Below are 72,089 nucleotides of genomic sequence, written 5' to 3'. Positions count from 1 at the left end.
GCATCCAGTCGGTGGTGGTGGAGTTCATACTGAACCACGTAGACGTCCTCTTCAGCCCCAAGCTCAGCTCGCTCATACGGGAGGGAGCAGGTACGCATGCCAACCTGTTGGGATGTCATCTATGCTCACAGTGCCACGGTGCTAACCGAACCTGGAGGATTATTTGTTATGCAGGATTTAGCTTGATTCTAATTAATGCCAGTGGTGCTTTTGTCATAGGGCAAGCAGAATCCACTTGACCCTCAATTTAGAAAAGTAGCTTACTCAGAACAATCACTTTTTAATGCAAGTAATTTGTCTCCTCCATAACAAAGTCGATATCCAAAGCATTCCTAGTCAATCACCAAATATTTCTGTAAAAAACAACGATAAGGCCTGCCCGGGTGGCGCAGTGGTCTAGGGCACTGCATTGCAGTGCTAGCTGTGCCACTAGAGACTCTGGGTTCAAGCCCAGGCTCTGTCGCAGCCGGATCGCCTGGGAGGTCCATGGGGCAACGCACAATTGGCATAGCGTCGTCCGGGTTAGGGAGGGTGTGGCCGGTAGGGATATCCTTGTCTCATCGCGCACTAGCAACTCCTGTGGCGTGCCGGGCGCAGTACACGCTAACCACGTTGCCAGGTGCTCTGTGTTTCCTCCAACACATTGGTGCGGCTGGCTTCCGGGTTGGATGCGCGCTGTGTTAAGAAGTAGTGCGGCTTGGTTGGGTTGCGTTTCGGGGGACGCATGGCTTTCGACCTTAGTATCTCCCGAGCCCGTACGGGAGTTGTAGCGATGAGACAAGATAGTAACTACTAACAATTGGATACCACGAAATTGGGGAGAAAAGGGGGTTTAAAAAAAATTCACCTGCCTTGCCCGGCAGGCCCGGAGAGCAAATCAAGTGCCCCTATTGGCCTACTGCCAATTCAATAGCTCAGATTACCGCATCGGCACAGTTTCTGCAAGCCATAGACTGTAAAAAGAATCCTCGAATGCACAGCGGAGTTGATACTGTGAGATTTAAAAATGTTTAAAACCATAAATAGAGAGAGACCATAAATAGAGAGAGAATACAGCAAAGTGCTGTGTTTTTATGAGTAAGCTCATGTTTAAGTTGTTATTCAAGACTGCCAACACTTTTAAATGTCTTACAATTGCCCCACTTCCACTCACGCTACAACCAGCACTGCAGCTGCAATGAAAGAGTACAGCAAAGTGTTTCCATACGCTTGCGTTATTATTAGCGGCTTGTCTTTTTTAATATCCAGGAATATTTCACTTTCTAGTAACCACATGAATTGGTGCATGCAGTGCGACTTGAGTTTCGCTATCAGCTGGAAGACTGTCCCCTTTTCTCAGCGGAGGAAGGGAGAGCTGATGGACAGTGAGTCGGGTGAGAGGCTGCGCCCTTCCTCCCCTCAGACTGACCATCAGATGCAGGCCGTCAGTCCAATAAAAAAATAATTAAAAGATAATTATTATTCTTACTCAGCTATGCCTCACAAGTAATACAACAAATGATCTATTACCAGTCTGATCATATACCTAAAAATGTTATATAATTTCAAAATGGTCTGAGAAAAACAACAATGGCAGGGAAATTCAAGCATAGCCAATATGTAGTGATAATGTATTGGACCTATAGCCTACTGTACAAACCTCATTGCTGCAGAACTGTTTTTAATTGGTTAATGTTGCATAGGATTATCTTTTTTTTTTTTTTTTTTTTTTTTTTTTATCTGAGTGGTAGATCTCTGCTTGGATTTTGACTCCGAAAGTGATCTTGACTCAGTTAAGGTTGGTGGCTACTGGTGTACATGATGATCACTTCTCCCCTTCCCCTAGGACACAACTCGTTGTTGCGGCCCAAGTCCCTGCTGGTGTCGTCCCCCTCCACCAAGCTGCTGACCCTGGAGGAGGCCCAGGCCCGGACCCAGGCACAGATCAACTCCCCCGTCACGGCCGATAGCAAGTACATTGAGGTGGGGGAGGGTCCGGCTGCGCTGCAGGGCAAGTTCCACACCGTCATCGAGTTCCCTATGGAGAGGTATGAACAACCTGCGGCCCTGGTATCTTTCTAACGGCTGATGTTTGTCCATGAGTTGTGAAGTATTGAAATGGAGGAGGCATAGATGAGATACAATACTTGGATGGAAATATCGTACCTTCAAACCATGAATGCATACAGTTACAGTGCATTCGCAAAGTATTCAGACCCCTTGACTTTTTCCTCATTTTGTTACATTACGGCCTTATTCTAAAATGTATTAAATAATGTTTTCCCCCTCATCAATCGCCACACAATAGCCTATTTTGACAAAGCTAAAACAGGCTTTTAGAAATGTTTGCAAATGTATTACAAGTAAAAAACAAATACCTTATTTATATAAGTATTCAGACCCTTTGCTATGAGACTCGAAATTGATGTCAGGTGCATCCTGTTTCCATTGATCATTCTTGAGATGTTTCCACAACTTTATTGGAGTCCACCTGTGGTATTTTCAATTGATTGGACATGATTGGAAAGGCACACACCTGTCTATATAACGTCCCACAGTTAACAGTGCATGTCAGAGCAAAAACCAAGGAGTTGTCCGTCGAGCTCCAAGACATGATTGTGTCTAGTCACAGATCTGGGGAACAGTACCAAAAAATGTCTGCAGCATTGAAGATCCCCAAGAACACAGTGGCCTCCATCATTCTTAAATGGAAGTTTGGAACCGCCAAGACTTTCAAGAGCTGGCCGCCCAACCAAACTGAGCAATCGGGGGAAAAAGGCTTTGCTCAGGGAGGTGACCAAGAACCCGATGGTCCTCCTGACAGAGCTCCAGAGTTCCTCTGTGGAGATGGGAGAACCTTCCAGAAGGACAACCATCTCTGCAGAACTCCACCAATCAGGCCTTCATGGTAGAGTGGCCAGACACTCTTCAGTAAAAGGCACATGACAGCCTGCTTGGAATTTTCCAAAAGGCACCTAAAGGACTCTCTGACCATGAGAAACAAGATTCAACTCTTTGGCCTGAATGCCAAGCGTCACGTCTGGAGCAAACTTGGCACCAACCCTACGATGAAGCATCGTGGTGGTGGCAGCATGCAGTGGGGATGTTTTTCAGTGGCAGATACTAGGAGACAAGTCTGGATCGAGGCAAAAATGAACGGAGAAATGTACAGAGAGATCCTTGATGAAAACCTGCTCCAGAGTGCTCAGGACCTCAAACTGGGGTGAAGGTTCACCTTCCAACAGGACAACAACCCTAAGCACACAGCCGAGACAACGCATGGAGTGGCTTTGGGACAAGTCTCTGAATGTCCTTGGGTGGCCCAGCCAGAGCCCGGACTTGAACCCGATCGAACATCTCTGGGGAGACGTGAAAATAGCTTTGCAGCAACATACCCCATCCAACCTTAGAGAGCTTGAGAGGATCTGCAGAGAAGAATGGGAGAAACTCGCCAAATACAGGTGTGCCAAGCTTGTAGAGCCATAACCAACAAGGCTCTATGCTGTAATCACTGCCAAAGGTCCTTCAACAAAGTACTGAGTCATGGGTCTGAATAATTATGTAAATGTGATATAAGTTTTGTATCTCTTTATAAATTAGCTAACATTTCTAAAAACTTGTTTTTGCTTTGTCATTATAGGGTATTGTGTGTACATTGATGAAGGGGAAAAAACAATTGAATCAATTTTAGAATTAGGCTGTAACGTAAGAAAATGTGGAAAAAGTCAATGGGTCTGAATACTTTCCGAAGGCACTGTACGTGGTTTCATATTATAAACAAGTGAGTCATGTTGTTTAGGCAACAATAACAAAAGGACACATGACTACTTGTTTCCCCAACTGAGTGTTCTGTCCATTCACCTCCAACAGGAAAAGGCCCCCCATCAAGTCCAAGAAGTCGCCGGTGGGAAACTGGCGCTCCTTCTTCAACCTGGGCAAGTCATCGTCTATGTCCAAGCGCAAGCTGCACCGCAACCCCAGCGAACCCAGTGAGCTCAAGGCCATGGCCCTGGCAGGTTAGATTCCCTTTCTTCTTCCCTCCCAAACACCAAGCCTTCACTCTCTGACCCTTCTCACAAATGTTACATTTGGTTGGAACGGAAACTAATTAATGTGAACTCATGCCTGTCTGTCTCATGTCCCAGGAGGCAGAGGGGACACGGGGACACTGCGATCGGCCAAAAGCGAGGAGTCGCTCACCTCGCTACACAACGTTGAAGGTAATGTATAATCTGACTTATCTCCACGCCACTCTGTATGCCTGATGGAGCCTGTTCCTCAGTGCAAGTCTGCTGTGGTCCTAGTAGTAATGTATTTGTATAGATAGTTTTTTCTAATAAAACATTTGTGACTTGTCTTTGAATTGATGAAGATTTCCCCCTGACTCCCGTAGGAGAGTCGAAGGTGTACCGTCCTCGGCGGCCCCGCTCCAGCAGCGATGCCCTCTCGGCTTCCTTCAACGGTGACCTGCTGGACAGCCACACCCGGCAGCACTGCAACTCCGATGACAATCTGGCCCAGAGCCACAGCGGGGGCGCCACCCGCGGCGGGGGGGACAGCGATGGGGACGACGGGCCCATCTATGTTCCAGCACTGATTTCGCCCCCACGTTCAGCCGGCGAGGACGTGGACCTTAGCCCCCCAGACATCGGCATGGCCTCGTTGGACTTTGACCCCATGTCATTCCAGTGCAGCCTGCCCGACGGCTCCTTCTCCTTCCCCCTGGGGCTGAGCGATGTCGCTACGGGCACGACTGGTGAGGGCACCAGCCCGAAGAGGAGCCCAGGCGGCATTGACAACGGCTCGGCGCTCGTCTCTCCTTCCTTCCTGGGGAAGTTCGCCAACCCCTTCTTGTCGCCTGACCTCAGCCCGGCCACGGGAGAGAAAGCAGGGAGCAAGAAGCTGGTCTGCTCAGTGTCTTTCTCTGACAAACCCGTACAGGCTGTGTCCCCTAAAAGGTCAAAGTCGGACATTTTGGCTCCTCTGGCCATTTCGGAGCCGTTTGACATGGAGATTTCTAGTAGGCTTACAGAAAGCCATGGTGTTCCCCAGCCTTCTTCCCCTCCCTCGGGACTGCCCTGGGACTCTCCTCTGTTAATGGGCTCAGTGTTGCTGAGGACAGGGGAGCCGTCGCTGAGCGAGGCCTTTCAGATGGAGCTGCACTGTAAGCTCTCTGCCTTCGACATTGAGAGCCAAGACTCCACAGGGGAGGAGAGCACTGCCCAGCAACCTCCAGCAACCAATAGCAAGGAACAATTAGGTTAGTGGTGCATACAGCTGCTTCATTGCATACAGCTGCTTCATTGCGTACAGCTGCTTCTTTGCATACAGCTGCTACATTTTCACTTGATCACCTATCATGTTTTTTTTTATGTTAAAGAGAGAGTTCACCCAAATTACTAAATTATATAGTAGTTTCCTTTCCCTGTAAGGAAACCAATATATAATTTAGGTGAACTGTCCATTTCAACTGTCCATTTCTCTTTACAGTATAAGGCCTTTGTTTAATTATGCTTTGATTGACAATGCCTGTTTCGTTTCTAGGTTTAGTTTCCCCGCCTCATGCCTTTAACACCTTGCATGGATTTCAGCTCAGAGAAATCTTTCCACATGATGCCGCCAGAGCGCCAGGCTTAACTCTTCCCCCTCTCTCCTACTCTTGAAGACCAAGCCTGCCTTTTTTCTTTTTATTCCCCTCAAACGCACTTTCTCTTCTCTCTGTCCTCACACTGCAGTTCCCTTCTGTTTTTGTCCCCCTCCCAGGAGCCGTAGCTAGTCTGGACTCTCCAAAAGCCTCCCCCAGCCCTCTCAGCTCCTCCTCTGTGTCCCTCCTCCCTCCCCCGCCCCATCCGAAGAACGCCGCCCGCATGTTGGCCCTGGCCCTGGCAGAGTCCGCCCAGCAGGCCTCTATCCTGACCCAGAAGAGGCCCTCCCAGTCCCAGCCCCCCACGCCAGTGTCCCCCATTAGACCCCTGGAGCCCTCACACTCCCTGGACTGGCCCCCTCCCCCAGCTCTGCGCCCCCAGACGTCCCTCGAGGAGGGACCCAGGGCAGGAGAAGCCCAGACCCCAACCTTAACCCCCACCACCCCAAACCTTGCCCCTTCCTCCCCTCCCCCTACCCCTACTGACAAACAGCCTTGCCAGTCAGTGAGCCATGAGTCCATCAGTATGTCCACCAGTGCAAAGTTCCCCTCCACTTCTCCCGGAGCCAACCAGGATATTGATTTCACCCTACCGGCTTCCCCCCACCACCAGTGTACCACCACTCCCTACTGCCCTCCAGCCCATGTGTCCCCCACTCTGAGGAGTCCAGACAGGCAGCAGCCCGCCATGGGCCAGGTAGCGGTCAGCAGCACTGGATTCTCCACCACCACTCCCAGGAGCAAGGAGACGGGTGTCCTGCCACAGCCTGCTCCTGAGGTAAATTGGCGAAAATGTGTCATATTTGCAGAATATCTTTGATAAAGTGACTATATAGCCAACTGGAATTGTTTTTGGTTCATTTTCAGGTCCATGTAGATGAGGTCGTCTGGTCGCCATCTCCGGAACCGTCAGAGCAGCGAGTTGCAGTTTCACAGCCTCAAATACAGTTCCATACTCATCCACAGGCCCAGCCACAGTCCCAGCCTCATCCCCAGCCCCACTCCCATCCCCAGCCTAACGCCAGAGTGGTCCCCACCCCATCCGAGCCAGTGGAGAGACCATGGGAGGCCATAAAGCCAGTTCAGCCCCGCGCGGAGCCTGTGACCCACGCCCATGGGCCCACGCCGCCAGCGCCTCCCGTCCGCTCCATTGAGAGCAAATTGGCAACTGCCGCCCTCAGCCACACAGAGGCCGCCAACCCCGCCATCTTCCACAACATCCTGACAGAGGCCTCCATGCCTGAGGCCCTCGCCCAACCTCACCCTCCCCCGCGTAAGTCTTCCACCCAGCAGTCAGCCTACCTGTACCACACCAAGGGAGAGGCCGCCTTACTGGAACCTCCCGGGGAGGCCTACTACCACCAACGGGCCATTCCCGTGGGGCAGCCTTCGTACCACTACCGGCCAGACAGTGTTCCCCCACACCTCTCCTACGCATCAAAGTCGGAGCCCCAGATACCTTACAGTGCCCGCACGGACCACCGCTACAACACCATAGCTCACCCCAGGTCCTGCCACCAGTCAATGAAGCATCACGGGCCCCCCAGGGGTGGCGAGTACATATCACCCAGCCCGGGACACCACGGCCAGGGCTATGGACCCATGGAGGGAGCTCCGGTCTACCCCACTATCCGAAGGGTGCACTCGCTCCACGTGCCCTCAGCAATCCGCTCGGTGCCCATCCAGCGGACCGAGGTGCCTCCCGACGACGAGTTCTTCTACTACCAGCGGCCCGTCTACCAGTGCAATACCTACCAGCAGCCGCCGCAACAGTCCTCGCAGGCTGACTACCACGTCACCCAACTCCAGCCTTACTTTGAGAATGGCCGGGTGCAGTACCGTTACAGCCCCTATTCGCCTGGCGCCAACCCGCTGGACGCCCCTTACTACGACGTGGACCCCTACGGGACCATCCGGCTGAGGCACTTTCACTCGTTCAGCAGTCGGGACCTGGGCCCCACCCTCAGCCGGTCGGGGGGCAAGGCGGGCGGCTACCACTACCTGTCCCGCCACATCCTCCCGCCGGGGAAGGAGCACAGCTTTGTCAGCAGAGACATGCCCCCGGGCCATGGCTCAAAGGGAGCCGCCGTCTACTTCGCATGGAACCCAGAGGACTCGGAAAGGCTCCGGATGCACTCCATCCACAGAGAGAGCCGGGCCAGGCAGAAGGTCAAGGGACCTGTCATGTCTCAGTATGACAACGTGGGCCTGTTCATGCCTGGCGACCTGGGAGCGTACGAAACTCTACACCTGCGCAGTAAGTCGGACCCCGGCAAAGCCATGCTGATGACTGTCGAGGGTAAAGACGGGCGCTACGGAGTACCGCCGGGCTCCCAGCACGCTCCCCGACACCTTGTGTCTGACCCCGACGTCCTCATGTACATGGAGACGGAGAAGCACTGTCAGGGAAATGGCACCGGGGACAAACATGGCAACTCCAGGACCTGCCAGGTCTCCCACTCGCACCAAGCCCAACACCCATCCCGTTACCAGGCCCATCAGCAGGACCCCGGGGATGGAGCTCGGAGCTTCCAACCTCGCTACGAACAGCCTGATCCAGACCGCCACCAGAACCGGTCCAAAACCCCCAGTAGTTACCAGGACAATGATGACCACCAACACCAGTCGGCCCCCGTCAAAGCGCAGGCCCCTCCCAAGCCCGAGCGGTCGCACAGCATCCGAGAGCGCCAGCAGCAGCACTATAGCCAAGCTGCCACTTCCGAACCAGACAGAGACCACTCATACCAGCCCCACGGTGGGCAGCAGAGACACAGCACCATGGCGATACAGTCCCACTACGACAACCTGGATGATTACCACCCAACAGCAATACCTCAGCCACAGGCCCCCATGCCAAACCCCCACGGGGTCTCCTCTGCTTCTTTCCCCACCAACCCTGGCTTCACGGGCAGCCACAACAACCGAGCGTACTCCACTGCCTTGGGCCAGGGCGCCTTCATCCCAGCGGAACTGGCCCTGCAGAGGCCCGAGACAGAAATACACGCTGAATGAAGAAGAGACTTGTAAAAAAAATGTGCAGGTTTTAGTAAGCAATGAAGTGACTCAGCTGGAGATTAAAATGTTCCACAGCCTCTGCAGGACAGTGGACTGTCGTCAGAACCTTTCTCATTATTTTTCTCTATATTTTTTATGAATTGTAAAGGAAAATAAGATACTTTTTAGAGAATGTACCATACTTTCTTCAATTGTTCTAAGAAGCCACGCGGTCGTAACTCATTGAAATGGTGGATGATCATAGAAATGTATATGATATAAGCGAAAGGTCCAAGAAACCAGAAAATATGTGTACAAAGAAGAACTACTGGTAAAAAGGGATTTGTTTTATTTTTGTTTCCAGTTTTGTTTTGACTGGGGAGATATGAGCATAACAGGGATGAAGGTTTGCATTTTAGAAATGCATGTTATCTCCAATCTCTTGTTTACCATTGATATCCATTGTGTACTTTCTGAATGTTTCAGTACAAGTTCTCGAGGGAGGAAATCTGTGTAAGTCATCGTGCCCTCCCTCCTGTTTCTGTATACATAAGGCGTTACAGTATGTTCACTTTCAGTCTTCAAGAATCTCGGATTTGGGGTTGGGGCCCAGCAGTACAAAGTGAGTTCTAGAATTAGACAGGGTACTTTCACCTGGTACTGTACATTAAATGATGTTCATATTTTATTTGCTTTGTGATTGTGTGTTTTTGCTATAAAACGGAGTGAATTGAATTATAATGGAATGTTTTGGAACCCAGATTTGTTCTTCATTGCAAGAGGGACCAAACATTGAGTATTTTTGGCCATGAAAGCATTCCTGCACATGTATGGGTTGATGACCGGGTGTGAGAATGACAACATTACCTTGGGAGGTGTAACAGAGTAATTCTTAAAATGTGTTTAGTTATAGTCTTGTTTTTTTCTGCCAATTTCAAAGGACTTGAATGGACTGGACAACTTAATACAATTATAAAAACTGATATGGTACAACACTTCACACAAATGTAAATGCTTGGTCAGCCCTTGAGCAGGTTGAATTCACTCCAGCAAATACATTATGAAATAAATGTACATACTAATTTTCATAGTATGTGAAAAAGATGGTTATTATGTTCCAAGAGAAGTAAACCATAATTTAATTTGAATGGACAAATGTTTGGGACCATTTAAGAAAATGTGGATGAACTTTAATGGAATCAACTGTCTGCTTTCAGTGCAATTAGTCAGTAGCCAGTCAAATTGGCAGAGGATTCAGATTCATCTCATTCAATTTCAAATGCAGGTCATATTTGCATTTGAAAACCTTTGACTATATTTCAGTTGTAACGCCCATTGGCTTGTGAAGGTACTGTTCTATTTTGCCTTATGGTCCCTACCTGTTTAAACGGAATACTCCCAGATGTCCCTCCTTTGTTGTGGGGCACAGTAAGTGGCTAAATAACCACCTAGTTGTGTTTGAATGTAAAAACATCTCTTGTCTCAGTAACTGGAGAGTTCTGCTGTTGGATATAACAAATAAAATTATTCAGGAAATAACAATGAAAATCTGTCAGTGGGTTATTTTGTTAAATTGTAGTGTTGAATGCTACTTTGAGACCCTGAGCCTTTGTCATAAACAAATATTATTTTTCATAACACAAAGCTCCCTGAGATGTCTTGACATGTTAAACACTTCAAAAATGTACAGTAGTTAGTCAGTGAAATTTCCCTCTTAGATGCCAGAGGCAAGGAGCCAATTACATGAGTATGTATTTGTGACATGCATTGCCTTTGACTAGAGAGAAAAAAAAGTTGATGTTTATTTTTGCTTCATTGAATATACTCAGTTTTCAGACTTTCTGTCGGGCCAATAAGAAAATCAACAAATAGTCCAAGGATGCTTCAATCCAGGTTCAGTTATTGAACTGCGAGACAAATTGTGAGTTTGAGAGTGGGGGGGTCCTTCTACATGAATGAGAATACCACAATGACTTTATTTTGACCATTGTAAGAGGAAATTCCAGATGAGTTCAACCACAGGTACATTGGATTGGGCACCGTATCCATTCACAGAGTGTCTAAGTCCCAGTGTTAGGTGTATTCTCGTGCAGACTCTGTAGAGCCAAATCTGACCACTTCATTTCTTGTTCTTTCACAGACTCTGTTGATCCTCCATTATCTTGCTCAGCTTCAGGCAGTTCGCTCTGCAGGAAAAAATAAAAGTATTAACCACATGAGAGCAAACTAGACTGAACAAAAATATAAACATGTAAAGTGCTGGTCCCATGTTTCATGAGCTCAAATTTTTTAAAAATCATAGATGCACAAAAAGTGTATTTCTCTCAAATGTTGTGCACAAATTTGTTCACATAGCTGTTAGTGAGAATTCTGCTTGGCCAAGAATGCATATAATGACGCTGATTTAAACGGCATGATTATTACACAGGTGCACCTTGTGCTGGGGACAATAAAAAGCCACTCTAAAATGTACAGTTTTGTCGGAGTGTGCAATTGGCATGTCCGCCAGAGAATCTAATGTTAATTTCTTTAACATAAGCCATCGTCGTTTTAGAGAGTTTGGCAGTATATCCAACAGGCTTCACAACCGCAAACCATGTGTATTGCGTCGCATGGGTGAATGATTTGCTGATGTCAACATTGTGAACAGATTGCCCCATGGCAGCGGTGGGGTTATGGTATGGGCAGGCATAAAATATGGGCAACGAACACATTTGCATGATATTGATGACAATTTGAATGTACAAAAATACAGTGAGATCCTGAGGCCCATTTTTTAGGAAGGGGTATCTGTGACCAACAAATGCATCTCTGTATTCCCAGTCATGTGAAATCCATAGTTTAGGGCCTAATGAATTTATTTCAATTGACTGTTTTCCTCATATGAACTAACTCAGTACAATCTGTGCAATTATTGCGTAATTTTTTTTCAGTATAGTAATATTCAGTGGAGGCTGCTGAAGGGAGGACGGCTCATAGTAATGGCTGGAACGGATAGAATGGCATCAAACCATGTATATGATAATATTCCGCTCCAGCCATTAACACGCCACCAACCACCTGTGGTAGTGTTGTCCAGTTTTATACAGAAGTATGAGTATCAGGCATAAGTAATTTGATTCAGAAACATATTTCTGAAACCATGTAAAAGAGGACTCATGCCAAAGGCATTTCCTCTATTTGATTCCACCAGGGAGAGAAGAGAACCAGCAAGCTACAACAGTGAGCAGATTAAAGGTATGTATGAGACTGGTACTAGATGGCAAGTCTGAATGTCTCGTATTTCTACCTGGTCTCAAGAGTATTCTGTACATACATCTAAAACTCCACTTAGTAATGTGTGTGTTACGAGTTCAAATTTGTTGTGACTGATGTTGATTCAAAAGCGCAAGCTTTGGGTTGTTAGACGTTCGTTATATACCCACCCTCCTTTTGGTTTTTGCCTTAAGTAACCATACCAAACGTAACACACTAATTTGAGTGTCCCGGATATTTACTGTTACATTTAGTCTGAGGCCAGGCAGTGAGCTGGTTTTAATATCTGTATTTCCTCGTCGAAGTTCCATCTGCAACATGAAACATACGTTTATAAATCGCCAGTGCCGTTAAACGTTTACCCCATCTATAATCCATCCTAAACTAGAATCCTGTATTGAAGATATGTTACTAGTTAGATCTGGATATTTGGCAGAGCTGATATAAATGTGAGGGTGCAAATTATTAAAAAGGGCTATGGCGCGTGTTTCCGCACAACACGGTGCTTTCTAGCTATATAACGTAAGCTTGTTTAGTGTTGTCCAAATGTTCTTTTGGGGCTTCAGACATCAGCGATTTCGATTTGCCATCAAATAGCTAATACATTTTTGATGTTGCCATCATCATTCATTTTCCCGAATTATATATCAACTCATAATTGAGTGAGACCGTTTTAGAAGCTAAATTACCAACGTTATATCATGTAGCAGTTATCAAATTAGCTAATCCTCATCTACAGCATAAACATTGTTTAAAGGGTTTTACATACCAATGGGATAGTGACATCTTCATAAGGTAGACGGTCTTCCCTCCAAGCATCATCTGTAAGGTCAAGAACCCTGCCATCTCTTTGAACTTCACTGTCCATCTCTGGATGTTTTGGTTGCCTGCTAGTAGTGCTAGCTAAGTGTGAAGATGGCACAATTCAGTATCCTTGTTTGTTGTGGTGGTTTAACCGTAGAAAAGTAGTCTGGTGTGACAAGTCAGAAGTCTCAATATAGGCTTATGAAGCTAATTTACTCCCAAAATATGTAATGTAAACACAATACCTTACCCAAACAATAAAGCCTTGCAAAAATCCTTAAAACCTGCGATTCAAATGAGTCGCAGTATTTTGACGTCATATTCTTCGGGAGGGGGATAAGTGCCGAGTTCACGTGTTTCCACTAGATAACACAGCCACAAAGTCAAAATTACCTTCACAGGTTTGCTTTTAGGGCTGATGTGTGCCGCATTCAACCAGAACTTGGAAAGTCTTAAACATATTAAGACTTTCCAAGTTCCGACTAGCACTAGAACGCAGTTGAGCAACATTCAAATTATTGAATGGTTGTGTCGCAACTGTTCATGAATCAAATGCAGCAAATGCCTTCTAGTGATAGGACGTTCGCGAACGAACTGCGCTTTTTGGACGGCTCGTTATGTTAAATGGTAGGAACAGAATCGCATCGGTAAAAAAAAAATCGTTAATTTGACTCCTGATTTGCATACTGTACCTCTGTTTTTTGACATTCAAACGACGATTATCTGCAAATAAGTTACATAATCAATATCTGAAGATGGTGAATCCTCACTGCAGCAACAATAAATAGTGGGGAGAGCACAGAACCGGTCCCAGCCTTCTGCCGCCAAAGGAAGGAGCAAAAAAAACTAATTGAAGTTAGGTTCTGAATTAAATGTGAAAGGGTATTGTCTGGACGTTGAAAATGCTTATTTCCCATACGTTGAAAATGCTTATTTTCCTGACGTTGAAAAATACGTATTTTCCGGATGTTGAAATCAGGTTCATTTTCGGTTCTGAATGAAAGTTGAAAATGTGTAAACTCAGCGACAACAAAAAAAACGACCTCTCACTGTCAACTGCTTGTAGTACTGCAGTGCATCTCCTCCTCATGGACTGTACCAGATTTGCCAGTTCTTGTGGTGATATGTTACCCCACTATTCCACCAAGGCACTAGCAAGTTCCTGGACATTCCTGTGGGAATGGTCCTAGCCCTCACCCTCCGATCCAATAGGTCCCAGACGAGCCCGGATCTCAATCTCATTAGGCACTTCGCTGGCCATGGCAGAACACTGACATTCCTGTCTTGCAGGAAATCACGCACAGAACGAGCAGTATGGCTGGTGGCATTGTCATGCTGGAGGGTCATGTCTGGATGAGCCTGCAGGAAGGGTACCACATGAGGGAGGAGGATTGCCTGCAATGACAACAAGCTCAGTCCGATGATGCTGTGACACCACCCCAGACCTTGACAGACCCTCCACCTCCAAATCGATCCCGCTCCAGAGTACAGACCTCGGTGTAACGCTCATTCCTTTGACAATAAACTCGAATCCGACCATCACCCCTGGTGAGAAACCGCGACTCGTCAGTGAAGAGCACTTTTTGCCAGTCCTGTCTGGTCCAGCGACGGTGGGTTTGTGCCCATAGGCGACGTTGTTGCCGTTGATATCTGGTGAGGACCTGCCTTACAACACGCCTACAGGCCCTCAGGCCAGCCTCTCTCAGCTTATTGCACACAGTCTGAGCACTGATGGAGGGATTGTGTGTTCCTGGTGTAACTCGGGCAGTTGTTGCCATTCTGTACCTGTCCCTGCAGGTGTGATGTTCGGATGTTCCGATCCTGTGCAGGTGTTATTACACGTGGTCTGCCACTGCGAGGACGATCAGATGTCTGTCTTGTCTCCCTGTAGCGCTGTCTTAGGCGTCTCACAGTACAGACATTGCAATTTATTGCCCTGGCCACATCTGCAGTCTTCATGCCTACTTGCAGCATGCCTAAGGCACGTTCACACAGATGAGCAGGGACCCTGGGTATCTTTCTTTTGGTGTTTTTCAGAGTCAGTAGAAAGTCCTCTTCACTGTCCTAAGTTTTCATAACTGTGACCTTAATTGCCTACCATCTGTAAGCTGTTAGTGTCTTAACAACCGTTCCACAGGTGCATGTTCGTTAATTGTTTATAATTCATTGAACAAGCATGGGAAATAGTGTTTTAAGCCCTTTACAAGTGAATATCTGTGAAGTTATTTGGATTTTTACGAATTATCTTTGAAAGACAGTGTCCTGAAAAAGCCAAGTATAATTTACAGATGTTTAAAATATGTATTATCCAGATGTTGAAGTCAGGCTAATTTCTGGTTCTGAATTCAATTTTTCGTCTATTTTTGGGCCAAATCAAGGCTGGAAAAACAATGTCCAAGGAAGTGGAAATCAAGGCCAGTCCGGACCTGCACCAAAAAAAGACGTCCAAAGGCGCCAGGGTCAGTCCATGCTTACTGAGTTGTAGCCTACAGTGTTGCCTGAAATTTAATTTTATGAATGCCCATCTATCAAATGTTATTGGTCACATACACGTGTTTAGCAATGTTAATGTGGGTGTAGCGAAATGCTTGTGCTTCTATCTCCGACAGTGCAGCAATATCTAACAAGTAACATCTAACAATTACACAACATGTACCCAATACACACAAATCTAGTAAAGGAATGGAATTAAGAATATAAAAATATATGGATGAGCAATGTCAGAGCAACATAGAATAAGATACAGTAGTATAGGATACAGTATATACATATGAGAGGGTATGTAGACATTATTAAAGTGACTAGTGTTCCATTTATTAACGTGGCCAGTGATTTCAAGACTATTTATATAGGCAGCAGCCTCTACGTGCTAGTGATGGCTATTTAACAGTCTGATGGCCTTGATATAGAAGATGTTTTTCAGTCTCTCTGTCCCAGCTTTGATGTACCTGTTCTGAATGATATTGTGGTGAACAGGCAGTGGCTCGTTTGGTTGTTATCCTTGATGATCTTTTTGGCCTTCCTGTGACATTGGGTGGGGTAGGTGTCGAGGGCAGGTAGTTTACCCCCGGTGATGTGTTGAGCAGACCGCACCACCCTCTGGAGAGCCCTGCATTTGCGGGCGGTGCAGTTGAAGGAACCAAGCGGTGATACAGCCCGACAGGATGCTCTTGATTGTGCATCTGTAAAAGATTGTGAGGATTTTAGGTGACAAGCCAAATTTCTTCAGCCTCCTGAGGTTGAAGAGGTGCTATTGTGCTTTCTTCACCAAAGTGTCTGTGTGAGTGGACCATTTCAGGTTGTCAGTGATGTGTACGCCGAGGAACTTGAAGCTTTCCACCTTCTCCACTGCAGTCCCGTCGATGTGGATAGGGGGGTTCTCCCTCTGCTGTTTCATGAAGTCCACAATCATCTCCTTTGTTTTGTTGATGTTAAGTGAGAGATTATTTTCCTTGCACTCCCAGAGCACTCAGTCTCCTCCCTGTAGGCTGTCTTGTAATTGTTGGTAATGAAGCCTACTACTGCTGTGTCATCTGCAAACTTGATGATTGAGTTAGAAGTCTGCTTGGCCACGCAGTCATGGGTGAACGGGAAGTACAAGAGGGGACTGAGCACGCACCCTTGTGGGGCCCCAGTGTTGAGGATCAGCGATGTGGAGGTGTTGTATTCCACGTTCACCACCTGGGGCGGCCCGTCAGGAAGTCCAGGACTCAGTTGCACAGGGCGGGGTTCAGTCCCAGGGCCTCGAGTTTAATGATGAGCTTGGATTGTACCATGTTGAATGCTGAGCTATAGTCAATGAAAAGCATTCTTACATGTGTATTCCTCTTGTCTAGATGGCATAGGGCAGTGTGATGGCGATTGCATCGTCTGTGGACAGTAGGGTGACAGTTAAGGTAGAGGTGATATGATCCTTAACCAAGTGGTAAGCCTACCATTTGTAAAACTCCAAAAAACAACTCGACATAGAAACAAAAAATAATTTGGCTCGTGCTTACTGGGGTGTAGCCCACCATGTCGGCCCAAATGGAATTTTATGAATGCCCATCCATGTGGTAGGCCCACCGTTTGTAAAACAGGCCTAACAATTGGCTTGATTAGTCCTGATTCCTGTGACTATTAAATTTGGCTATTTTAAGCTCTGAATAACAGCAGCCCAACTTTATCAGGAGTTATCGTGATGTGCAATGTGTTTACACAGCGAGACGTTTTTTCTTTTTCATTATTATCAGCTTGTCAGAAATTGGATACAAACTTGAAACCACTGATCATGACAATGGGGGGGGGGGGAATTGCTGGACAATAGTTGATTGTCCATTCCATATTGTCCATTTTACTTTGACATGTCCTGTTTTTAGGATATGTTGTTTGTTAACATGACAGCTAATTCTTTGATTTGATTGAGCGCCGTTTAGGTTAGGCTATTTGATCGGAGAAACCTGCATGATGTAAAAAGTGTCCGTCTCATTGTCATACATCCAGCCTGTAGGCTACAGAAAAGGCCACATACTCTTTTTACCATATCCTATATCTGCTACATGGGTTATGTTAGACAATATTTTTGATGGGACTTTGGTGGAGCGCTGCAGAGATACGTCTCCCCAACAGCACCCTGGCCATATCTATTAATTTGGCCATGTAAAAAAATATTTGAACGTGCATATCAAGATCTGACATAATGGTAGACTTTTTGGGGCTTTTACATTAGAGATTAACATTTTTTTCATGGTTCTAGGTTGAATTTCAAGCATTTTGAATGAAGAACCGCTTGGGAGTTAAGTTGTGATTTTTAAGCAATAGTGTGCAATGCAGCATGCAATTTGGGGCGTTCCTGCATGTGGGCATTAATACATCTGCAGGAACGCCCCCCCCCCCCCCCCCCTTCGAGCATCCCATTTGTTCCTGCATGAACGACCCCCCTCGAGCACCTCATTGGTTCCTGCATGAACGCCCCCCTCGAGTACGACATCTTCATGTTTGTGTGACACTTTTGAATGTGGGTCAAAAGGGGGAAAAAGTATTATCTGAGTATTACGGTGTCGCTCCAGCCTCCCGCCTGCAGTACTATTGGGGGCGACCGGTAGACAGTGTCCTTTACTCCCGCCGGCTGATCACCTGCCATCACCATCTTTAACAGAACTGTGGGAAAAGAGTGCCCAACTGGCGGAGGCAAAGGACACTGTCTAACGGTCGCCCCCTCTAGCAATGCAGGCGGGAGAGACACTGTGTGCTAACTAACTAACTCTGAAATCCTCTTTGATTGATTTGACTTAACCAATAATCCTCATCGTTTTAATGCTTCTGGTATTTTTGCAAATGACATAAGTGATCACTGTGCTATTGCCTGTGTGAGAGATGGTAAAATTCCTAAGAAATCTCCACGTGTTATTACGAAAAGAAACTGGAAGCAGTTTGATATTCAAGGTTTTTTACATGATGTATCTAGCATTGAATGGAATAGAATGGAATTAATCTCTGATGTTGAACTAGCCTTTTCTTACTTCCACAACGCATTCCAGGAAGTATGCAATAGGCATGTCCCTTTTAAAAAATGCAGGATTAAGGGCAGAGAGAACCCTTGGTTTACTAAGCGACTTCATAAGGGAACGAAATCATAAGGGAACAAAATGCTATGTGGGCTAAAGGAAGAGGGACTGGTGTGGCAGATGATTGGATGGCTTTTAAACGTCTTCGAAATATGGGTGTGGCTATGATCCGTAAATTGAAAGCAGACCACTACCTGAAATTTACTTCACATAATTTAAATAATCCATCCAAATCTTGGCAAGTAGTGAAAGGTTTGGAGTGCAAAAAAGATACACAGCTTCCCAAACAATTGTTGGTAGTCACACAGATTGAGAGAACCATTCTGAAAGCCTTGAATCAGCATTTTTTAGATGCAGGCACTTTATTTGAAAAGGTCAAAGGGATAATTGAGCCCCCTGTGAATTTACCTGACACCCCTGTGCACTCCTTCACCAGGTGAAAAGGTTCTCCTTTACATCCTTCTCTGTTTCAGAAGTGTGTAAAGCCCTGAAAGAAATTGATTTAAAAGAATCCCCTGGCCCTGATGAACTAGACCCCCGCCTCCTTCACCTAGCTGCAGACATCATTGCTCCCCCCTTAACATGTATTTTTAACCTCATGCTTGATGTTAAGGAAATCCCCAAGTTATGGAAATCTGCTTTTGTACTGCCTCTCCTGAAAGGTGGAGATCCTTCGCTACTTGACAGCTATTGACCCATATCAAAATTGTCTGTACTGTCAAAGGTACTGGAGTCCTTAGTTAGTCAGCAGCTAAAGGCCTACTTCCAAGAAAACAACATCTTGAATGGAATGCAATCATGTTTTAGGTCTGGCCACAGCACTGTTTCAGCAACTTTGAAGGTTTTAAATTACATCTACTGTGCTCTTTATAAGAAGTTACATTGTGTGTCTGTTTTTATTGATTTGGTGAAGGTTTTTGACACCGTGGACCATGCTGTGTTAGTGCAAAGGTTAAAATGTTGTAGAATTACTGGTCATGCTCTAGGTTGGTTTATAAATTACCTATAAAATCGTACACAATGTGTACCTCCATAGAGGTGTGCTCAGGTGTTCCGCAAGGTTCTATTTTGGACCCACTGTTGTTCATTTTGTATATCAACAACATTGGGGATCTTATTGAAACAGAGGATGTTCATTTTTATGCAGATGATACTGTTCTTTATTCAAGTGGTAGTAGTTTTATCTTTAGCTTTTGAAAATGCCCAAAGAGCATTTAACATCATACAACATAATCTGTATGATTTTAAAGCTGGTTCTAAATTCGGCTAAAACAAAATGCATGGTATTTTCAAATGCCAGGCATGTTACAAACCATGTCATTGCTACATTGGCATGACATACTATAGAGCAAGTTAAAGTGTACAAATATTTGGGTGTGTGGGTTGATAAGCTGAGCTTCACTGTGCATGTAGAGAACTTGATAAGAAAGCTCAAGCTGAAAATATAATTTTATTACCGGCATAAGGCTTGTTTTTCTTTTGAGACCAGGAAGGAGCTGGTACGATGTACATTACTGTCGGTTTTAGAGATGTTATATATATGCAGGCCTCAGCCACTACCCTGAGAGCACTTGATTCAGTGTATCATGCAGCCCTCAGACATTTCTGATTTGTAATGAACCTAACACATCATTGTGATCTCTACAGCTCTGTTGGCTGGTCATCATTGACCTTGCATAGGCTTAAACACTGGTATACACTGATTTATAAGGCCATATTGGGTAAAATTCCATTTTATCTCTGTTCTTTTTTAGTCAGGTCGGTAAATAAATATCAATTACGGTCCCATTCTCATTTGCTTCTAACAGTGCCAAAAATTAGAACAGGTCATGGTAGAAATAGTTTTAGTGACTTAGCTCCATGGTCCTGGAATTCTCTCCTGAACATTTTAAAATGTGATGATCTAGTTTCATTGGGAGTTTAAACACTTGATCGATGTATATATCAATAGAAGAGTGTAATTGTTTTTAGGCCAGCTGTTTTTAGTCAAGACGTTTGTGTTTTTAATGTAAAATGTTTGTTGTACTGTATGTGTGTTTATAGTTTTGTTTTAATGTTGTGTCAGTGTATGTAAGATGTTTTGTCTGAAACGTTGTTCCCTCTGCTGCTATTGAACCAGGTCTCTCTTGGAAAAGAGATGTTATTGTCACGATCGTTGGAAGCATACTCGGACCAACGTGCAGTGTGATCTGGGTTCCAAATCTTTTTTATTTAAAGTAAGTGAACCACACAACAAAACAATAAAGAATAAACGAAACGTGACGACAATGGAGTGCTAACATGCAACTACACATAAACAATATCCCACAAACACAGGTGGAAAAAATGCTACTTAAATATGATCCCCAATTAGAGACAACGATTACCAGCTACTTCTAATTGGGAATCATACAAAATCACCAACATAGAAAAACAACACTAGAACCCCAATTAGAAATAATAAACTAGACTAATGGCGGATTTGGTGGTGGCTCTGGTGCGGGCCGAAGAACCCGCTCATCCCTCGGACCTTTCGGTTACTGGCCCAACACTCTAACCACTAGGCTACCTGACACCCCTCTTGCCTATGTACTGGAGTCATAGCTTAAAAATGGACCAATATAAGTATAAAGAGGGGTTCCTGCAGTATTGCCCACATGCAGGAATGCCCCGAATTGCAGGCTGCGGCTGCATCGTTCTCAAATGATGTGGCTCACTGAAAACACTCGGAATGCCCATTTACTAGTGCCTTCATCAGTGTAAGCAATTTATTAACAGAAAGCGGTCAAATCAGACTTTTCAAAATGTCCACCTTTGTGCTACACACCCAATAAATGGAGTGATGTGATTGGTCAATGAGTTACAAACACTTGACCAATTAGAATCAATGTTTAACTGACCAATGATGATGGATCAGCCCAGGTGGGGGCAGGACAGGTGGCTGATTGGCCCAGTTGGGAGAGCAGAAAAGGCTCTCTTTGGCAATGGACAGGTTAATTTGATGGGTTTCCAATCTGACTCCCTCCAATCTGACATTATTTGAGTCTTTTTTAGATTACCCTGCTGCTGTTATGGATTGTGAAGTACATTAATTTGGGCATTATGTTGAGAGATTGCTGGGCAAAGTACATATTTGACATCCTTTAGTCTTTCATTACCTTGATTGTTGTTAGTTGGTCATTTAAATGAGCTTCATAGCTCAGTGGTTATATTTCAGATTTGTAAACAAGCAAATGTTCTAATTTTGGTAATGAATCCATGAGCAAAACATGTATCATGTCATTTTGGTATAAAATACTTCAGTAATATTACCAAAATACAGGAGTGGAAAGAGTACTAAAATATCTTATTCAAGTAAAGTACTGTTACTTTAATGACATTTTACTCAAGTACAACTACTGGTGTAAGAACTGCTCAAGTAAAATGTAGCAAATTTAAAAAGTACTCAGTAAAAGAAATTGAGTTTTAAAATAAAAATATTTACCTTGATATTTAGCCAATTTCGCTAAGGTTACCTGAATGTTGTTACACATGATCTTTACCATGTGTTACATTTACAAAGGAAGAGAGGAAATGAATGTACAGTAGGAACTAAGTTCATTTATTTTATGAGTTGTAACAAGGCACATTTTTATGTAAAATAATAAAGGATTTGTCCAAAATATTTTGAGGGTTCTTTTTTTTACAATCAAATCTCATTTATTTATGTAAATGAAATTTTAGGTTAAAGGGTACAGACACCCTTTTGTGATGTTTTTTTTTTTGTGAAATTGACCCCAAACAGCAAATCACCTTCTCATCCTCATTGTGTAGTATGGGAGCCCTGAAAAAACATTAACAAAAGGCTCCAAAAACACCCAAACACGTATTTTTAAAAATGGCAATGCTCTCAGTATAGTGAAGCAGTTCTTTATATGTTGTACACGTGAAATTGTGTCATTCTGAACTTAATCCGCAAAGTTAAATTCCATTTTGTTTCCGACTGCAGAGATAATTTTGGCCATGTAGTGTATGTGGACACCTGCTCATTGAACGTCTCATTCCAAAATCATGGATATTAATATGGAGTTGGTCCCCCTTTGCTGCAATAACAGCCTCCACTCTTCTGGGAAGGCTTTCCACTAGATGTTGAAACAATTGCTGTGGGGACTTGCTTCCATTCAGCCACGAGCATTAGTGAGGTCGGGCACTGATGTTGGACGATTAGGCCTAGCTCGCAGTCGGCGTTCCAATTCATCCCAAAGGTGTTTGATGGGGTTGAGGTCATGGCTCTGTGCAGGTCAGTCAAGTTCTTCCACACCGATTTCGACAAACCATTTCTGTATGGACCTTGCTTGTGCACAGGGGATTTGTCACGCTGCATCAGGAAAGGACCTTCCCCAAACTGTTGCCACAAAGTTGGAAGCATAGAATCATCTAGAATGTCATTGTATGTTGTACCATTACGATTTCCCTTCACTGGAACTAAGGGGCATAGCCCAAACCATGAAAAACAACCCTCCACCAAACTTTACAGTTGGCACTATGTATTGGGGCAGGTAGCATTCTCCTGGCATCTGCCAAACCCAGATTGGTCCGTTGGATTGCCAGATGGTGAAGCGTGATTCATCACTCCAGAGAACACGTTTCCACTGTTTCAGAGTCCAATGGCGGCGAGCTTTATACCACTCCAGCCGACACTTGGCATTGTGCATGGTGACCTTAGGCTTGTGTGAGGCTCCTTGGCTATGGAAACCCATTTCATGACGCTCCCAACGAACAGTTCTTGTGCTGACATTGCTTCTGGAGGCAGTTTGGAACTCGGTTTTGAGTGTTGCAACCGAGGACAGACATTTTTTACACTCTAAATGCTAGATGGCAGCAGTGTATGTGCAAAGTTTTAGACTGATCCAATGAACCATTGCATTTCTGTTCAAAATGTTGTGTCAAGACTGCAGGAATGTGCCTAATTTATTTTTATTAATAACTTTTCATGCTCAAAATTGTGCACTCTCCTCATTAGCCTATGTTAGCTCAACCGTCCCGTGGAAGGGAAACCAATCCCAAAGTTCAAGAGAAAGGCTTTCTTACAGGGGGAAAAACTGAAATTAATATATAATGAACTAAATAAAAAAAGTTAAACACACCAGGCAGAAGGCTACAGAGGTTAAAGGGCAATCTATAGTACAGGGACAGAGCAAACACCTCACCATTGTTCCTGTAAGCAGTCAAGGGATAAGGGTGGAGAAATGCAACCACTCACAGAGAGTCATGGCCACAGACCGACCATCCACTGGACAAAAAAAAAAAGTTTACAATGCTTTAAAATAAAAAAAATTAAATGATTATTCATGTAGGCGTGAACAAAATGTAAAAATAACTGGGAAAAACAAGCTAACACTTCAGTCTCTGCCTGGGCAAGATGAACAAGGCATCTGCGGACCACAATCAATAAGCACATGGACCTTAATACCCCCCCCCCCCCCAGCAAAAACACAAAGAGAAGCTCCTCCAACCCTTAAGTCACAGACTTATTTTAGTATTAATGGGAATGCCATCAGAGGATGGACTGTTTAAAGTAAGACCGGAATGGAGCCCAGCCTCATCAAACAGTTTGGGGTTCCCACGTGAATTGAATTGAATTTTTTCTAGTTTCAGAGAGCACAACACATCCCTCACCCAATATTTATAAGATGGGGGAGCAGCCATCTTCCAGTTCTGTAGTATTAGCCGTCTAGCTAAAAGAGTTGTATAAGCAACAGTGTCCGACTGGATTCTTGATATGGGGGTACCCATGGGCAGTACTCCAAAAAGGGCTGTAAGGGGAGACGGATCTATAACAGTGTCATATATATCAGAGAAACATTTAAATATTAATTCCCAGAAACCTGACAGTTTATGACAGCCCCAAAACATATGCAACAGTGTGGCTGGTTCCACCTTACATCTGACACAGGTAGGATCAAAATCAGAGAACATTCTTCCAAGTTTGGCCCCCGACCAGTGGATACGGTGAACCACCTTGAATTGAATGAGGCTGTGTCTAGTGCTAAAAGAGGACGAGTGCACCCTGCGCAGCACAGATTCCTAGGCGTCTTCCCCAAGTTCCTCCCCCAAATCCTTTTCCCATCGAGTCTTTAAAGGCACCAAAGAAGGGTTCTGTAGGTCATGAATGATTGCATATACATCTGAAATTGCGCCTCTAGGAAGCTTGTTCAGCTCCAAAATGCTCTCTATAGCTGTATTCGCAGGCCTATTGGGAAATCCAGGTGTGTTAGCCCTGACAAAGTTTCTAGTCTGGAGATAGCGTAAAAAGTGGGATTGGGGGAGATTGAACTTTTCCTGCAGCTGAGAAAAAGAGGCAAATGTATCATCAAAGAATAATTGGGCTAGTGAGGAGAGGCCTAGTGAGTGCCAAATGCCAAAAGCCCCATCATCCAAAGATGGAGGAAATAAAATGTTCTGATTGATTGGGCCTGATAGAGAAAAGCCTCGGAGGCTAAAGGCTAAACGGAACTGATTCCAAATTTTAAGAGACTGCTTTACAATTGGGTTGGCACACCTTTTGCCTAGGGACACTGGGAGAGACGAGCACAGCACAGAGGAAAGTGCTGCAGGTTTACACGATTCAGACTCCATCTGGGCCCAGAGTGGTCTAGGGCCAGTAGGATCAGTCTGCAGCCAGTACAGAACGGCTCTGAAATTTGCAGCCCAGTAGTATGTCTGAAAATTTGGTAAAGCTAAACCCCCCAATGACCTAGGCTTCTGTAAATATTTTCTACCAACCCGTGGTACCTTGCCATCCCAAATAAAATGCATGCATGTTTGATCCAGTGAAATAAAAAAAGATTTTGGAATAAAAATGGGTAAACATTGAAATAAATATAAAAATTTGGGCAACACATTCATTTTAATGACATTAATCCTTCCAAAAAGAGAAAGGGGTAGCGAATTCCAAAAAGTAAAAGATTGTTTCAATCTGTCTGCTAGAGCAACAAAGTTTTCCTGAAACAAATTTGAATATTTCCTTGTCACTTTTACTCCCAAGTAAGTGAATTGATCCCGGACAATCCTAAACTGAGAACTTGTGAAAGAGCACTTTAAAGCAGCCTTGTTTACCGGAAAGAGCTCACTCTTGCCTAGATTCAGCTAGTACCCTGAGATTGAGCCAAACTTTTTAAGAACAGATAGGGCACGTGGCAATGAGGTATCGGGGTTGGAGATAAACAAAAGGAGGTCGTCAGCATATAGCGAGACTTTCTGCTCCCAGCCCGCCCTGATTATGCCTTGAATGGCATCATTAGAGCGTAGTGCAATGGCGAGAGGCTCGATTGCCAAAGCAAACAACAAGGGGGAGAGTGGACAACCCTGTCTGGATCCGCGGTGCAAGGGAAAATAGTCAGAGGACAAGTTATTAGTCCGTACCGAAGCCATGGGGGAAAAATAAAGAATCTTTATCCACGCAATGAATTTGGGGCCAAAGCCAAATCTATAAAGGGCAGCTGTTAGGTAATCCCACTCAATGCGGTCAAACGCTTTTTCGGCATCAAGTGAGACCACCACCTCCGGAACCTCCGACGCTGCAGTATATTCATAAGGCGCCTAATATTGAAAAATAAATGCCTATTTCTCACAAAGCCAGTTTGGTCAGAGTGTATTACTTGGTGCAGCAAGCCTTCCATACGGATGGCTAAAAGCTTAGCTAGGATTTTGTAATCACAGTTTAAAAGCGAGATTGGGCGATAGGATCCACATTCCAGGGGGTCTTTGTTTTTCTTTAGTAGTAATGAAATTGAAGCCTGATAAAGGCTAGGCGGCAGCTTTGAAGTATTGAGGCACTCTGCAAATAGTCGGGACAAGAATGGGCAAAGCAGACCAGAAAACGTCCTGTAAAATTCGGTTGGAAAACCGTCCGGACCCGGTGATTTACCACTTTTCATTGCGGACACTGCTGTTGCAATCTCCTCAAGCGTAAATTCTTCCTCTAGACAGTCATGGGAGTCTGTATCAATTGAAGGCATATTCAAGCCATTAAAGGAGTCAATCAGCGAAGGGTCTTGAGGGGATTCAGAGGTGTATAGCGCAGAGTAAAATTGTTTAAATTGATCATTGATCTCTTTATGTATAACTGTGGTGGCACCAGACGGGGTCCTTATTTGTGGGATTAAACGTGAGGCCTCAGATTTACGGATCTGATGTGCAAGGAGTTTACTGGCCTTGTCGCCTTGTTCATAGACTTTGTATCGAGCTCGCAAGAGTAACTGTTCAGCTTGCCTGGTAGAAAGCTCATCAAATTAAGATTGGAGTAGTTGGCGCTCTTTATGCAGATAAGAGGAAGGATCCGTAGCATACTTCTCATCCAATGTGGCTATGGACTCGCTCAGGTCCCGAAGTCGCTGGGAGCGAACTCTGTTTTGGTTGGCTGTATAAGAAATAATTTGGCCACGTAGGTATGCTTTGAGAGACTCCCATATGGTAGAGCAGGACATACCTGGTGTTGAATTAGTTTCTAGGAATAAGGTAATTTCAGAATAAATGAAATTGACAAACTCCTTATCTGAGAGTAAAATGGGGTTGAGACGCCATTGATAACACCTAGGAGGTCGCTGGGGAAACTCTAGTTCAAGCACTAATGGTGAATGGTCAGAGATAACAATACTCTCGTAAGTACACTGCCGAAGGTTAGGCAGAAGTTTTTTGTCCAAAAAGAAGTAATCAATCCGGGAGTATGTTTGATGAACATGAGAATAAAAGGAATACTGTCTATCTGTAGGATGTAGGAAACGCCAGGCCTCAAACATAGCATATTTCTGAAGAAAGGATTGAATAAGTAGGGCACATTTAGATGGGCCTGTATTTGTTTGTGAGGACTTGTCAAGAACTGGGGACATTTTACAGTTGAAATCCCCCCCTAAGATCAACAAATGATAATCTAAATTGGGAATAGCAGACAAAGGAAGAAATGAAACTTGTGTCATCCCAATTGGGAGCATAAACACTAGCCAAAACAAGAGGGGTAGAAAACAGTTCACCGGTTACTATGACTTATCGTCCCTTAGGATCAGCAATAACCTCAGAAGCTACAAAGGGAGTAGCTTTATCAACCAGAATAGCAGCACCTCTTGATTTACTATGAAAGTTTGAGTGGAACACTTGACCAACCCAGTCCTTACGCATCCTAAAATGCTCACCGGTCCTCAAGTGAGTCTCTTGTAGAAATGCAATATTTGCATTCAAACCCTTTAAGTGTGTCAACACCCTCTTACGCTTCACCGGGTTGTTAACCCCTTTGGTATTCCAAGAAATGTACTTAATCGTATTATTTCGGCCCCTCTGGGCATTCCCGTTATTCAACCCTGTCATTAGAGCATAGAATGGAAAAGCAATGAGCGCCCAAAACCCCCAGAATAACTTGTCCCAGAGTAATAATGTACGGTGGTAAATGTTTGGAAAAAGTACAGAAAAAAAAACAGAAAAAAAACTAAAAAGACAGAATGACAACATTAGAACTGAACAATTCAACCTGCCTCCCCACCCCCTCCCCCCATCCCAGACAATACCTCCCAAACGAGGTACAAGCCTAAATAGAACATGTTCTCTTCGCACAGTATGTCTGTGAGAGTGCGGTCTTAAACCTAAACCCACAGTCCCGCTCTTTAAAGTCGCGTTTTGTTAGTGGATCAAGCAGCAAAAAGAAAGATTTGTATGTATTTTTTTCAAATAAAAAAAAGGCGAATCCCTTGTGCAAACGGAATGACAAAAGCACCACTTGTAGATGTATATAATTGTATTCCCCGTCTTATAACAGGCATTGAGAGAGAAAATAAATAAAATGTATAAAGGCTCTCAGCCAAAAATCTAATTTGAAGTAAGGAAATCGTAGTAAGACAATCAAAAATAATAGTAATTATAATAGTAGTCTAATTGAAGCTGAGACAGCTTACAACCAATCCCAAAAAAATAAGTGTGCGCAACGTTGAACGTTTGCTGGGCATAAATGACGCTCAAAACTTTTTAAATTAAAGTGAGGCCCCAGAAACCGTGTAGCCTCGGGAGACATTTACTGTTTACTGGGTCAATGCAAACGGATGCAGTAAACAAATAACCAAAAATATTTTGAGTCACTGAGACAATGTGTAAACAAACTAAATAGGTGAGCGAGATAAGGCACGCACACTAGATGCTGGGTCAATGCAAACGGATGCAGTAAACAAATAACCAAAAATATTTTGAGTCACTGAGACAATGTGTAAACAAACTAAATAGGTGAGCGAGATAAGGCACGCACACTAGATGATCAAAACATTAGATCACATCAAATAAGCCTGAATAGTTTCACCAACTATACAAGACTAGCCTGTTATATCTAAACATAATTGTACCACAAGTGGGGTACTTACTATCCACAGTTCGCAAGCAACAGTTGCTGAACTGTGAGCATATTCAAGACTTCTTGATGTGACGTTGAATGTGAGCCATAGCCTCCTCCGGAGATTCAAATGTGTGGTCTTTACCCTCCTGAGATATCCATAAACGGGCCGGGAATCGCAGTCCATACTTCACACTTGGATGGTCCCGAAGTACTCGTTTGGCCTGTCCGAAAGCTGCGCGCTGCCTGGAAACAGTGGGGGAGTAGTCCTGGTATATGGAAAAGCTCTGTCCTTGAAAGCTCAGAGTGGTATTGCGGGCTCTTCGGAGGATCTCCATCTTCTCATGAAAAAAGTGCACTCGAAGAATTATGTCACGGGGCCTCTCCCCATCCCGGGGCATTGGGCGCAGCGACCGGTGGGCTCGATCAATCAGGGGCTTTTCATCTAAGGCAAGAACATCCTTCAGCAGCCCTGAAACGAAATCCGTGGCGCGATACATTTCCGCGGACTCTGGGACTGATACAAGTCTCAGATTATTGCGGTGAGAGAATCCCTCTAAACTCACACAGCTCTCCCTCACCTTTTTCAAATCCGCAGCTAGGCGTTTAACTTCAGCCTCCAGGGATGTAGTTAAATCGGAGACATTAGTAGCGGAGGCCTCCAATGCAGAAATCGTAGTAGTGTGTGACGCAGTTGTTGTTTTGAGTAATGTAATTGCCGGCACAGTCTCGTTCCGCAGAATGGTTAAATCTGCTTTTAAAGTATCAGAAACCTCCTGTATTCTGGCCTCAATCGTAGAAACCACCTGTGTTTTCATTTCAACTATCTCAGAGCGTAGTAGTTTGATGGCCTCGTTCATTTCAGCGCCGCCAGGCCAAGCCGCGCCCCCGGGTAAAGTGTGCGTCCCCGGGCCCTCAGACTCAGGAGAGGGCGGTGATGAGAGCGGGTCTTGTAGGCCGGGTTTTCTCAAAGTCATGTTCTTGGCCTTATGTTTGGTCGACATGCTGACATTCGGAAGCAAAGTAGTCTTGGTTTTTACGGAAAGGGATCACCAAATTAATATTTGAAAATAAATACGGTTCTGCTGCAGAATTCACATAAACTTTAAGAATACCACGGGAGCAAACGGAAAACACGTCAGTCGCACATGGCGTCCCCTACCATCCCCGAAAATCTATTTATTTTATCTGGGCTTAGCTAAATACACGACAACAGTCAGCTCAGCTATTCCCATTGAGACTGTCTGTGCCTCAATCTAGGTTGGGCAAAACTAAAAAAGGCGTTGTTCGCAATCTCCTCCATTCCCGTCATTATTGAAATAGATTGTGATATCTCACATCTCAAAATAAGGCTACTTAATGTTAGATCCCTCTCTTCCAAGGGAGTTAGGGTCAATGAACTAATCACCGATCATAATATTGATGTGATTGGCCTAACTGGGGTGGTAGGTAGCCTAGTGGTTAGAACATTGGGCCAGTAACCAAAAGGTTGCTAGATTGAATCCCCAAGCTGACAAGGAAAAAACATGTCGTTCTACCCCTGAACAAGGCAGTTAACCCACTGTTCCTAGGCTGTCATTGTAAATAAGAATTTGTTCTTAACTGACTTGCCTAGTTAAATACATTTTTAAAAATTAACCATGGCTTAAGCCTGATGGATTTACTGGGTTAAATGAGGCCTCTCCTGGTTACACTAGTTACCATATCCCTCACGCATCCCGCAAAGGCAGAGGGGTTGCTAACATTTACGATAGCAAATTTAATTTACAAAAACATATCTGACTTGTTTTTTGTCTTTTGAGCTTCTACTCATGAAATCTATGCAGTCTACTCAATCACTTTTAATAGCTACTGTTTTATAGCTACTGTCGTATACAGCGTTCCTCACTGAGTTCCCTAATTTCCTATTCGACCTTGTAGTCATGGCAGATAATATTCAAATTTTTGGTGACTTTAATATTCAGTCCACAGACCCACTCCAAAAGGCTTTCGGAGCCATCATCGACTCAGTGGGTTTTGTCCAACATGTCTCCGGACCTATTCACTGCCACAGTCATACCCTGGACCTAGTTTTGTCCCATGGAATAAATATTGTGGATAAATATTGTGGATCTATCTTTTTCCTCATAATCCTGAACTATCGAACCACCATCTTATTACGTTTGCAATCGCAACAAATAATCTGCTTAGACTCCAACCAAGGATCATTAAAAGCATTCTATAAATTATTGGACAACCCAAAGATTCCTAGATGCCCTTCCAGACTCCCTGTACCTACCCAAGGACGTCGGAGTACAAAAATCTGTTGACCACCTAACTGAGGAACTACATTTAACCTTGCGTAATACCCTAGATGCAGTCACACTTAGGGCTGTTACGGTGACCATAGTCATGAAAGAAGTAAACTTCCACATGACCGTTTAGTCACGGTAATTAGGCATCTCCAAGGTGCTAACTGCCTGGTACTCAGCACTTTATTGCCCCTCTAATCACTTTGACATCAATGCATATGTCTTTGAAAATCTAATGAAACACTGAGTGCCCACGAGCTCATGTTGGGCAACATTTCTATAGGCTATGCAATTGTGGGAGAAAACAAGAGTGATGGCTGCTAATAAAAAGAGGAGCGTTCTAAAGGCTAGGCCTACTATATTTATGTCTCAACTTTCCTAATATCAAGCACATTGTTTATATTTACAACAGGAGTATAGCCTACCTGGCTGGCATGAAAATAAACCACGGGGAAAAGCATCCTCCATTCGCTATTTAAGTGCATAGATGAGATGTATTTATTTTTTTGCGCTGCCCCTGTTTCGATACAGGTGCATGATAAGGATCCATGCTAAATCATAACAAATGTAACACATATATTATAAAGTGTAAATATAAAGACCAGATTAAATCAAGAATAGTCTGATGGGTGACAATATTAGCCTATCACTTGTGAATTATATATTATCATTTGTGAATGAAGCCCAGCATAAGAAACAATGCCTTTTTTTGCGGCTTGTTCGAATCATAGTTGCACACCTTATGTAGCCTAGCCCATAGGCCAATATGTTTTAGTAACTAAAGTGGCCAAATAACTTCTTAAAATTAAGCACAGTTTTATCTCAATCTCTTCAGTCAAAGACTGTCAAAGACTGATGTATTGTTGTCTCTACCTTCTCGCCCGTCATGCTGTTGTCTGTGCCCAATAATGTTTGTACCATGTTTAGTGCTGCTACTATGTTGTTTGGGGCGGCAGGGTAACCGAAAGGTTGCAAGTTCAAGTCCCCGAGCTGACAAGGTACAAATCTGTCGTTCTGCCCCTGAACAGGCAGTTAACCGACTGTTCCTAGGCCGTCATTGAAAATAAGAATTTGTTCTTAACTGACTTGCCTAGTTAAATAAAGGTACAATTAAAAAATACACAAGGCTGCTGGGCCAGACAGATTACCAGGACATGTGCTGTGCTGACCAACGGGCAGGTGTCTTCACTGACATTTTCAAGCAGACCACCATAGTCCCTGTGCCCAAGAACACAAAAGCAACCTGCCTAAATGACTACAGACCCGTAGCACTCACATCCGTAGCCATGAAGTGCTTTGAAAGGCTGGTAATGGCTCACATCAACACCATTATCCCAGAAACCCTAGACCCACTTCAATTGCATACCGCCCAAACAGATCCACAGATGATGCAATCTCTATTGCACTCCACACTGCCCTTTCCCACCTGGACAAAAGGAACACCTATGTGAGAATGCTGTTCATTGACTACAGCTGAGCTTTGAGGGTACTATGGTGTTGAACGCTGAGCTGTAGTCAATCACCGACACCGCCTGATCACCGACAACGACGAGACAGTCTATAGGGAGGAGGTCAGAGACCTGGCCGGGTGGTGCCAGAATAACATCCTATCCCTCAACGTAACCAAGACTAAGGAGATGATTGTGGACTACTGGAACAAGAGCACCGAGCACACCCCCATTCTCATTGATGGGGCTGTAGTGGAGCAGGTTGAGAGCTTCAAATTCCTTGGTGTCCAAATCAAAAAACAAATTAGATTGGTCCAAACACACCAAGACAGTCGTGAATAGGGCACGACAAAGCCTATTCCCCCTCAGGAAACTAAATGGGTCCTGAGATCCTCAAAAGGTTCTACAGCTGCAACATCGAGAGCATCCTGACCTGTTGCATCACTGCCTGGTACGGTAATTGCTCTGCCTCCAACCGCAAGTCACTAAAGAGGGTAGTGCGTACGGCCCAGTACATCACTGGGGCAAAGCTGCCTGCCATCCAGGACCTCTATACCAGGCGGTGTCAGTGGAAGGCCCTAAAAATTGTCAAAGACCCCAGCCACCACAGTCATAGACTGTTCTCTCTACTACCGCATGACAAACTGAACACCACTCTCCATATTTTCAAGCATAGTGGTGGCTGCATCATGTTATGGGTATGCTTGTAATCATTACGGACTGGGGAGTTTTTCAGGATACAAAATAATTGGAATGGAGCTAAGAACAGGCAAAATCCTAGAGGAAGACCTGGTTCAGTCTACTTTTCACCAGACACTGGGAGTTGAATTCACCTTTCAGTCGGAGAATAACCTAAAACACAAGGCCAAATCTACACTGGAGTTGCTTACCAAGAAGACAGTGAATGTTCCTGAGAGGCAGAGTTACAGTTTTGACTTAAATCTACTTGAAAATATATGGCAAGACCTGAAAATTGTGTTTTAGCAATGATCAACAACCAATTTGACAGAGCATGAAGAATTTTGAAAAGAGTAATGGGCAAATGCTGCACATTCCAGGTGCGGAAAGGTCTTTGAGGCATAAGTCGTCCGCATGCTTCCCAGCTGAAACAGTTCGGTAGAGTTCGTGCATACTGTACAGTATATTATGATTACATTTTGTGATGTTCTTGATCGTTTTGGACTTCGGTAAGTTTTTATGTCTGTTCAGGCACATTACATTTTTTCTGGAGGCAAGCCGAAGTTCGGAGCCAAAGTCTACGCCCCTTTGTTGATGATTGGTCAACAGTAGGGATTCTTCAATAAGGTTTTTGTTGTCAATCAATGAGGGACGGCTGACTCGTTTTCATGCACATTTTTTAATTGAAATATACTGCACCAAACATCTTAGATATAAAATTACGTGACTAAGAGCTCTTCGGCAAAAAAGTAATAATGACAGATTTTTTTTTCAGATAATGACAGATTTCTTGAGTTAGCTTAGATTAATTCTGACTATTTTGAGGAAGTGTATACTGGCTATGGTGTCTCAAAATGGACAAACAGTACTATTGGCAATTTTTCTTGTTTTTCAAGCGAAGGTCTTTTAAGGGTGTGTGTGAGCACACTCATTCCATTTGGCTAGCTGAGTTCGGCTAGGCGCCAGCCAAACCGTAGCATGCTGACACCTTTACCCAGAAAGACTCGCAGCCGTAATTGCTGCCAATTACGGTTAACACTTCTATAAAAACACGTTTTCGCTTTGTCGTCATGGGGTATTGTGTGTAGATGGAAGAGAGAAGAAAAAGGAATTTAATCAATTTTGAATTCAGGTTGTAACACAACAAAATGTGGAATAAGTCAAAGGGTATGAATACTTTCTGAAGGCACTGTATCTTATTGCTGCATGAGCAAGTTAGCCAGCATGTTCTAAATGTAATGGTAGCATTAGCTCCCTGCTAATGCACAGTTTCCATGATAGAATCAACAGACATCAACATCATTGAGCTATGCAGATCTTATGTGCTGTCCTTTGACCATTGTTGCAGGTACTTGCACATACTGTATGTTGTCATGTTTTTATCAATGTTATTATTGTTATTTTAACCCCAGTCAGATATTGACATGTGAGTGAATAAACTGTTACATAAGCTAGCTAGTTAGCTAACAGGCAAAATATGGCTGACAGTATTTGCTCAGCTAGCATAAAAACAAGTGCATAAAATGCTGTACAATGACAAAAAATATGACAAAAACATTGACAACTTCATCAGGAAACAAATACTGTACTCACAGTTCTTGCATTCATGCACAGTGAGGGATAAAATAGTTGAATAATATTAGAAAAACTGAGATTCTCAGCACATGTGGTGAGCTGAACTTAGGAGTTCTTCTTTTATGATATCGTGGTGGTCCACAAACACATTTTTAAAGTGCAATCCATTAAACGTTATCAATACCATGCTGAAACAATCCACCTTTAGGATTATTCAGCATGTCAACAACCATTTCGACAGTAACATCTGTTGCCACCAATAACTATTTTGCCTTATCCACTATAACCTTCAATCTGGCATTTCTGCTTTCCACAACCCGAGTCGTGTTGATAACATTACCAATGAATGCTATGAAGTTAACCTCATTCACTATCAAACCAACAGATGTGTCCTTTGACACAGCACATTCATGATCGCAACATTTCTGAACAGGTCTCAAAACCATGCCAGGACCAACAGATGCACCAGCCCTGACAGTAGTTCCACTTTGTACAAGAACAGCCATGGTAGCTCCATCAGTCCGCACTGTAGTTCCACCAATCTGTTTTACAGCCTCTGTATATGATACATCATGACTGATTCTATATTTCTGAGTTTCTCTCTGCACCTGGCATCCACCAAATGTTTCCCCCCACAATTACAATACCTAACCTTCACATTGCTCCCACATTCACCAGAATCATGTTCCCCTCCACACTTGGCACATGTTTTCTTTCCTTTACACTGATCAGCTACATGTCCCATTATTTGACATTCAAAACATAATGGGGAGGGGAGACATTTTTCTGACATTGAAACTAAGGAATCCTATCTGTACTTTTCCAAGTAAAACCTTCTCAAACCTCAGCAGCACTGATAGCTTTCACTTCTTTGACCCTCTTTTCTACTGATCAACCTTTTGGCCTCAATAACTCTGCCTCCCTTCACATTTAAAAAAATACATAATCTATGGATAAAGATATTGGGTCCCCAGTGATAACTCCCCTCAACCTACCATAACCACCAGGGTCATGGCTTTTAATCTTATTCCCATTTAAGCTTTTCCATTTGCAGAATCTTCCCTTGCTGATCCTGTCTACCAGCAATCTAAATTTTCCAACGTACCAGGCTTGTTTGACTTCACCTATCTCTTTCTCTACAGCATTGGTTAGTCGGGATAGGGTGTAAATGAGGCCCTGTGGTCTCATCAAACACCATCACCCCTTTCCACTCGGACACATTATTACTCTTTCTTCCTACCTTGGCCCTCTTTATGCTTTCTTTACTAGACTCAACTGCTTTCAGTATCATGAACTCTCTTCTTCCTATGTCTTTCCACTACTAATAAACTTGGGCATTAGGCCGAAGATTATGGATATACCGACAAGATACTTGTCTCTTCGCCCTAACATTGTCCACAAAGCGGCATGGCAGGCTGTCTAGCACCCGCCTATCCTTGCTTTGGATTGGTGGATACATCTCTTTATTTTAATACTTTTTTGAATATTCAATTAGGGTTGTTGACATCAATGGCCTGTATTCAATGGAGAGAGACACTATGCTACTCGCCTCATGCCATGAATATGCATAGCCATCTCGAGACAACCCCAATATAGTTTTTTTTTCTCAAAGTTGCAGTGATATCACATGTCCTACTTATATCAGTACACTCGTAGCAACCTAAGCATTACAACACTTTGATTCAATCAAATAAACCTCACCAAATAAACCATTTACTGTTTTGTTGAACAAATTCGACACTCATTGACCTCCATACAAAAACTGCTTGCTTGGTGGGCAGAAAAACTGTAAAAACACGCCACCTGCTGGAGGGAGACAGATTTTCCACTGAGTTGATTGTCCCCAGCACAAGGTGCACCTGTGTAATGATCATGCTGTTTAATCAGTTGTTTAAACAGGTGGATGGGTTATCTTGGCAAAGGAGAAATTCTCACTAACAGGGATGTAAACAAATTTGTGCACAAAATTGGAGAGAAATAAGCTTTTTGTGCGTATGAAACATTTCTGGGATTTTTTCTAAACAGCCCATGAAACACTTTACATGTTGCATTTATATATTTTTTTCAGTATAGAACTGTTGTTGAAAATGTTGTAATTAATGTTGTATTGTGCTGTAACTAATGACAACAAACTATAATTTAATGGGTTCAAGATTGGGGTGACAAAATCCTACAGTATTTATCAAAAATCTATAGGATCCAATCGGATTACTTTTAGGATTCTGAATGTGGTGATACAAAATCCTGTTGGATTGCGAGAATCATATAGAGTCCAATAGGATAACTTTTGATTCCCAATAGGAAAAAAGTTGTCCAATAAAATTCTGACACAGGTTACACAAAAGCCTCTATATTTTTTTTATTTTTAACCTTTATTTGACTAGGCAAGTCAGTGAAGAAAAACATTTTTTATTTTTATTTTAACCTTTATTTAACTATTCAAGTCAGTTAATTAAGAATAAATTCTTATGTACAATGACGGCCTACCAGGGAACAATGGGTTAACTACCTTGTTCAGCGGCAGAACTACATAATTTTACTTTGTCAGCTCGGCGATTCTATCTAGCAACCTTTTAAGGTTACTGGCCCAACGCTCGAACCACTAGGCTACCTGCCGCCCCATCATTTACAATGATGACCTACACCGGCCAAACCTGGTCAATGCTGGGCCAACAGTATGATTACTTAAAAATCCAATAGGAAAAAAACTTATCCTGTTGGAATAAAATCACTAATAATCATATAGGAATTTTGTAGAGGGTATACACCCAAATGTTGCATATTGCGTCTTTCTTAGCTTGAGGGTGAGAGTAATATATGGACTATTACTTTATTACTTTATGCATACTTTATGCCACGCTATATGAAACAGCTGTTTTGATAGTTTGGCGCCGACGTTAATTAAATTAATAATGCCGATGTTTCATAACTGTGTATATAGTCATGTCTCTTTAAATTCACCTCTAAAAATGCGTCGCGCCATGATCACATCAGGCAGTTGTCCAATCAAACGAAAGATGCAGCCCTTTCGTGACAAGGAAGTATCTTTCCATTGGATATGTGTGCAATTACGTCGTTGTTTCTTTAAACAGGGAGTTGCAGATTGGTTACCCGAATACCTATAGTTTGATGACATTGTTCGCCTTATCAAGTGGCTTGGTAAAGTGGACAACTGCGTCAGGTATGTAACTCATTTTTTTTTTATGTATGTAGCGAACATTTACAAATCAGCGATATAGTTGTGCGTTTGTATGCGTTGTGGGGCATTACATTGGGATATGACATGGGCGCATATGCATGATGTAGAATGGGGATTAATGGCAGTTAAGTCATTACTTATTTTTTGGTAGATATAGCTTCAATTTGTGAGCACATATTACACGAATCTCACTTATCTGAAACATGTTCACGTATTATGAGGTGATATGTTTTGAATTGACTCTATCTATCTATAAAGTAATGCACACAATGCAATTCACTTTTTTTTTTGTTTGAGGCCAAATATGGTAGTGTGCTAAATGGGTACATGGGGCCTTTATTTGATACACTTGTAAAAGTAGGTAGAGTAATTAATTAACACTAATGCATTCTATTAGATTGAGATGTCAAACCTACTTGGGAATGTATTTGTAATTTGTAGTAGGTTTCCTAGATCCTACATAGCCCAATATGTACTCTTAAGGAGCCTACTGTTACTCCTTAAAGGTCCAAGGACCTTTTGTTATTTTCAGTGGTAGACTGGCTCTGGCAGCCAACACAGCCTAATACTCCATCAAAACATGAATCGATTCTCAATTGGAATACATTTTTAGGAACATAAAGCCCTTTACTTTCATACCACATCAAAATACTTTCAAAAATGCAAAATATACACTTACTGTACACTGTTTTAGCCGGCTTTATCACAGATGCAGCCGGCAGTAATTTTCAGTGACAACAGACTCCCCCAGGACTGCCGCAGAAGAAATATCAGCCCACACAGAGAGGCATGTAATTGAACTTTACTCAACTTACTAGAGTTTGCCCTCTTAGTTAACACTATCAACATTTCCCTTTACTGTGGGAATTGTGATAAAATCAACGCCATAATAGCCACTTTCAATGCAACATACTGAAAAACAAAATTAACTATGCAAGACTTAGTATGCAAAACTAACTATGCAAGACATTTTGTTGTAGGCAGAACCCATTTGAGTAGGATTCTATTGCACTGAAATGCACGACTCAGCCCATACTCTACACAAACTGGTGCAGCATAACCAATCAGAGCTGCAGTAGGCCTATATGCAAATTGTGATATATGAATCTGTGCCATTCACTTTTAACTGGACTGTGTTTACAGCATGAGCGGTCTTGAGTAGGGCTGTGGTGGTCATGACATTTTGTCAGCCGGTGATTGTCAAGCAAATAACTGCTGGTCTCACGGTAATTGACATAAACACATTTAGCATATCCTGGCTTCCACATACAGTGGGGCAAAAAAGTATTTAGTCAGCCACCAATTGTGCAAGTTCCTGTAATTTTCATAATAGGTACACTTCAACTATGACAGACAAAATTAGAAAAAAAATCCAGAAAATCACATTGTAGGATTTTTAATGAATTTATTTGCAAATTATGGTGGAAAATACGTATTTGGTCACCTACAAACAAGCAAGATTTCTGGCTTTCACAGACCTGTAACTTCTTCTTAAGAGGCTACTCTGTCCTCCACCAGTTACCTGTATTAATGGCACCTGTTTGAACCAAATTAGATCCTTGGTACTCCAAAAAATTAAAGGTGATGGCATGTATCTTCTGACCCAACATATGGGATATGCATGCTATCATCTTTCTTAAATACCAAGGATCAACAATGACAACACCATTCTGTATACTTTTGGCCCTTCTTTGGACACTGTGTTAACTAACCTCCAGACAAGCTTCAATTCCATACAACTCTCCTTCCGTGGCCTCTAACTGCTCTTAAATGCAAGTAAAACTAAATGCATGCTCTTCAACCGATTGCTGCCCACACCCGCCGCCCGGCTAGCATCACCACTCTGGACAGTTCTGACTTAGAATATGTGGACAACTTCAAATATCTAGGTGGCTGGTTATATAGTAAACTCTCCTCCTCTCCAATCCAAAATGAAATCTAGAATTGGCTTCCTATTTCGCAACAAAGCATCCTTCACTCATGCTGCCAAACATACCCTCGTAAAACTGACTATCCTACCGATCCTTGACTTCGGAGATGTAATTTACAAAATAGCCTCCAACACTCTACTCAGCAAATTGGATGCAGTCTATCGCAGTGCCATTCATTTCTTCACCAAAGCCCCATATACTAATGGAACTGGGAACCTGTATGCTCTCGTTGGCTGGCCCTCGCTTCATATTTGTCACCAAAACCACTGGCTCCAGGTCATCTACAAGTCTTTGCTAGGTAAAGCCTCGCCTTATCTCAGCTCACTGGTCACCATAGCAGCACCCACCCGTAGCACACGCTCCAGCAGGTATATTTCACTGGTTACCCCCAAAGTCAATTCCTCCTTTGGCCCCCTTTCCTTCCAGTTCTCTGCTGCCAATGACTGGAACAAATTGCAAAAATCACTGAAGCTGGAGACTCATATCTCCCTCACTAACTTTAAGCATCAGCTATCAGAGCAGCGTACAAATCATTGCACCTGTATATAGCCCATCTGTAAATAGCCCATCCAACTACCTCATCCCCATATTATTTATTTATTTGTTTGCTCCTTTGCACCCCAGTATCTTTACTTGCACATTTATCTTCTGCACATCTGTCACTCCAGTGTTTATTTGCTAAATTGTAATTATTTCGCCACTACGGCCTATTTATTGCCCTACCTCCCTAATCTTACTTCATTTGCACACACTGTATATCTTTTTTTTCTATTGTGTTATTGACTGTACATTTGTTTATTCCTTGTGTTACTCTGTGTTGTTGCTTGTGTTGCAATGCTTTGCTTTATCTTGGCCAGGTCGCAGTTGTAAATGAGAACTTGTTCTCAACTGGCCTACCTGGTTAAATAAAGGTAAAATAAAAAATGACTAGCTTGTACCCAAATAAGAATTCCCATTCCTGGAAAACCTTTGGTAGTGCCGGGACACTGAAAAGATTGCTTGTGAAACACTACAGTAGTTTACCCCAAGGTATTCTCAAATGTCACTGCTTTAAAAAGCACTATCAGTAGCATTCCCCCAAATACACCTACAGTACTAGGCCCGCCTCCCATTTATCATACTGTTATTTACTGTACGTTATCTGAGTTCTAGTAACACATAGGGCTGGGCGATATGGCCAAAATATCATATCATGTATGGTATTTTTCACATTTTTGACGGTGTGACGTATTTGACGATATTTTATGTTTTTGATTAATGAAAGTTCCTAATTTTCTTTATGAGTGGTGCGTGACCCTAGGGTGGCAACACATATATTCTCAATTATTTCAATGGGTCTTTCTCCATTCGGATTGTTTTATACTTGGGGTGGCAGGTAGCCTAGTGGTTAACCCACTGCATTGGGCCTGTAACCGAAAGGTTGCTAGATCGAATCCCCGAACTGACAAGGTAAAAATCTGTCGTTCTGCCCCTGAACAAGGCAGTTAACCCATTGTTCCCTGGTAGGCCGTCACTGTGAGTAAGAATTTGTTCTTAACTGACTTGCCTAGTTAAATGAAGGTAAAATAAAATACTGTTCAATTCAACTTCGATCTGCATTTCCTGCACTCATTTGAGATCATTTCCACACTGCAACGTTATGGGCAAAAATACTAGCCCATATTTTTAACCAAATGCTGCAATTGCAATTTAGATCAAACCACTTGGGTGAACTTTTGGAATCATGGAAATAGAATGTTTATTATAATTTATTATCATTATCGTTGTTTGACGTGACAACGAATGAAAATTCCATGGACGAGTTATTGTGACAGGGTAGGAACCAAAGTGATGGTCCGTGTAAATCTTTATTCATATAGCCAACATATTCATGCTTCGCCTATTCCTCTGATTTAGAATATACAGTTGCACAAACATGCTGATTTAGGCCTCCACCAGCTAGCTACGTTTGCTCTGACTCAGTACTTTTATTAGCTAGCCAGCTAACTAACGATTCATATTAGTGGTTCAATACCGGTGTATATAGTAAAATACAGTATACCGCCCAGCCCTAGTAAACCACTACTGTCTATGTATGATGAAAATGTGATTGATATTGCCTATAGATCTAACATTGACTAGTTGACTACCCACCCTGTCCATAAGTCATGTCCAGTTTACATGTGATGTGTCACTCTCAAGAAGTCAATTCTGCCCACAAATCATTTATGACATTGTCTGCTACATCTGCGAATTCATCACTTCTCAAAACCTGAGCCTTCTCTGTGTCTGAGCCTTCTCTGAGTCTGAGCCTTCTCTGAGTCTGAGCCTTCTCTGAGTCTGAGCCTTCTCTGAGTCTGAGCCTTCTCTGAGTCTGAGCCTTCTCTGAGTCTGAGCCTTCTCTGAGTCTGAGCCTTCTCTGAGTCTGAGCCTTCTCTGAGTCTGAGCCTTCTCTGTGTCTGAGCCTTTTCTGTGGTTTTGAGAAGTGAGAAATTATTTGTCACTTGTGATATGTGGGTAGGATAGGCTACTTGAGAGGAGGAGTCTACAAGGCTATGCTCAAAGCCATTACTTATCAACTTGGCAGATTCAGACATGGATCTTGTGCTGAATGTCGCCGACCACTATGTCCTCACCCCCTACGTGTACCCGTCGTCGTGGCCTGAAGACGGGGCGCTGCGCCAGATCATCAGCCTGTTGGTAGTCACCAACCTGGGAGCCGCAGTCCTCTACCTGGGCCTGGGGTGGCTGAGCTACCACTTCATCTTTGACCACAACCTCATGAAACATCCACAGTTTCTAAAGGTATGTCCTTCTTTATATTACTCAATACTTGGTCCCAGATCTTGTTAAACGTCACAACACCTGTAGGACTTGGCAAGATAACACAAAAAGATCTGGGACCAGGCCACAATATAGTTGTATGCAGTTGAACTCCGACAAACTATATACACTGCTCAAAAAAATTAAGGGAACACTTAAACAACACAATGTAACTCCAAGTCAATCACACTTCTGTGAAATCAAACGATCCACTTAGGAAGCAACACTGATTGACAATAAATTTCACATGCTGTTTTGCAAATGGAATAGACAACAGGTGGAAATCATAGGCAATTAGCAAGACACCCCCAATAAAGGAGCGGTTCTGCAGGTGGTAACCACAGACAACTTCTCAGTTCCTATGCTTCCTGGCTGATGTTTTGGTACCTTTTGAATGCTGCCGGTGCTTTCACTCTGGTGGTAGCATGAGACGGAGTCTACAACCCACACAAGTGGCTCAGGTAGTGCAGCTCATCCAGGATGGCACATCAATGCGAGCTGTGGCAAGAAGGTTTGCTGTGTCTGTCAGCGTAGTGTCCAGAGCATGGAGGCGCTACCAGGAGACAGGCCAGTACATCAGGAGACGTGGAGGAGGCCGTAGGAGGGCAACAACCCTGCAGCAGGACCGCTATATGGTATGAGGGCCCGACGTCCACAGGTGGGGGTTGTGCTTACAGCCCAACACCGTGCAGGACGTTTGGCATTTGCCAGAGAATACCAAGATTGGCAAATTCGTCACTGGCGCCCTGTGCTCTTCACAGATGAAAGCAGGTTCACACTGAGCACATGTGACAGACGTGACAGTCTGGAGACGCCGTGGAGAACGTTCTGCTGCCTGCAACATCCTCCAGCATGACCGGTTTGGCGGTGGGTCAGTCATGGTGTGGGGTGGCATTACTTTGGGGGGGCCGCACAGCCCTCCATGTGCTCGCCAGAGGTAGCCTGACTGCCATTAGGTACCGAGATGAGATCCTCAGACCCCTTGTGAGACCATATGCTGGTGCGGTTGGCCCTGGGTTCCTCCTAATGCAAGACAATGCTAGACCTCATGTGGCTGGAGTGTGTCAGCAGTTCCTGCAAGAGGAAGGCATTGATGCTATGGACTGGCCCGCCCGTTCCCGAGACCTGAATCCAATTGAGCACATCTGGGATATCATGTCTCGCTCCATCCACCAACGCCACGTTGCACCACAGACTGTCTAGGAGTTGGCAGATGCTTTAGTCCAGGTCTGGGAGGAGATCCCTCAGGAGACCATCCGCCACCTCATCAGGAGCATGCCCAGTCGTTGTAGGGAGGTCATACAGGCACGTGGAGGCCACACTCACTACTGAGCCTCATTTTGACTTGTTTTAAGGACATTACATCAAAGTTGGATCAGCCTGTAGTGTGGTTTTCCACTTTCATTTTGAGTGTCACTCCAAATCCAGACCTCCATGGGTTGATAAATTTGATTTCCATTGATAATTTTTGTGATTTTATTGTCAGCACATTCAACTATGTAAAGAAAAAAGTATTTAATAAGAATATTTCATTAATTCAGTTCTAGGATGTGTTATTTTAGTGTTCCCTTTATTTGTTATGAGCAGTGTATATATATATATATATATATATATATTAGTTTTATTTATTTATTGGAATTGATCCCTGATCTCAGATCATTGTTGGTCCTCAGAACCAGGTGCGGCGGGAGATCAAATACGCCATGACCTCGCTACCCATAATCAGTATACCCACTGTGGCGTTATTTTTCCTTGAGGTCAGAGGATACAGCAAGCTCTATGACGACGTCGAAGAGTCTCCCATGGGTAAGACAATGCTGCGTTCACCGACGCTGGGACTGTAATGTAATGTTTATACTGTTCATTTTGTTATGCAACTTTGTCTAACAGGATTGTCATTATGATGCTAATGGTGGTTTGTTTTTTCAGGCTGGCCCTTTGTGCTTCTCAGCATGATTTCCTTCTTGTTATTCACGGACGGGTGCATTTATTGGATTCATCGGTTTCTTCACCACAAGAGTATTTACAAGGTGAGCATTACAAAGTATTGTTACCAATGGGGAAGTGTGCTACTGGGTAGGTCCCTTCACTGTCAATTGAATGTGGATTGTTGCTCTAGATGTGATTTTGGTGATCTACAGTTACAGATCAGTCCACAATGACAGACAAATCCTGTATATTAAGTCATATCATTCTGCTCATTTTTCTGAATGAGATTAAGGCAGTTGACATTGTCTTAATGTTGATTAACAAATGTGCAGTTTTTCCCCTCCATTTTTTGGCATACATGTATTTGCTAAGAACTTGTGTATGTAATGTACGGAGCTAGAACAAAGCCAGTGCTATGTCTTCAGTACCAGTGTGTGTTATCGTCTGCTGGTCCTATCCTCACTCGCTGGCACACTTGAAAGTGATCCAACGGGGCCATATGTTTCATATGCTATCTGTTCCTCAGCAAATATGTTCTACATACAGTTCCTTTTGAATATGGTGGCATGTTCCCTCCCCTCAGCACTTCCACAAGCCACACCATGTGTGGAAGATCCCCACCCCGTTTGCCAGCCACGCCTTCCACCCGCTGGATGGCTTCCTGCAGGGTCTGCCCTACCACATCTACCCCTTCCTCTTCCCTCTGCACAAGGTGCTCTACCTGGCCCTCTACATCTTCGTCAATATCTGGACTGTGTCTATCCATGACGGCGACTACCGCGTGCCCGGACCACTGCAGGAAGTGGTCAACGGGGCGGCCCACCACACGGACCACCACCTCTTCTTCGACGTCAACTATGGCCAGTACTTCACCCTGTGGGACCGCATTGGCGGGTCTTACCGCAACCCCTCAGTACTCGAAGGGAAGGGCCCCCTCGACTGCATTCGTAGACTGACTGCCGAGGGGAAGATGAGCGCTAATGGGGCTAATGCCAATGGGCACACGAATGGGCATGCTAATGTAAGCGGTACAAAGAGTAAGGAGGAGTAGTTGGTACATGTGGTGTAGTGTCATGATGAATGAGTTCTTAGTTGATAAAGCTAAGCTAGGTGTCACTGATAAGGATTAGCTCACATACTGCTTCACACATGGATTGTTTTCATTCATTATCCCATTATAAATAATCAAGCTACAGTTGCTTATCTTTCTTAAACTGTCCCTTTATTAATTTTCCTCATTGTTTCAATGCTAGGGAAAGGGAGGAGGCAAGAATGTCTTGACATTTCACTGAAAAACACTGATATACTGAACATGTGGGTGATATAATTGTTTGGAACTTAATTTCAGTTTCTGCATTTGCCAAACAAATACTTAATGAGAATTTAGACAAAAGCACCAAGCTATTCTCATAGTCATAGGCTATAGAAACCTAGCAGGCCTCTCACCATTTCCTGGATTGTCATCATTGACTTGAGAAATAATTGCTTATTTTAATGAAGTTCATTGAGTGCATGCTGATTGATTGTGCCTGTTTGGAGGTGTTGTGTGTTGTATGGATTTTGTTTGATATCTGAGGGGAGGTGACAATGAAATAGGATGTCTAGTGCTGAGTAATGCAAGAAAATGAAAATGCATGACGTTCCTACAACCCCTATGTACTATAAGATATTAAGGTTGTAGTGGTTAATGGCAGGAACTGGGATTCTACACACCATGACTCGTCAGATTTGGTCATGCTCATATCCAGTAGTTAACCCTCTGGGACTTTTCTCCAACAAGATAAAAGTAAAACGTCTATGACGAATGGAAGTGTGTTTACCGGAATGTTTTGCATTTTAAAGCAGACATATCTGGGGAATGAAATAAAATAAAAAAAAACATGGCCATTTGGAAGTTGAGCAAAGTGAATCCTAATGTATGTGGACACATGTCCATGTACACTAACCTTATCCCATCGGCTACTTACTGTATGTGCTGCAGCCAACTCTTTTTTTTTTAAATTATTGCATAACCATGTATGATAGAAGTTGGCGACAACACTCACAGATGGAATGAGGCAATGTGTACAGTAATGCACATAGTCACATAATCTAGTTGTAAATAATTGATGTCTGTAAATGGAAGGGAAAAGTTTTCACGGATATTTTACAATGTAGTCATTTAGCAGATGCTCATATCCAGAGCAACTCAAGTTGAGTGCCTTGCTCAAGGGGCGCAGACCGATTTTTCACCTAGTCTGCTCAGGGATTGGCCCAATGCTCTTAAGCACTAAGCTACCTGCCACCATGGATACCTGGGAAAATCTATTGGTTGTTTTCAATATAACAGTAGTGTGACTTTGTTCTATCCTATTTTCTCAATAAACATGGAAACTAATATGAAAACGTCTCTGTCCTTTTATTTAGAGTCTGCAGGTGGCAGAAAACGAGTAGTTCTATCAGTGTCTGACAAAGGCCACCTTTAAACTCGTCTTTTGAATCTCCAGTGACGTAAGCAGAGTTTGAATTTGGAACTTGAAATCTTATCAAAGTGCTGTGGAATCTCCCATTTGAAATTGCTAGAAAGGCCACAATTATATCACAATATCTGAGAAGCAATATCTGTTAATCCAAACAGTTTGATTTCATAAATTATTCTTTGTGTTGTCTTAAACCTCTTAAGGAGCTGACCCTTTTTTCCCCAATTTTTGCATAAAATGACATGCCCAAATCTAACTGCCTGTAGCTCAGGCCCTGAAGCAAGGATATGCATATTCTTGGTACCATTTGAAAGGAAACACTTTGAGGTTTGTGGAAATGTGAAAGAAATGTAGGAGAATATAACACAATAGATCTGGTAAAAGATAATACAGAGAAAAAAAAACTGTTCTTTTGTATTTTTTTGTGTGCCATCATCTTTGAAATGTAAGAGAAAGGCCATAATGTATTATTCCAGCCCAGATGCAATTTAGATTTCGGCCACTAGATGGTGGCAGTGTATGTGCAACGTTTTAGATTGATCCAATGAACCATTGCATTTCTGTTCACAATGTTGTATCAAGATTGCCCAAATGTGCCTAATTTGTTAATAACTTTTCAAGTTCAAAATTGTGCACTCTCCTCAAACAATAGCATGGTATTCTTTCACTAATAGCTACTGTAAATTGGACAGTGCAGTTAGAGTAACAAGAATTTAAGCTTTCTGCCAATATCAGATATATCTATGTCCTGGGAAATGATCTTGTTACTTACAACCTCATGCTAATTGCATTAGCCTACGTTAGCTCAACCGTCCCGCAGGGGACCCACCGATCCGCAATACGGATGGAATGTTCCCAAGACATGTTTGCTTGCATGACTCAGCACTCTTGAGGTGTTATTTCAGACAAAGTACAGCAGAGGGAGCTATTGCATTACCCAAAGTATGTAGATGACAAGGTTATTTTCAGTGTCTTATCTTTTCAATTTATGAATAGAAACACCAGGTGAACACACAGCAAAATAACACTTGTGTTTTCATTAGGATCCCTTTCTATAAAATCAATTGGTACAACAAAGACTCAAAACATGTAGCCCAAAAATTCCTAAATGAATAGCCTGTGTGGACAATAACCTCAATAATAAGCTCTGTTCAGATCGAATATAACTGGAAACCTCTTGAGCTGAGATGCGAGGAGACAAACACAATTGGCTATATTTACATGAACATAATTCAATGACTGTATAAATGAAAGGACAAAGCCATTGATCACGTGACACCCTTCATTCCTATGTGAAGACTCAAAAGCGCATTGAAGCCAAATGAAGTCGATTAAGATGGCGTCTCATGAAGACGATGGGCGCGTTCCTCTGCCCAGGTGTTGCTGACGCCTGCTAGATATTGTAACTCCTGGATAAGCATTTTAAGTATCAGCTAAAATCTGTCAGTCAATGACACAATCGTTGACGTGGCACGCAACCATTGGTTGATGCATGCAACGTCTGAGTAAGAGGAGCTCAACCATAACATGCACATCTTGAGCTACTCCAGGAAGTGATGTTGCAGGCACCCATTTTTTTTTTATTTTTAAGATTGATCAATCTCACCTTCTACTGTGAGTCTCTGGCATTAAATCCATTTGAAATTGTAGTGTACTCTCACAGTTCATCAACAGTTTAATTGAGTTATGAACCAAACAAACCAAGTGAGCAATATTAAAGAATAGGAGATGAACATTGCTGTCTTGGCTGGAAGTGTGTTTTGGGGAATAAACATTTCCTCTTTGTGCACATTTTACAAACACTCTTGTTCTACCATCAAAATCATGCAGCAAATACACTTAATTATTGGCATGAAATTGTTCATTTTTTATTTAAATAGGAAAGTCAGTTAAGAATAAATTCTTAAATACAATGACAGCCTTCCCCAGCCAAACGCTAACCCGGATGACACTGGGCCAATTGTGCATCACCCTATGGGACTCCCAATCACAGCTGGTTGTGATACAGCCTGGAATTGAACCAGGGTCTGTAGTGACACCTGTAGCACTGAGAGGTAGTGCCTTAGACCACTGTGCCACTCAAGTGCCCCTAATAATGTGTCTTGCTTCAATCACTTGGTTGTACTGCTTCTTTGGCTAGGTCGTAAATACTGTAAATGGCTTAATTGTACTATATACAGTTATGTCCATAATTATTAGCACCCTTGATTAAAAAAATGGTATATAAAAGTGCTGGTTAGATGACATGAAAATAGAGCTCTTTGGCCAAACACCAGTGGTGGGTTTGGTGTAAAAAAAACTACAGAAGCAAATGCAGAAAAGTAACTCATACCTACAGTCAAATATGGTGATATTTTAAGCTATGGGGCGATTTTTTTTGTATTACTTGTTAAACAAAATCTCTTTCTCTGAGCAATCGTATTAGTATTTAATATAATAATGTAAAAAAAAATGTAGCAGGGGGCCTCTGGAGTGGTGCAGCGGTCTAAGCCACAGCATCACAGTGGTAGAGGTGTCATTTGAGGCACGGTTCGTTCCCAGGCTGTGTTACAACTGGTCATGATCAGGAGTCCTATAGGGCAGCGCACAATTGGCACAGCACCGTCCGGGTTAGGGGAGTATTTGGCCGGTGGGTCTTTACTTGGCTCATCGTGCTCTAGTGACTCCTTGTGGTGGGCCAGGTGCCTGCAGGCTGACTATGGTCATCAGTTGAACTGTGTTTCCTCCAACACATTGGTGCGGTTGGCTTCTGGGATAAGTTGGCGGGTGTTAAGAAGAACGGTTTGACAGGTCATGTTTCGGAGGACATGTGACTTGACTTCCACCTCGCGAGCCTGTTGGGTGTTTCAGCGATGAGACAAGATTGAAAAAGGGGGTAAAATACCAATGTTACGAATCACTTTTGGCCCGACAGTCTAGGGGGGATGGTAATGAGACGCGTAACATAACTCATGCAAATTATAATTGTGACAAAGTAAGAGTGAACGAAATAACCAGGACAACTGAAATCTACCGTCAAACTCAAGGTTTATTAATAAACACACGGTAATGGGGGGGAGCAGGAAAAGGGGCTGAGCTGGACCCAAGGAAAGAAACAATAAGTATTCAAAAACACCCCTAAGCTAGACTAGCCTACTTTAACAACAGCTAACTAACTAACCAAAAATACAGTGGGTGGTCCGCCCAGTTCTAACTAGTGTATTTAACAAAGTTCACCTACGGGTAGTGTATGCCCATGGGCGACTTGTCTTGGTTTCCCCTTTTCCCACCAGCAATCAAATACAAACACCATAACCAAAAACAATACTCACAGGTGATGACAAAGTGCTATGGAGGTGCTCAAACAAAAGGAGAGGTTAAGACACAAAGAGAGAATGAAACAGAGAGATCTACATACAGTGCCTTGCGAAGGTATCCGGCCCCCTTGAACTTTGCAACCTTTTGCCATATTTCAGGCTTCAAACATAAAGATATAAAACTGTATTTTTTTGTGAAGAATCAACAACAAGTGGGACACAATCATGAAGTGGAACGACATTTATTGGATATTTCAAACTTTTTTAACAAATCAAAAACTGAAAAATTGGGCGTGCAAAATTATACCTGTATCCGTAACACTCCCACCCTTAAAAGAGCAACCCTAGGGATTGCGACCACAGTATTACAATTAATACTCAGTTTGAAGCACATAGTCAGTTTCACTTATTTTCTTTCCAATCAAATAAGGACCAGAGAAACGAGCTGACAGTGAAGATCCTGGAACAGGTAATAACATCAGTACTTGGTCACCTGGCTGTAGTGGACGAGAAACAGCCTCTTTATCATAGTGTCTTTTCATGCTCCTCTGTGAGGAAGACAGAGCTTCCTTTGCGAGAGCACAAGCTTGGTGTAGGCGCTCACGAAAGCGACTTACGTAGTCCAACACATTCTCATCTCTGGTACACAACTCTTGGGACAAGAACTGTTCTTTAAGGACTTTCATTGGTCCTCTTACTGTGTGACCAAACACTAGTTCAGCCGGGCTGAAACCTAGGGACTCCTGCACAGTTTCACGAGCAGCAAACAAAACTAGAGGAACTCCCTCATCCCAATCTTTCTCAGATTCCAAACAATATTTATGTAGCATAGACTTCAGTGTCTGATGCCATCTTTCAAGCGCACCCTGAGACTCTGGGTGATAGGCGCTTGACACCCGGTGCGTAATTGATAAGGATTTTAACACCTGCTTGAAGAGCTTGGATAGGAAATTGGTACCTTGATCGCTTTGTACCACCTTAGGTAACCCGAATGTCGTGAAGAATTTTATTAAGGCTTTACTCACTACCGGGGCTGTAATCCTTCGCAGAGGAATAATCTCGGGGTATCTTGTAGCCATACACATTATCGTTAACAAAAACTGTTTTTTACATTTTTTACAAAAATGTAAATGTAGCATACAATATAGCTCAGTATTTGTATTATGTATTTTATACATTATTTTTTGCTCATATTTATCAAGGGTGCCAATAATTATGGACCTAACTATGTCTTGCTCCTTTTTTATCTTTCTGTAAAAAAACAACTTTGAAAGGATTTAAAAGAGGATGTCTCCATACAGTATTTGCTTTTGACACATGGCCATAGAGGTCTCCTCCTTCACTCTTTCCTTTCATCCTGCGCTCTTCCATTTCATGCCCGGCGCTGGAGATAAAACATCTTTGTTACTCTAGTGCCCTTCGTGTTGAGACGGCAGTCAGTGCTTCAACTTTATTGTCCTCAGTCCTTGATCAGTCTTGCCTTTTGAGCTTGGACAAATGACAGACTGGGAAGCTTCTTGAAGATCATACACTGATGGATGGGAGCGATTCGGGTTCAAGTGGAATTTATCTCTCCAGTCCCTAGTTTTGCCAGTGCTGAGCCTTTCAGTTCCCGACCTTTTAGATTTCTAGCATGATCAGTTTCAAAGCTACCTTGTGCAGTGCATTGTACCAAATACTTAAACATTACAGCCTTTTCCCCCGACCCCGATGAAGCCTAGTCCTGGGGCCTCATTTATAAAACAGACTTAGGATACATTTTGATCTTAAGTATGACTTACGCAGAAAACCACGTTTAAGTAGTTATTTATTAAACCTTACTTTGACGTGGAAATTATCTTATCGCTACGCAAAGTCTAGACTCGACATAAGTGATTTTCCTGCTGGTTATGTATGGCTATTTTTTTTTCCCCCTTGCAGTTTAAGGTCGGTCCATGTCTTTTTCACATCAGCCACAGTTCTGTCTTGCTGCCCCACCTCGTTCACTGCAGCAGTGACACACTCCGAAGCAACCTGTTTGGCTTTGTTTGTCAACTCACTATTTAGTCCACTGAATAATACGTGTTGCCTGTCTTCAATCTCCTCTACCATCGCCGCGATCTCATCTTCCAAAAAGTTAGCTTTTCTCTTTTGGTCCATGGCTATTCCAGACTAAACCCTCATTTGTGCTAGCATTCTATAAGGGGAAATCGCTGACTGTCAATTTTAAGTTAATTTGAGATTTATAGATCACAAGTAAGTTACAAATGGGTTTCTTAGAACCTGCGTAAGCAAGGTTCAGTATCTTTTATGAATCGAACGTAAGCACACCATCGGAAATGATCTTACGACTAAGTTCAAGTGTAAATCTAAGAACATTTTAATAAATGAGGCCCCAGGACTAGGATTTATCTGTGTCTGGAAACTGGCTCTACATATTAAGTGCAGTACAGTGCATTTGGAAAGTATACGAACCCCTTGACTTTTTCCACATTTTGTTACTTTACAGGCTTATTCCAAAATGGAATAAATTGTTTTCCCCCCTCATCAATCAACACACAATACACCCTAAAGACAAAGCAAAAACAGGATATTAGAAATGTTTGCAAATGTTAAATGTTAAATCAACTGAAATATCACATTTACGTAAGTATTCAGACCCTTTACTCAGTACTTTGTTGAAGAACCTTTGGCAGTGATTACAGCCTTGAGTCTTCTTGGGTATGATGCTACAAGCTTGGCACACCTGTATTTGGGGAGTTTCTCTCATTCTTCTCTGCAGATCCTCTCAAGCTCTGTCAGGTTGGATGGGGAGTGTTGCTGCACAGCTATTTCCAGGTCTCTCCAGAGATGTTCGATCGTGTTCCAGGCCGGGCTATTTCTGGGCCACTTAAGGACATTCAGAGACTCCTCCCGAAGCCACTCCTGCGTTGTCTTGGCTGTGTGCTTAGGGTCGTTGTCCTGTTGGACGGTGAACCTTCGCCCCAGTCTGAGGTCCTGAGTGCTCTGGAGCAGGTTTTCATCAAGGATCTCTCTGTAACAACGCCTCTTCAACCTCAGTCGGCTATAGAAATTTGGCTTGTCAACTAAAACGCTCAAACTTTTACAGATGCATCCTGTCGGGCTGTATCACCGCCTGGTACGGCAACTGCACCGCCCACAACTGCAGGACTCTCCAGAGGGTGGTGCTGTCTGCACAACGCATCACTGGAGGCAAACAACCTACCCTGCAGGACACCTACAGGACTCGATGTGACAGGAAGGCCAAAAAAATCATCAAGGACAACAACCACCTGAGCCACTGCCTGTTCACCCCGCTACTATCCAGATGGCGTGGTCAGTACAGCGGCATCAAAGCTGGGACCGAGAGACTGAAAAATAGCTTCTATCTCAAGGCTATTACACTATTAAACAGCCATCACTAACACAAGAGGCTGCTGCCTACATACAGACTTAAAATCATTGGCTACTCTAACAAATGGATCACTAGTCACTTTATTAATGCCACTTTAATAATGATGTTTACATATCCTGCATTACTCATCCATATGTATATACTGTATTTTATACTATCTATTGCTTCTTGCCTATGTCGCTCAATCATTGCTCATCCATATATTTATATGTACAGCACATATTCTTATTCCATCCGTTTACTTAGATTTGTGTGTATTAGGTAGTTGTTGTGGAATTGTTAGATTACTTGTGGATATCGGAACTAGAAGCACAATAATTTCGCTACACTTGTAATAACATCTGCTAACCTTATGTACAGTTGAAGTTGGAAGTTTACATACACCTTAGCCAAATACATTTAAACTCAGTTTTTCACAATTCCTGACATTTAATCCTCGTAAAATTCCCTGTCTTAGGTCAGTTAGGATCACCACTTTCTTTTAAGAATGTGAAATGTCAGAATAATAGTAGAGAGAATGATTTATTTCAGATTTTATTTCTTTCATTACATTCCCAGTGGTCAGAAGTTTAGATACACTAAATTATTTGGTAGCATTGCCTTTAAATTGTTTAACTTGGGTCAAACATTTCGGGTAGCCTTCCACAAGCCTCCCACAATAAGTTGGGTGAAATTTGGCCCATTCCTCCTGACAGAGCTGGTGTAACTGAGTCAGGTTTGTAGGCCTCCTTGCTCGCACATGTTTTTTCAGTTCTGCCCACAAATGTTCTATAGGATTGAGGTCAGGGCTTTGTGATGGCCACTCCAATACCTTGACGTTGTTGTCCTTAAGCCATTTTGCCACAACTTTGGAAGTATGCTTGGGGTCATTGTCCATTTGAAAGACCCATTTGCGACCAAGCTTTAACTTTAACTTCCTGACTGATGTCTTGAGATGTTGCTTCAATATATCCACATAATTGTTCTGCCTCATGATGCCATCTATTTTGTGAAGTGCACCAGTGCCTCCTGCAAAGCACCCCCACAACATGATGCTGCCACCCCTGTGCTTCACGGTTGGGATGGTGTTCTTCGGCTTGCAAGCCTCCCCATTTTCCCTTCAAACATGACGATGGTCATTATGGCCAAACAGTTCTATTTTTGTTTCATTAGACCAGAGGACATTTCTCCACAAAATACGATCTTTGTCCCCATGTGCAGTTGCAAACCGTAGTCTGGCTTTTTTAATGGTGGGTTTAGAGTAGTGGATTCTTCATTGCTGAGCAGCCTTTCAGGTTATATAGGACTCGTTTTACTGTGGATATCAATACTTTTGTACCTTTTTCCTCCAGCATCTTCACAAGGTCCTTTGCTGTTGTTCTGGGATTGATTTGCACTTTTCGCACCAAAGTACGTTCATCTCTAGGAGACAGAACGCGTCTCCTTCCTGAGCGGTATGACGGCTGCGTGGTCCCATGGTGTTTATACTTGCATACTATTGTTTGTACAGATGAACGTGGTACCTTCAGGATTTTGGAAATTGCTCCCAAGGATGAACCAGTCTACATTTGTTTTCTGATGTCTTGGCTGATTTCTTTTGATTTTCCCACGATGTCAAGCAAAGAGGCACTGAGTTTGAAGGTAAGCCTTGGAATACATCCACAGGTACACCTCTAATTGACTCAAATTATGTCAATTAGCCTATCAAAGCCTTTAAAGCCATGACATAATTTTCTTGAATTTTCTATGCTGTTTAAAGGCACAGTCAACTTAGTGTATGTAAACTTCTGACCCACTGGAATTGTGATAGTGAAATATAAGTGAAATAATCTGTCTGTAAGTCTGTAAACAATAGTGTCATGCAAGTAGATGTCCTAACCGACTTGCCAAAACTATAGTTTGTTATCAAGAAATTTGTGGAGTGGTTGAAAAACTAACCTAAGTGTATGTAAACTTCCGACTTCAACTGTGTGTGACCAATAGAATTTGATTTGATTTGTACTTCGCTCCGTTCATCTTTCCCTCGATCCTGACAAGTTTTCCAGTCCCTGCCACTGAAAAATATCCCAACAGCATGATGCTGCCACCACCATGCTTCACCATAGGCATGGTGCCAGGTTTTCTCCAGACGTGACACTTAGCATTCAGGCCAAAGACTTCAATCTTGGTTTCATCATACCATCGTATCTTGTTTCTCATGGTCTGAGAGTCCTTTAGGTGCCTTTTTGGAAATCTCCAAGTGGGCAGTCATGTGCATTTTACAGAGGAGTGGCCTCCTTCTGGCCACTCCACGATAAAGGCCTGATTGGTGGAGTGCTGCAGAGATGGTTGTCCTTCTGGAAGGTTCTCCCATCTCCACAGAGGAACTCTGGAGCTCTGTCAGGAGGACCATCAGGTTCTTGGTCACCTCCCTGAGCAAGGCACTTCTCCCTCGATTGCTCAGTTTGGCCGGGTGGTCAGCTCAAGGGAGAGTCTTGGTGGTTCCAAACTTCCATTTAAGAATGATGGAGGCCACTGTGTTCTTCGAGAACATTTTTTGGTACCCTTCCCCAGATCTGTGCCTCGACACAATCCTGTCTCTGAGCTTTACGGACAATTCCTTTGACCTCATGGCTGGGTTTTTGCTCTGACATGCACTGTCAACTGTGGGACCTTATATTGATAGGTGTGTGCCTTTTTCATGTCCAAACAGTTACATTTACCACAGGTTGACTCCAATGAAGTTGTAGAATCTCAAGGATGGTCAATGAAAACAGGATGCACCTGAGCTCAATTTCAAGTTTCATAGCAAAGGGTCTAAATACTTATGTAAATAAGGTATTTCTGTTATTTATTTATTTTTAATACATTTGCAAAAAAATATTTTAAATCCTGTTTTTGCCTCGTTTTTATGCGGTATTGTGTGTAAATTGATGAGAATTTGTTTTAATTTAATCAACTTTAGAATAAGGCTGTAACGTAACAACATTTTTAAAAAGTCAAGAGGTCTGAATTCTTTCCAAATGCACTGTATATGCAGTGCCTTCAGAATGTATTCTTACCACTTGACTTATTCCACATTTTGTTGTGTTACATCCTGAATTCAAAATGGATTAAAAAAATGTTTACCCTCCCATCTGAACACAATACCCATAATGACAAAGTGAAAATATGTTTTTTTACGTTTTTGTACATTATTTGAAAATAAATACAGAAATGTCTCATTTGCACAAGTAGTCACACCGCTGAGTTAGAATCACCTTGATTCTCACGTTAGAATCACCTTTGACAGTGATTACAGCTGTGAGTCTTTCTGGGTAAGTCTTTAAGAGCTTTGTGCACTTGGTTGTACAATATTTGCACATTATTCTTTTAAAAGTTATTCAAGCTCTGTCAAATTGGTTGTTGATTATTGCTAGACAGCCATGTTCAAGTCTTGCTATTGATTTTCCAGCTGATTTAAGTCAAACCTGTAACTAGGCCACTCAGGAACATTCAATGTCGTCTTGGTAAGCAACTCCATTGTATATTTGGGCTTGTGCTTTAGGTTATTGTCCTGCTGAAAATTGAATTTGTCTCCCAGTGTCTGTTGGAAAGCAGACTGAACCAGGGTTTTCTCTAGGATTTTGCCTGTGCTTAACTCTATTCCGTTTATTTTTATCCTGAAAAACTCCATATTCCTTGCCGATGACAAGCATACCCATAACATGATGCCACTACCACCGTGCTTGAGTGGTACTTAGTGATGTGTTGTGTTGGATTTGCCCCAAACATAACGTTTTGTATTCAGGATATAAAGTTAATTTTTACAGTTTTACTCTCGTGCCTTGTTGCAAACAGGATGCATATTTTGGAATATTTTTGTTCTGTACAAGCTTCCTTCTTTTCACTCTTTCATTTAGGTTTGTATTGTGGAGTTACAACAATGTCGGTGAGCCATCCTCAGTGTTCTCCCATCATGGCCAATTGACTGTGTTAAAGTTACCATTGACCTCATAGTGAAATCCCTGAGCTGAGTTTCCTGAGTTTCCTTCCTCTCAGGCAACTGAGTTAGGAAGGGTGCCTGTATCTTTGTAGTGACTGGGTGTATTGATACACCATCCAAAGTGTAATTAATAACTTCACCATGCTCAAAGGGATATTAAATGTCTGCTTTTTGACCAATTGGTGCATTCTTTGCCAGGCATTAGAAAACCTCCCTGGACTTTATGGTTAAATAGGTGTTTAAAATTCACTGCTCGACTGAGGGACCTTACAGATAGTATGTGTGGGGTACAGAGATGAGGTAGTCATTAAAAAAAACACGTTAAACACTATTATTGCACACAGACTCCATGCAACTTAAGCTAATGTGTACTCCTGAACTTATTTAGGCTTGCCATAACAAAGGGGTTGAATACTCATTGACTTAAGGCATTTCAGCTTTTCATTTTTAATTAATTTGTAAACATTTCTAAAAACATCATTCTACTTTGACGTTATGGGATATTGTGTGTAGGCCAATGACACAAAATGTCAATTGAATCCATTTTAAATTCATGTGTGTGTCTGTGTGTTTGTTTGAAACCCAGAGAGAGAGCGAGAGAGAGTGTTCATGAACCCAATCACTGAACTTGAAAATGATATTTTATTTCCTGCTGGGTGAAATGGGTTTATTATACCGTTTATTATACCGCATGAGCGTGTGGGATGCTGTGTGACTCATTTGTATCCTGGCAACTCGTGAAGGTGAAGGAACACATCATTTAAAAGTTCACTTACTGGGTTAGAAATACTCTGGGAGATGCCGTGCAGAGGTGATGGCCACATTGTGGACAGCCATGCTACAGCACTTCCCTCCCCCATTATGATCATCGCCATGAGGACACCTTAAAGAGAACTGATAATGGTCCACGGTAGTGGACCAATCTGTCAGCATTTATCTGCCTACCGTAGTGCCATCATAATCCTTGCGTAAAGGGGAACTCTACAGGTCAGATTTTGTGTAGCCTCATTTGTATGTATTTTCTATCATACTCAAGAGAGTACAGACTGCTTATTGGTTATATATCTTCATAGCAGACTGGAGTTTTACCCTCCATACCAAATATTTCCTCTAGAATCTAGATCTCACTTGGCCCAGTGTTTAGATCTGCGTTGATTAATGAAATGGGACGATAGGATGCCAAGTTTGGCACAAGGGGAGATTGACTGTCTGTTTGGGACTATATTTCCTCTTGGAAGACATCCATGCCCTGACCCAGTGTTAGTGATTGAGACAAAATGTCACAGTGTGCCGTCTAAATGATCTCATTATGCATCTAACAGCTGTTTTCCCCCTGCACTGTGGCAGTGGTGGCAAAGAGGCAACGCTTCCCAACAGTGTCTCAAGGTTGCAGACCTGGGTTTAAATACTATGTCAACTAATTTCAAATACTCAAAGCTGGGTTTGATTGCGTTTGACTGGCACAATGGAACAAATTGAATAATTGAAAAAGTGTAATCCCTGCCTATCTGGCACTCTAGGCAGGCTAAAGTAAACTAAAAGTATATGAAAAATATCAAATAGTATTTTAACCAGGTGTTGGAACCAAAATAATTTTCCAATTGTTTAGTTCTGAACAGAACCCGCCAAAAAATTGTTCCGTTCCACTGTTTCTGACCAGCAAAATAAAGTTCTGGACCGGTTTGAACCCCAAAAAATCACTGGTTTATATCGCTCCTTTCTGTTCCTTTTTAAACCTTTGAAATATAGGCATACTTTTTTTAACATTAAATTACTTCACCAATCAGTGCGGATAGAGCAGGTTGTTGTGGCTCATAAGCGATTTAATCTGTATTGCAAAGTCTTTAAAAGAACATTGTATTTTGCGGTAACACCATGGTTTAATCACAATGAAAGACAAACACACACACTGTGCTGCCAGTCACAGTGTAGGGATCGAGACGCAATTACATTTTGAGGGTGAATAGAGAGCGAGTGAGGATGGAACAAGCTTGCCTTGAAAAACTGGGGTGGTTTAGCTAACGTGGGTTAGCTAGCTAACAAACTTGTGCGTGCAGAACAGCGCTAGAATAAAAAAAAAATCTGAACTTTTTGTTGTTAATTGATCCAATGTGGAACGTGATACATTTAGTATCCTTAACTAGCATTGAAAAAGTAAATCCATTCTTCTTTAATTAAACATCTCTCCCTAATTTCTGAATTACGCTTGTAACGTAGTCAGTAGGCTACAGTAACCTATGCTTCAGAAGGGAGGGGCAGGTAGTCTACACACACATGCACACCTACTGGCAAATAGTGATTGCTTTGCATAGGCGCTTTGTTGACATCTTTGTGGGACTGAAGAAAAAAAATGCCCAGAATGTAAAACATTATTAAAAGGTTCCCATTCTTTTAACATAATGATTCTGTTCCGGAACAGTATAGATCACATTCGTTTTCGGTTCGGGTTCTCTTCCTCAAATAATTTCGTTATTTTCTGGTTTTCAGTTCTGTTCTCTGAACCGGTCCCAACCCTTGATTTGAACCCAAGACGGGAAGGTTGGCAGCTGGACTTTTGAATCAGCCACTGATTTGAATCAGGCAAGTCAGGAGAGAGACACACAGTTTCTACACAATAATTTGCACTCGATAAGTAAATAAAGGGATCACAACAAAATGCACTCAGGCAAGAAATACCAGTCTCCGAACTAAGTGCTTTCGCTGACTGAAAAAGCACTTTGAAGACTGATTTTGCTAACACCGAAATGGCATGAATATGTGTTAGTCCTGTTAGTTTGAGTGTTAGTTTTACTCATGTGGGTTGCCAGCTGTAATTTCTCCTCCAATCTCTCCTCTCCTACTAGAGAAGTGTTACTTATGGCTGTTTTGCCTAAAGATGCTTCTGATGGATTTAGAGTCCCTTTATTTCATCCATTTACGGCTGGCTTAGCAGGCGAGCAAAAACAATTACCTTGCCTGGCGACAGTGGATGAATGTATCCTGTCAATTTATTATGGCTCCCCCAGGAGCGGCAATCTACTGTTTGATCCTATCTATTAGAGCATTCTGGATGGGTCGGCATTTATGTAGTATGTTATGACATCCTCAAAGCTTTTAGATAGGCCCACGATAGGCCCACGATACATTATTCCGAATGTTGGTTCATTTTTACCCTCAGAGCAGCATTTGGGTGCAGAGAATAAATCACCTTAACCCAAGGTCAGAATTTGGGAATTATTTCTGAATCTACCGCAGGGGAGTTTTTAGCAGTCAGTCAATCTCCCTGCATGCCTGTGCTGGCTTTCTGCTTCTGCATGGTCAGTACTCGGACTGTGTGTGTGTGTGTGTGTGTGTGTGTGTGTGTGTGTGTGTGTGTGGTGTGTGTGTGTGTGCTTCACAGGAGATGGGATGCTACTATATAATTAAAATTCATTCTTTTACAAATGAATGGGGAAGGGGAGGTATGTGTATAAGAGCAAGGGAGGGATGGGCTTTGCTTTTGTTGAGCATAAAATGCTTGTCCCCAGCCATTCATTGTCGATAATTGATGGATTGCATTCAGACTGCATAATTGGATGCATATGAACCCAGCCTGTGCCATGTGTAGGAGTGAATAATTGTCATAGCGCAACCTCTCCTTGCCATGGGTTACTGGGCTGGACATGCACAATTCACTATTACAAATCCCCAATGGATTGGACTTGCTGCATTGAGCCAGTAGTCTATTAAATTATAAACATTCTGACCTTACCTTTGTCTAAATGACAGTGAATGTCCACAGGGATATATGGACGAAATAGGTTATTGATTATGTACAGCTTACGGTATAGATTTCTCAATATTTCAATTGGTAAATTGATAACAAGCTGAGTTTTACAGAGAATACCGACTGTATTTTTTTTAAAGCAAGTCAGCGCCTGTTTTTAATCAGGAAAATGAAGGAGTTTGGGGTCAGCCAGGATGTTCCGGAGAGGGTGTACAGCAGCTTGGTGGAGAGCATCCTGACGTTCAATATGACAGTCTGGTATGGTAATCTGAGCGTGAGGAGCAAAAGTAAACTGTCCAGAATAGTAAAGTAATATGTTGACCACAGGCACATTTGAGCAGTCTGTTCCACAAGGCAACCAAACAGAAGGCACTGGCTGTCGTTGGTGACCCCTCCCACCCTCTAGAGGCTTCCCTCTAGCCGGCGCCTCAGAATGCCCATGGCCAAGTAGAACGTGATCAAACATTCATTCGTTCCTTGTGCTGTTGAACTACTAAATGCAAAGTAAATTGTGTCAGTATACTGTATGTAATTCTCTACGCAGTGCAGTTGGGACAGCGATTGATTGTGATTGAATGTATACATGTTTTTAGTGTATGCAACATGATGAACTGACTGGTATAAATGTGTATGATGTGAGAATGTATGTATGTATGCGTATGTGATCCTTTTAATGGAAGGTGACGCCAAAGAACAAGGGATGAACAATAAAGTTCTAGTCTATTGAGTTCTATTCTAGATCCTTAACATGGAAATCCAACTGTCTTTGCATTTGTCTTGAAGCGACAAAAGACCTTTACTGATGGTTACTTTGGCGATATTGAATCATGTTTTATAGTGGTTATTAGTTTCTCTCAAAAACACCTCGTGTCCTCCTATCTTAATTAACCATTTGAAACTTGTAACAGGCAAATACATAAAGTAGTGTGCATTTCCAACGTGTCCCATTTACAGTCTGCCTCGCCACCACAACTTAGGACGCATGAGAAACTGTTTCGCTTGAAAGTATCCAAAATGCAGATTGCTGATGACAGAGAGAGATGCCATCTAGCTTTGATGATCTGTGGAGTAATTAAAAATGCTATTTAATTGAGCAATTCTTTCAGAACAGCTCGTGTAAAGTATAGATGTGAAGCTAATTTATTTATTTTTTGTTGCAGCAAAAGAGAATATGTTATTTTGACAATTTGTACATTGACATAAAAGAGACAAATTCGTTTTCTGAAGGGAATCTGGAATTCTACCCAGTCAGAAACATGTGATCTGAGAAGAGAACAAGAGACTCTCACGGTCATTACTGCACTGCACGTTGGAGAACATGACTTGGAGTGAGGTCACGGTTTTTTGTTGTTGTTAAATGTTATACCAATAACTCAATGTTGAGCATCTTCTCTGGTTCATTTACCAAACTCAAACTAAGATGCCTGACACTCCAAGATGCTTATATAAAGGAGAATGTAATGAAACGTTCATGTTTAGGTGAATTCGGAATGTGTGTGCATTCATAACTCTTAGTGTTGTTGAAAGCTGGCACTGTGTATGAAAAAGAAATACCCTTTTGTAATGTGTTTCAACTTGATCCTTGATTAGTTCTCATGCTTCTTCCAGTAACCCAAACTACAACATCAGCAGTTCTAACAACTAAACTTGATTGGCTACCTAGCCACCCAAATGGGTGACAGCTCACTTTGTGGGTCTTTCCCATATGTGATTGATTGCCTCATTAACTCTCCAGACATTTCATTGGTTCATTTAGTAATTGTATGTTCACATGACTTGTATATCTTTCTGTTTGAGGTGCGAAGCCCACAGGAAGTGATGCAGTCCAGAGGCATGGTGGAGCCCTGTTGCAGAGAGCGTGTGGCAAGCGTTTGATGAGAGCACATGGCTACTAAAGGTTGTGAGATGGCCTGTTTTTAAAAAATGGACGCCTGCCTCCTGAGCCCTATACTACGTAGGTGGTTTGAGGAGTTACAGTAGTCAGGTAACTTTGGTCAACTCTGAGTTCAACTCGGGATAACCGGTACCACGAAAGTGGCTCACCTTTCAGCCAGGTAAATATCTATGGCAAAAAATCCTTTCGAACTAACCAGCTCCTGTGCAGGCTAACTCCATGTCCTAAATGAAATGTCTGTGCCGTGAGTTGAGGACCAATTAAATCCAATTCCCTTCCTCTTCTTGCATCATCATCCCCTTTATTTGAGGAAGACTGATTAAAGGCCCAGTGCAGTCAAAGTTGGAATAATACTGTGAAAATGATGATAATGCCCTTTTAGTGTAAAAACTGTTGGAATACACCACCTGAAATTTCAGCTTGTTCTGGTGGGATGGAGTTTTGGCCTGCCTGGTGAAATCGCCAGGTGATACATTAGTTAATAGACCAACAAGAAAGATAGTTCCAAACCTCTCTGCCAATGACAGCTTGTTTGTAGTTCTCCCCTCCCTAATCATACCACTCCCAGACAGTCCTAGCAAAATGATTGCTTGAGAAATGGCTCTTTGCTAAGAAGCTATTTGTTTATTTTTTTGTTGACCATTTTAATTGATTGTTCTCGCAGTAAGGTATTCTATTCTATTACTTCTACTTCTACTCTATTGTTTACCCAGGAATGATTTGATATTGAGATAAAACAGCTGCATTGGATCTTTTAAATATTGTTAATCAAATGTTTTGTGTTAATTTTTTTGTTAAAATACCTATCACATTACACATTTAGTAATAACAGAATGCATTTTAAACTTCACGCACAGTACAATTTGTGTATGACTTAATACAATTTATTTTATGATAGGAGTGGGGAAAAAGGTGCTAGTGCATTGATAAGTACATCAAAGCACACCAAATACGGCATTGACAATAAGCAATAAAATAAGATGGTACTTTAACAAGCCTGAAGAGTTCGGCGTTCAACTAACCACGTGTGACATACACGCTCAGTTACAAGCCTGCAAGAGTTAGGGGCAGGTGGACAAACAATATCCACCATTGTGGTACGGATGAATGCTAGCTGGAATGTGAAGCTAGCTGAAGCTGTCTAACTTTAGAAAACCCTGAGTATATCTAGCTTCAATTGTAGTGTAACCCTCAGGACTGCACTGCTTCCTGTGCCCCTTTGTTAATTTTCTTCATTATGGTATGTTTTAGTGTGTTTGTTTTTTATGTTACTTATTTTGTACAATGTAAAATAATTTGAAAATGTGAATGAAGAATGGTCTTTAGTTCAGCTGTGGAAAAACCATGCCTTATATAAATGTTTGAAACTGGTCATTTGTAGTCTGCCTGCTCAACCCAGATCCTAAGAACGTGTCACAATTCCACTTTGTGACAGGTCTGGGAAAGTAGCATCCCTACACAAGATTACGAATCACTGCTACACCAGCACTGTGGCACTATGGCTTGGAATGCCCTGTAATAAAAATGATGAATGTCTGTACGCTTTGAATAATGCTTGTACCAGAGAGGCTATTTAAAACATGCAAAAAGTTTCATGCTGCTAAGTTACATTGCAGCTTGTTCAGTGTTACTCTTTTTAGCCCCTGCACACATCAACTAGTTTCTTACTATCCCTGTCTGTCTGCAACCCATGGCAGGCAGAGACGCTTGGTCTCAGACACTTTTTCCTTTAGGTCTTTCCCAGTCATGGAGTCTTTTTTTGTTTCAATGGGAGCCATAGCTACACTGTCCCCCGCCTCGAGTCTAACCCTTTGCAGGGAAAAGGAGGGGGTGTACTAAGCTAACATTTGGAATTGTTTTAAGATGGTCAAACTGTACCATGGATCATTTAGCTGTTTGATATACAGTTTTAGGACCTATGTAGGTATATATATAAATACATTGATTTGATGAACCATTGAATTTGGCCTTACTGCTATTAACCTAAAGCAACACATTAATTAAACATTTTTTAACTAGGCAAGTCAGTTAAGAACAAATTCTTATTTTCAATGACGTTCTAGGAACAGTGGGTTAACTGTCTGTTCAGGGGCAGAACAACAGATTTGTACCTTGTCAGCTCGGGGATTTGAACTTGCAACCTTTCGGTTAACTAGTCCAAAGCTTTAACCACTAGGCTACCCTGCCGCCCCATACGTGGTAAAACAAAAAATGTTTTGAAGTACCTGTCCTATATGTAAGAAAGCAAAACAATTGTTAATGTTTACTGTGGAATGACCAGTACAAATAAAGGTAAAAAAAAAAACCTTGACATAGAAATGCCTATTCACTTCCATTTATTTTTCCTGGTCTGACAAACACCGCTGTAGCTCTAAGTATGGGTAGCTGCAGCCTAATATGGTTGACAGGAGTATGGGCGAGTGGGTGTGTTGAAATGAGTGGGTGTATGGAAAGCGAATCAGCTAATTGGGCAGATTTGTTGCCACTCGACCGTTTTGGTTGGCTGATTGGGCTGTTGATAACCTGCGACCAGTACACCGGTGTTGTATCGAAGTGCCTGCTGACCTGAGGTGCTTCCTACTAGGCAGCAGGTTAATGGTCGTGTTGCTGGCGGTAGCTAATGTGGCTAAGTTAGATAACAGCCTACACAATAAATAACTAATATTGATAACCATCTAGATGTCACCTTGATACATACACTATGTATACAAAAGTATGTGGACGCCCGTTCAAATTAGTGTATCTGGCTATTTCAGCCACACCCGTTGCTGACAGGTGTACAAAATCAAGCACACAGCAATGCAATCTCCATAGACAAACATTGGCAGGAGAATGGCCTTACTGAAGAGCTCAATGACTTTCAACGTGGCACCATCATAGGCTGCCACATTTCCAACAAGTCAGTTTGTCAAATTTCTGCCCTGCTAGAGCTGCCCCGGTCAACTGTAAGTGCTATTATTGTGTTAAGTGGAAACCTCTAGGAGCAACAAAGTCTCAGACGCAAAGTGGTAGGCCACACAAGATCACAGAACGGGACCGTCGAGTGCTGAAGGGTGTAAAAATCGTCTTTTCTCGGTTGCAACACTCGAGTTCCAAACTGCCTTTGAAAGCAACGTCAGCACAATAACTGTTTGTTGGGAGCTTCATGAAATATGCCTCCATGCCAGAGCAGCCGCACACAAGCCTAAGATCACCATGCACAATACCAAGTGTCGCCTGGAGTGGTGTAAAGCTGGCTGCCATTGGACTTTGGAGCAGTGGAAACGCGTTCTCTGGAGTGATGAATCACGCTTCACCATCTGGCCCCTTAGTTCCAGTGAAGGGAAATCTTAATGCTACAGCATACAATGATATTCTAGACTATTCTGTGCTTCCAACTTTCTGGCAATAGTTTAGGAAAGGCCCTTTCCTGTTTCAGCATGACAATGCCCCCGTGCACAAAGCGAGATCCATACAGAAATGGTTTGTAGAGACCGGTGTAGAAGAACTTGACTGGCCTGCACAGAGCCCTGACTTCAACCCCATCGAATACCTTTGGGATGAATTGGAACGCTGACTTCGAGACAGGCCTAATCGTCCAACATCAGTGCCCAACCTCACTAATGCTCGTGGCTGAATGGAAGCAAGTCCCCTCAGCAACGTTCCAACATCTAGTGGAAAGCCTTCCCAGAAGAGTGGAGGCTATTATAGGGGGGACCAACTCCATATTAATGCCCATGATTTTGGAATTAGATTTTCGACGAGAAGATGTCCACATACTTTTTGTCATGTAGTGTACATACTTTAGAGTGCTATCTCTGGGTGCTATAATTTTATAATAATAGATAGCCATACAAACCAGTGTATACATATGGCTTGTGAATAGGAACACATGTTTAGTATGTGATGATAGCTAATTGTTAGTTCTCATTGGTGTCTTTCTTACAGGCTGGTAAAATGTCATGGTATTTACAACGAGAAGGAAATGTCAGCAGTGTTTGCACTACGAGAGACGAGTGTCTTCATTATGACCCAATTGCAAACAGATTTGCAGCGACTGCTATTGTTCTTGTGTATGTTCTATGTTCTACAGGTTCACCCAAGATGATTGGGCATACATTTGTCCTCCGTTGGGTGATGGTTATGTGTCTATAGCCAAGGATAATGTGCTAATCATTGTGCATGTGGACCTTGCAGTAAAACCACTCTAAACCATTTAAAGCGATTCTTCCAAGAATGCCCGTGTACCTCTTTTCGGTTCCCTGTAGAACCTTTCACCCACCAGAGAACCCTCTTAGAACCATGTAGAACCCTTGTTCCTGTAGAATAACCATTTTAGAACCCTTGTTATAAGCTTCAACAGTGGTTGTTTGGAACAAGGTTAAACTATCTGCCCAATCTCCTCCCTGTAGCCTTAAAAGCCTGAAGCGGGAGATGTAGCTCTCTTGGGGGCCCAGATAAGTCGCTGTTAGGAAACAGACTTGGTTGGGGCGCAGTAGGAAAATGATAAAGGGACATCTGTGTACTGTGGTCACATCAGTAGCCCTTTCGCCCGGAGGCATGTATGTTTTTCGAAAGACTTTGAGAGAAAATGATTGCCATAGCAAAAAGTGTCTTTCCAGCTGGGTTTAATAAATTATTTTAACCAATGTAGCACAGCGGTATGTTAATAGCAAGTGGGGCTAGGTCAATCAGTGTGAGGCGGCGATGACTCTAAGCAGATCGACTTTAGGGTCAAGGAGAAGTCTTTAAACACAACCAGTGAGAAAAATAGAAATACATTTACCCCACTGTATAAACCTACTGATAGATGATTGCTTGATCAGCTACTTGCCGCAGGAGCAGTTTGATTCAAAGGAGTGTTGCCTTGGTGACCTGTGTTCTCGTTTTGAACAATTGTCTAATTTAATTGGTGCTTTGCTTGATTGCTCTGCCTAACTCCATTCCTGTCCTTGCACTTCAAACATCAAAAGCCGTCTCCACAGAGCTAGTCATGTATTGTCCTAGCAGAAGAAAAGCTGAATGTCAAGGGACTTTATGACACAATTTCATTATAAAGCTGACTTCTTTCTGAATATATACTGAACAAAAATATAAGCTAAACATGCAACAATTTCAACAATTTTACTGAGTTACAGTTCATATAAGGATATCAGTCAATTGAAATACATTCATTAGGCCCTATCCAAATGAGTTTCTCCCCACAAAAAGGGCTTTATTACAGACATAAATACTCCTTTTTCATCAGCTGTCCAGGTGGTAATTTAAAAGTGGCCTTTTATTGTCCCCAGCACAAGGTACACCTGTGTAATTATCATTCTGTTTAATTAGCTTCTTGATATGCCACACCTGTCAGGTGAATGGATTATTTTGGCAAAGGAGAAATACTCACTAACAGAGATGTAAACAAATTTGTGCAAAATTTGAGAAATAAGAGTAGAGAGAATTTCTGGGATCTTTTATTTCAGCTCATGAAACATGGGACCAACACATTACATTTTTGTTCAGTGTATATATAGATTTCTAAGTTCCTTGAGGGTAATATGCATCCTCCACCTTCAAGAAGTGTCACTGCATGAATGGCACATCTTGTCAGGCCCGTTTTGATTAAGAAAAATTTTCCTCTCTCAAATATCAGTTACAGCCATTCACTTTATGTTCGTATTCTTATTTATTGTTGATATTGCACTGTCGAGAACGAACCGGCAAGTAAGTATTTCGTTAGATGGTGCATACCATGTGTATTCCGTATATACGACTAATACACTTGAAACTGAAACATTTGCAAAGAGAAAGACTTTACTAAGAATATGAAAATGGAAATATGTGTTTAGGTTACAAACATAAATGTCTTAAGGACTGAATAGTGGTATTAACATCCACGGTCAACCTGGTGTCTATAGAGTGCAGTGGAACAGGACGTGATTCCCCTCCCCCTCTAGCTCATGTTCATCATCAGTAAGGTACTGTAGCTATTGTTTTTCTCTCCTTTTAAAGCTATAGGTCACCGCTTTATCTGTGCTGCTTACCGGTTAACTTGAAAATAATGAGTAATTGGATGAGGAGACAAGGTATCCGTTTACTTCAGTGGTCTTTCAAACCGATTAGCATTGGGCGCCTTTGTCCGTCTCCTGACGATGTCCTGACGTGCTTCTCAAAACATGACAATCACCTTACAAAATGTCTCATAAGGATATCCTTCTTCAAAGTATTGTATACTATAGTATTGTATAACACAGGTAATGTACTGTAGATATAGCGATCAGAGTGAACTTCACCGCATTACACTGTAACGGGCAAGGAGAATGATCAATTTAAACAGGAAAATGTTTAGATAAAGTCAGTGGAGGCATCTGGTGGGTATGCTAGAACAGGTGTTCCCAAACATTTTCACTTGGGGCCCCCCTTCCAGCATTGGGGAACATCCCATGGTGGAGAGAATTTTGCAGGTTTAAAGCTTATTTTCTGCAATTCTACAGTGTTAAGTGTTAGTCAATTATTTTGCAATTCTATAAATTTTTCCATTTGTAATGTATATTCATGTGACATTTGAGTGACTAAAAAAGTACAACAATATCTATGGGCTAAAAAGCCTAAATAAAAAACATTAGCTGACATGGGCTAGTTGATAAATAGTTCTGACTAACATGACAAGAGGAACTGACGATGCACTAACCAATTTGAACCTTGTACATTCTACTATTACAACTTTCAAGAATAAGTTTAAAGCCGGACTGAGTTCCCCTTGCCTACCCATCGACCACTGTGCTAGAACATAATGCTGTAGCCAGTACATGTTATACTACATTATGGTAATTGTTCAATAAAACCTGTGCAACTTTCACTAGGGATGGACATGTGTCCCCCCCACATTCTGAAATTGCGTTTTTGTCCCCCGCAGTTTTAGCATTGGAAGGTGACACAAAACAGGCAACGGTGTGCTTTAGGACCATGCGGAGGCCTCCAAGCTGTTGGGTAGACTGTTTGGAGTATTTAACCGACTGGATTTAGGACCACGTGGACACCACAGAGTGGGCTGACAGGCTGTGTGAAGGCAAAGATTCTGGAAGGCTGGCTGGACCAGCAAGGGAGAGTTGAGCATAGTTGGAAATGCAGCTATACAAGAGTTTGCATCTTTGTCAAAAGAACAAACAACTAATAGTTTTGAGGTTAGTAAGAATGGAATTTTCACCTGGCGGTGTATAGTCTTTGATCGATCAATGAATGGTTCATAGAGATTAAAGTTTATATATGATGAAATAAGTATTAGATCACGTTTTACCTGACTTCTAGTAGAGTACCGATGGAATTTACAAATAGTCCCACTTGGAATGTTTGTTCATTTAAACAATGGTTTCAGTGGTGATAAAAACTTGGATAATTTGTTATTAGCGTCAAAAGACGGAAAATAAACGTATATGAGAAATCACCACCGTGGTCAAATTAGTTGGAGGAAAAGCAAAATGTAACATATTGGTGTTTTCAATTTGTAAGATACAGATAACCAACCAGGAAGAAACTATGCGTTTTGTGGCATGGCTAAAACTTTTATCCCATGAGCAAAAAGTAAAAGTAAGGGGATTTTAATTATGTTAGACATTCAATACCATTATTCTCTGAAACCGCTTATAGAATAAAATCAATATATAAGTAACACTATTGGCTTGCTGATTAAAAGGTAACATTGTGAATGTTAACGAAATGTACATTTCTTTTCCAGAAAAAAAGGGTTTTGTTTTCTCTGGTCAAAATGTCATTGGAGACTGCAGTACTGAGGAAAGCAGTTACAGATATCTGGCCACTTTAAAAGTCTTAGTATCTGGATAAGGCTAAAAATGGAATTCTGGATAAGTGAGGCCAGTTCCTGTGTGTTCTTGGCCTATGGTTCACTAGTTAGTATACACCTTATACCGTGAATGAATATGCGATAGTGGATTTATTTTGGAAGGGGTTTTTTGAATTCAGTTTCAAATTGGGTATGCAGAAGGATGGAAATGTTTTTGAAAAGGTATTTAAGTTGATTCTAAAGAAAAGGGAGTGGAAACATTTTAATGGTGTCAAATGCTCTGAATCCTAAGAATTTCCCGTGAAGACTGATCAACTTCACTAGAAATTGTTGGAACAGGCGGATTTAATTATAAAATGATTAAGAAACACCAGTCTCTATTCAAAGTATACAATCACTTTGAAATTCTACTATTTCCTTGGGAAAATGATGAAGAGTTGTAATCTTAAATGGACTAGTTACTCAAATAGGTTTATTTTTTGATTTAACATGGGTTCATAGGAGAAATTATCAGTTCCCTGGGGTTATGGTATTTGGGTAAATACACAAATGTGCTTTGTTCATTCTGCATATAAAAGGGAAATATATGTTAACAAGGGATGACAGTTACTTATTGGAGTGTGGGTCTCTGCGAGGGTTATGTTGATAACTACATAATCTGTAACTCGTCTGAGAGATCACCAGTAGAATAAGGGAGTTATCATGGAAGGTGACGTCAGAATGCTTTAATGCATGGGAGAGATTATCACCACAACAAGTGTGTGCGAAGCTCAAACCCACCCTACTGGCTGAAAAGTGAAGGACAACTGTGTCTGATGACCTGTGAACTGTATCTAAAATAGACATGTGGGAATGATATGTTCTGGGAGAAGAAAGACTAAAGGGGAATGAGTTACTGACCTTTTATTACCAGGCCACTCATGACAGAAAAACAGAGCCAAAAGGGTGTATTGGAAAATAGATATTACTAGTACTCAAAGTTTTTAGTATAAATGTTAATTAGTAAAGGGATGATGTGTATTGAATAGATAAGGTCAAATTTGAGTTAAGGTAAGCACTAAGGACTGTTATCCTGAATATTGGGTTGGACAATTTATAAACAACGTTTAGTTATGATTTGGATATAGGACTGTTTAAATTTACTAGGCCTAGGGAAGCTCTGGAAACTAATCCTGAGACAGGCTGATTGAC

General features: G+C 42.4%; 3 protein-coding genes and 1 non-coding gene across 15 annotated transcripts in view; 3 read left to right on the top strand and 1 right to left on the bottom strand.

Moving 5' to 3' along the window:
- arhgap32b (Rho GTPase activating protein 32b) overlaps positions 1-9,305 on the top strand; it is a 233,855-nt gene extending 224,550 nt beyond the window's left edge. For all 8 annotated transcript variants that reach the window (XM_021623785.2, XM_021623784.2, XM_021623782.2 and 5 more), the window contains 7 exons: positions 1-90; positions 1,826-2,027; positions 3,850-3,995; positions 4,125-4,199; positions 4,373-5,239; positions 5,743-6,401; positions 6,491-9,305. The exon at positions 1-90 is cut by the window's left edge and continues 56 nt beyond it. In XM_021623785.2, the coding sequence (XP_021479460.2) occupies positions 1-90; positions 1,826-2,027; positions 3,850-3,995; positions 4,125-4,199; positions 4,373-5,239; positions 5,743-6,401; positions 6,491-8,635 (4,184 nt within the window). In that variant the 3' untranslated portion in view covers positions 8,636-9,305. The remainder of the gene's footprint in view (positions 91-1,825; positions 2,028-3,849; positions 3,996-4,124; positions 4,200-4,372; positions 5,240-5,742; positions 6,402-6,490) is intronic.
- A 1,090-nt stretch (positions 9,306-10,395) lies between these two features.
- On the bottom strand, positions 10,396-13,054 carry anapc13 (anaphase promoting complex subunit 13). Of its 2 annotated transcripts, XM_021623790.2 has the most exons (3): positions 12,927-13,054; positions 12,642-12,775; positions 10,396-10,803 (listed from the first exon to the last, which is right to left on the bottom strand). In XM_021623790.2, the coding sequence occupies exons 1-3, from the start codon at positions 12,994-12,996 to the stop codon at positions 10,678-10,680; spliced, it is 330 nt and encodes a 109-aa protein (XP_021479465.1). In that variant the 5' UTR covers positions 12,997-13,054; the 3' UTR covers positions 10,396-10,677. The 2 variants fall into 2 exon arrangements, with proteins under 2 accessions (XP_021479465.1, XP_021479466.1); XM_021623791.2 differs by having other exon boundaries at positions 12,642-12,998.
- A 24,515-nt stretch (positions 13,055-37,569) lies between these two features.
- Positions 37,570-46,279, top strand: sc5d (sterol-C5-desaturase). Of its 4 annotated transcripts, XM_021623781.2 has the most exons (6): positions 37,675-37,722; positions 38,435-38,527; positions 42,238-42,455; positions 44,129-44,279; positions 44,403-44,503; positions 44,986-46,279. In XM_021623781.2, the coding sequence occupies exons 3-6, from the start codon at positions 42,246-42,248 to the stop codon at positions 45,451-45,453; spliced, it is 930 nt and encodes a 309-aa protein (XP_021479456.2). In that variant the 5' UTR covers positions 37,675-37,722; positions 38,435-38,527; positions 42,238-42,245; the 3' UTR covers positions 45,454-46,279. The 4 variants fall into 4 exon arrangements, with proteins under 4 accessions (XP_021479455.2, XP_021479454.2, XP_021479456.2 ...); XM_021623780.2 differs by lacking the exon at positions 38,435-38,527 and having other exon boundaries at positions 37,570-37,722; positions 44,147-44,279; XM_021623779.2 differs by lacking the exon at positions 38,435-38,527 and having other exon boundaries at positions 37,570-37,722.
- LOC118937914 lies at positions 44,742-44,879 on the top strand. The gene has a single exon (XR_005035323.1). It is a non-coding gene; the product is annotated as a small nucleolar RNA SNORA57 (small nucleolar RNA).
- Positions 46,280-72,089: the final 25,810 nt, after the last annotated feature.

The sequence above is a fragment of the Oncorhynchus mykiss genome, chromosome 12 (assembly GCF_013265735.2).
Source record: "Oncorhynchus mykiss isolate Arlee chromosome 12, USDA_OmykA_1.1, whole genome shotgun sequence".
NCBI classification, from domain to species: domain Eukaryota; kingdom Metazoa; phylum Chordata; class Actinopteri; order Salmoniformes; family Salmonidae; genus Oncorhynchus; species Oncorhynchus mykiss.
The sequence above is the reverse complement of the archived record's forward strand: the minus strand, read 5'-3'. Positions and strand labels throughout refer to the sequence as shown.

Coding starts and splice junctions, on each gene's coding strand:
- sc5d (XM_021623779.2), top strand. CDS start 37,671: ATGACATTGTTCGCCTTATCAAGTGGCTTGGTAAAGTGGACAACTGCG. Junction 42,456..44,128: donor AACATCCACAGTTTCTAAAG/GTATGTCCTTCT, acceptor CCCTGATCTCAG/ATCATTGTTGGTCCTCAGAA. Junction 44,280..44,402: donor CGTCGAAGAGTCTCCCATGG/GTAAGACAATGC, acceptor TTGTTTTTTCAG/GCTGGCCCTTTGTGCTTCTC.
- anapc13 (XM_021623790.2), bottom strand. CDS start 12,996: ATGACGTCAAAATACTGCGACTCATTTGAATCGCAGGTTTTAAGGATT. Junction 12,776..12,926: donor TGCAAGGCTTTATTGTTTGG/GTAAGGTATTGT, acceptor CTTCACACTTAG/CTAGCACTACTAGCAGGCAA. Junction 10,804..12,641: donor AAGATGTCACTATCCCATTG/GTATGTAAAACC, acceptor TTTTTCCTGCAG/AGCGAACTGCCTGAAGCTGA.